The sequence below is a fragment of the Ambystoma mexicanum genome, chromosome 1p (genome assembly GCF_040938575.1).
Source record: "Ambystoma mexicanum isolate Mex_15411 chromosome 1p, UKY_AmexF1_1, whole genome shotgun sequence".
NCBI classification, from domain to species: domain Eukaryota; kingdom Metazoa; phylum Chordata; class Amphibia; order Caudata; family Ambystomatidae; genus Ambystoma; species Ambystoma mexicanum.
This window is the reverse complement of record NC_090921.1, coordinates 17,487,856-17,559,944: the sequence shown is the minus strand read 5'-3', so window position 1 is coordinate 17,559,944 and position 72,089 is coordinate 17,487,856. Positions and strand designations below refer to the sequence as shown.

General features: G+C 47.6%; 2 protein-coding genes across 5 annotated transcripts; both read right to left on the bottom strand.

Moving 5' to 3' along the window:
- Positions 1–18,303: 18,303 nt before the first annotated feature.
- LOC138563910 (zinc finger protein 34-like) lies at positions 18,304–57,294 on the bottom strand. 2 transcript variants are annotated; one of them, XM_069642872.1, is made up of 2 exons: positions 55,788–57,294; positions 18,304–25,588 (listed from the first exon to the last, which is right to left on the bottom strand). In XM_069642872.1, exons 1-2 carry the CDS (start codon positions 56,767–56,769, stop codon positions 24,510–24,512), a joined length of 2,061 nt encoding a protein of 686 aa, XP_069498973.1. In that variant the 5' UTR covers positions 56,770–57,294; the 3' UTR covers positions 18,304–24,509. The 2 variants fall into 2 exon arrangements, with proteins under 2 accessions (XP_069498973.1, XP_069498974.1); XM_069642873.1 differs by having other exon boundaries at positions 55,815–57,294.
- Positions 57,295–58,473: 1,179 nt separating this feature from the next.
- LOC138563874 (uncharacterized) lies at positions 58,474–67,029 on the bottom strand. 3 transcript variants are annotated; one of them, XM_069642870.1, is made up of 2 exons: positions 66,697–67,029; positions 58,474–61,324 (listed from the first exon to the last, which is right to left on the bottom strand). In XM_069642870.1, exon 2 carries the CDS (start codon positions 61,278–61,280, stop codon positions 60,636–60,638), a length of 645 nt encoding a protein of 214 aa, XP_069498971.1. In that variant the 5' UTR covers positions 61,281–61,324; positions 66,697–67,029; the 3' UTR covers positions 58,474–60,635. The 3 variants fall into 3 exon arrangements, with proteins under 3 accessions (XP_069498971.1, XP_069498970.1, XP_069498972.1); XM_069642869.1 differs by having other exon boundaries at positions 66,899–67,029; XM_069642871.1 differs by lacking the exon at positions 66,697–67,029 and adding an exon at positions 66,007–66,686.
- Between the last annotated feature and the right edge of the window lie 5,060 nt (positions 67,030–72,089).

Below are 72,089 nucleotides of genomic sequence, written 5' to 3'. Positions count from 1 at the left end.
ACGGACAGTAAAAATCAATCTTTTTTACATGAGACCTTTATAATGAGGTCTTTTCAGATAGAACCCTTCAAAGGACCAGGACGCATAAGGTGGTCGGCTCCTTTGGGACACCCTCCACCAGGACCTTCAGCTCCTCATACATGGGGTGCAGTGTTGCTGTAGCATGGAAAACCGAGGGGGTCTGGGAATCTCTCTACCAGCATGAACACAGCCCATTGACTTGTTCTTGGGTGGATGGCCCCCGGGAGAGTCTCAACCAAGCCTTTAGCTCACTGTTCTTTTCACAGAGAAGAAATATCCCCACATATCAGTCTTTTGTCCTGCCCAGGGGCAGTCCAGCACCGAAATGCTAGGTGTTTGTGCTGGTAGAGAGTTTCCAAGACCCCCCCCCCCTGTTTTGCATACCAAGTAACTTTGGGTCTCACCCTAAGTTACCAGGGGACTCCAGACGTGGACCCCTTGCTCACTTCTCTTAGAGAGACACAGCTTCACCTCACTGATGATGCCCAACTAGGCTGAAACACGTGTATGGGGTTTCTGTGGTACTCTTGTTCAGAGGAGAATTGCCTAGAATTTCGGTGCTGGACTGCCCCTGGGCAGGACAAATACCGATATGCGGGGAAATTTCTTCTCTGTGAAAAGAACAGTGAGCCAAAGACTTGGTTGAGACTCTCCCAGGGGCCATCCACCCAAGAACAAGTCAATGGGCTATGTTTGTGCTGCTAGAGAGTTTCCCAGACCCCCTCTGTTTTGCTGTAGCATGGTCCTGGTGTGTGCCCAGTGTTTTCTGGTAGGGAAGAGGGCCCCAGAAGCAGGGGATTGACCAATGGACTACAGTTTGGGGAAGACTGACGATGTGGAGTCTCTGGAAGAAGCAAGGGTGGTTGGAGGTGGCAGTAGGTGGAAAGTGGTGCCAGGAGCAGGTGCCGTACAGGGATCTGTGGGTGCAGCAGTCATGCTTTCACATGAGTATAGGGGCAGTGGGTGTCACTTGTCCCGAGGGGGCAAAGACTTAGCAGTGGGTGTCACTGGTCCGGGACGGGTAACTGATGTCAGGAGGCCTTGGGAGCAGCTGGAGTCAGGGTGAGGGAGGCTGTTTTTTCTATTTTGCCCTTGCCTGGGCTTACTGCTATGGCACCTCAGTGGTGGGGTTGGGGGGGCTCCACTCCTCTTTGTGCTCAATGCACTGCATTACATCCTTCCCGTCTAGATCCATGCTGGAATAGGCATGGACAATGCAAAGGAAATGAAGCGTAGCACTGCAGCGCAATCACACGAGTAAACGAGACGTACACACCTCCCTTTTATACCTTACACAGCCTTGCAAGGTGGTACTACCTTTCCTCCTTGAAAACATGCACATGGCACAAAAGAGCAAGAATAAGGTGCATTCGCCGCGGTTTTACACTGGCATAATCCTGAAGCTAATCCGTGCCATAAAATATGCCAGAGTGAACATGAGCTCCAATGTGCTCACTGGTGACTGTAGTCATGTCACATGATTTCCAAGGTCCAACCATTATGTTTTGCAGATACTGTTCTAGAAATGTTCTGGGATCATTTGATTTTTGATGTGTCAACAGTTGTCACAATAGTGGCTAAACAGTCCATCTTATTTGAATTGGAATCTTTGACCATGAATAAGAAACACCAATGTAGCCATGTTTCCCAGAACTTTCCTCCTCGTCATGTTGTCCCAGGTGCCTGCCACAGCTGATGCCAGCATTTTGGATTGCATGTGCTCTATATGTGGCACCTGGCCTAGGCATGCTTGATTGACCTTTGCACTCTCATAGGAAATCATTTTTAAATATGAACTTGGAGCAGTGGCTGATGCACTTCTACTGAGTCAATTGAACAATGTACATTCTATCACCAATGGCACCGTCTTGGGTGATTCACTCAAGACTTGGCATCAAAGTGCATCAAGTTACACCAAGTTATCGATGGTCTACTTGTCAATACTTTGGCTTTAGAAGCATCCAAGACAAGAACGCTATCAGCATGGAAGATGCCAGTGGTGAACGCTATCAGCATGGAAGATGCCAGTGGTGAACACTATCAGCATGGAAGATGCCAGCGGTGAACGCTATAAGCATGGACGATGCCAGTGGTGAACACTATCGGCATGGAAGAGGCCAGTGGGTAACAGTATCAGCAGGGAAGATCCCAGTGGTGAACACTATCAGCATGGAAGAGGCCAGTGGTGAACACTATCGCAATGGAAGTTGCCAGCGGTGAACGCTATCAGCCTGGCAGATGCCAGCGGTGAACACTATAAGCATGGGAGATACCAGTGCGTAACACTATCAGCATGGGAGATACCAGTGGGTAACACTATCAGCATGGAAGATGCCAGTGCGTAACACTATCAGCCTGGCATATGCCAGCAATGAACACCATCAGCATGGCAGATGCCAGTGGCGAACGCTATCAGCATGGAAAATGCCAGCGGTGAACGCTATCAGCATGGAAGATGCCAGTGGTGAACACTATCAGCATGGAAGATGCCAACAATGAACACTATCAGCATGGAAGATGCCAGTGGTGAACACTATCAGCATGGAAGGTGCCAGCGGTGAACACTATCAGCATGGAAGGTTCCAGCGATGAACACTATCAGCACGGAAGATGCCAGTGGTGAATACTATCAGCATGGAAGATGCCAGTGGGTAACACTATCAGCATGGAATATGCCAGTGGGTAACAATATCAGCATGGAAGATGCCAGTGGCTAACACTATCAGCATGGAAGATGCCAGTGGTGAACACTATCAGCATGCAAGATGCCAGTGGGGAACACTATCAGCATGGAATATGCCAGTGGGTAACAATATCAGCATGGAAGATGCCAGTGGCTAACACTATCAGCCTGGCAGATGCCAGCGGTGAACACTATCAGCATGCAAGATGCCAGTGGGGAACACTATCAGCATGGAATATGCCAGTGGGTAACAATATCAGCATGGAAGATGCCAGTGGCTAACACTATCAGCATGGAAGATGCCAGCGGTAAACACTATCAGCATGCAAGATGCCAGTGGGGAACACTATCAGCATGGAATATGCCAGTGGGTAACACTATCAGCATGGAAGATGCCATCGGTGAACACTATCAGCATGCAAGATGCCAGCGGGGAACACTATCAGCATGGAATATGCCAGTGGGTAACAATATCAGCATGGAAGATGCCAGTGGCTAACACTATCAGCATGGAAGATGCCAGCGGTGAACACCATCAGCATGGAAGATGCCAGTGCGGAACACTATCAGCATGGAAGATGCCAGTGGGTAACAATATCAACATGGCAAATGCCAGCGATGAACACCATCAGCATGGAAGTTGCCAGCGGTGAACGCTATCAGCATGGAAAATGCCAGCGGTGAACACTATCAGCATGGAAGATGCCAGTGGTTAACACTATCAGCACGGTAGATGCCAGTGGTGAACACTATCAGCATGGAAGATGCCAGTGGGTAACACTATCAGCATGGAATATGCCAGTGGGTAACAATATCAGCATGGAAGATGCCAGTGGCTAACACTATCTGCATGGAAGATGCCAGTGGTGAACACTATCAGCATGCAAGATGCCAGTGGGGAACACTATCAGCATGGAATATGCCAGTGGGTAACAATATCAGCATGGAAGATGCCAGTGGCTAACACTATCAGCCTGGCAGATGCCAGCGGTGAACACTATCAGCATGCAAGATGCCAGTGGGGAACACTATCAGCATGGAATATGCCAGTGGGTAGCAATATCAGCATGGAAGATGCCAGTGGCTAACACTATCAGCATGGAAGATGCCAGCGGTGAACACTATCAGCATGCAAGATGCCAGTGGGGAACACTATCAGCATGGAATATGCTAGTGGGTAACACTATCAGCATGGAAGATGCCATCGGTGAACGCTATCAGCATGGAAAATGCCAGCGGTGAACACTATCAGCATGGAAGATGCCAGTGGTTAACACTATCAGCACGGAAGATGCCAGTGGTGAACACTATCAGCATGGAATATGCCAGTGGGTAACAATATCAGCATGGAAGATGCCAGTGGCTAACACTATCAGCCTGGCAGATGCCAGCGGTGAACACTATCAGCATGCAAGATGCCAGTGGGGAACACTATCAGCATGGAATATGCCAGTGGGTAACAATATCAGCATGGAAGATGCCAGTGGCTAACACTATCAGCATGGAAGATGCCAGCGGTGAACACTATCAGCATGCAAGATGCCAGTGGGGAACACTATCAACATGGCAAATGCCAGCGATGAACACCATCAGCATGGAAGTTGCCAGCGGTGAACGCTATCAGCATGGAAAATGCCAGCGGTCAACACTATCAGCATGGAAGATGCCAGTGGTTAACACTATCAGCACGGTAGATGCCAGTGGTGAACACTATCTAAAAGGGACCCCTATGTCTATGGAAACAAGGCAGGTCACCACACATGATAGATACGCCAGACACAAGGTTGTATTCCCAAAGCTAGGGTTTATTGCAAAGCAAATAGTCTCAGTTGGCCAACTCGGTCTCGCGCCCCGCGACGTGTATATCTAGACTTCGAGGGACGCAAGAGAGTGAATTACGTACATCAGTTACATATATACAAAATGCATATCATAGAATCAACTATGACATGTTTAACACCCCCCCTTTATTGGGTTTCTTTGAACTTGGTATGATGATGGACACTTTCGACAATTATGACACTTATGACACCTTCAAATATCTAGTCTAATAACAATATGCAATTTTGCAAGTGCGGAGGCATCTTTTAGTTGTTGAACAGAACACAGTGCTTCTGTTCTTGGAAGCGAGCTACATACGGGGGGAGAGTCACATTCCAGACCTTGCTATCTATGAGGTGTTATTTGTGTCCTGGGAGCCGATACGCTCTACAGGGCTCGGTAAAGGGGGGCTGTAAGAAGAGCATAATTCAAGCCTTTTGCTGCTTTATTCTAACATATTCTACCATATAACGAGACTGGCTGGCAGCTGTGAAATGATTAAATGCCCTGCGGCTCTGCTTCAAGGCTACATTCGGGAGGGACCCGGGCATTCCTTCCCGGCGCTGCCTACGTTGTGTTTCAACGAACTCTTATTAGCCTCGCGGCCCTGCGGCCTTGTCCTTTCACATTTAGACAACAATATTAACAGTCGAGCAGTGTAAGCAGAAAATGTGCTGCGAAGCAATAAGAACAGAAAGCAATGAGCAATTGTTAGAACACAAAATGGCGATTCTTGTTACATCAAAATGGCCGTTCATTGGTAAACTCGGAAACCTGTACTTCTATCGTATCGTGCATGAGACGGTTGGCCCACGGCCACCAAAATACGTTTGCCGTCAATCATGAGAGGTATCCATTTTTCTAGACTGACAAACCCTCCTTTGGTCATATGCCAAACGTCTCATTCATTTATTGTATCCTCCTCTGATGACGACAAGTCTAAAGCACTTATGCCTGAGTTTTGCATGCTACTGTAAGCATCATCATCTTCATTAATATCTATAGCCATTAATTCTTTCACTGTTTTCATTTCATTTGTGTCTCTGTCATCCCGACCATAAGTTTGTTTTCTTCTTGTTATCATATGCATACATCCCTTCGTACATCCCTCAGTTACCTCAGTGCAAACTAACAGTAGGCACTGTATGCAACAACAGCACGTTATGAATATTCCAAACACCACTACTAATATCAAGATCAACTTCCATCCCCAAGAATGCAGTATTCCCCAAAACCATGACTCTATTCCCCAGCCCCCTTCACCAGTAGGGAGTTCGGAGCTTAGGACATGCATTTTCTTTATTGCTTCAAAAATCGTAGGGAAATAGTCATCTACAAATACACAGCAAGCTGATCCCACAATCTTGCAAATTCCCCCACGATCAACCAGGATCATAGCGAGAGCCATTCTATTTTGCAGTGTCATTAACCTAATTCCTTTTTCTTCCAGTGTCATGTTAAATAGTATATCTGTCGTGTTTATGGTATCTTTTAGCATTCTGGACAGCTGCCTTATCTTATAGGAGTTCACTATCTGGGACAAGAATGCAATAAATGATTTTGCTACGTCAGTCGCTATCAAAACATCTTTGCTACTCCTTTTGGTTCTAGATCTGGATAGGCTGGCCATGTCTGCTGTTTCTAAGAGGAACACTCCTGGGAACAGTAGACCTAGGTAACATGTACCTCCCCTGTGTCTGGGTAACCAAGGATATACCTTCTCTCCACATATAAAATAAACTGGATCTTCCGCATATACTGATTCTATTTCCCATTTTAATACCACTGTATTCATGCATCCAGTACATGTTCCGACTGAATAGGGACAGTTCTCGGTTTATAATTCACTGTGTAAGAAGGGGGAACTGCATCTTTGTTCCTGTCTGTTCTTACACGAAACGTCATCACAGATGTTTTAACTGGTAGGGACAATCTATCTTGTCTATTTTGTCGTGGTATTTTTTGCGTACTTTTCCTTGCAGGTTCTGGGGTCATCACTTGTGCTTTATGGAATATGGAACAACCCACAGGCCTCATAATTATTTCCTCAAACTCATTCATGTTTGTTCTGTCTAATTGACCCGTACCACTCTTATTCCATTTTCCATAGAACATTGCACTCAAAGATGCACTACATGCAGAACCTAATGGTAATGGCTGTACATACCAACCTATTCCTTTCGCAGCATGCTGCGGTAAATGGGCACATACCCAGCAATTTGTTTTATTTAGAATTGCATGTGTCATATTCATAATCAATAACAGCATATTGTTCCCATACCCTTCCCTGTGTCTTTCTTCCATTGGGGACAAGGTATAAGTAATCACCTGAACCGGGCTTTCAGTAGTGGATATATTAACTATTGGTAAAAACATTCCCAATGGGTGTATAGACTCCACATACCATAACACCAAGGCTGTCGTTATTGGTGCTACCACACTCATGAAGCACATGTTTATTGATAGTGCCAGCATACAATTCTTTTTACCATGCGTTTTCCTTAAGCTTACAGTCTTTGCAATCAACTTATTCTCAGCAGTGGTGCAGGAGGAGGCTGAAACCGGTCCCGACATGTTTCTCATCGTCCTTCTTCTTCCTTATTAGAGTTCGTCGTGGATATCTCTCTTCGTTGCACTTGCTCTGATGTCAATAAGTTCAACGGAATTGTCACAGTTCAGTTCTGACAGTCCTTTATAGCCTGAATTTACTTATTTGATTTTCGGCAAGATCACTTGTCCTTTCTCATACTGCTCAGAGGATTTTTGATCAGTTATCTATTGCTTAGTACCATGTACGCCCAGCTTGTCCGCTCTGGTTCCAGACACATGTACTTTTTATGATTGCACCGAGGAGCCGCGAGTCTTGAATTGTTCGACTTGCACAATTCTCACGCTTCTCTCCTCTACACCTCTAGTTCCTTCTCCATCCATGAGCGGAACCAGAGGTTAATATAGGCACCAAAGAACTGTGGATCACTTTGTCTTCCGAGGCCGCAAGTTGTATCGCCTCACTCCTGGTATCGTGTGATCCGTGAACAGTGCCGGTGCACTTCCAGATCCAGGCTCAAAGTCAGCCTGTGGCGCTACTGTAGGTGCTGTTGTGCGCTGCACCAGTGCTGCAGATTCGGTCTTTGGCGTGCTGGCAAGTGCTGGTGGGTGCCAAAGGGGCACACGTTTAGTGTCTGTCGGTATTTGCAATGCAGATTTTGTGTCAGCCAACAGTGATGTATATTCTGTTGGGCAACGTTGGGGCACAATTTGCCCTTCCCCCTTCTTGGCAATCGTTTCAGGCTTTGTTTCGAGTTTCACTTCTCCTTCGGGCAGATTTGGTGGCAGCTTACTGGCAACAGTTTCTTTCGTATCTGGGACCGCTGTCTCTTTCCGGTCGTCTGGGTCAGGAAAGTCTTTCAGCGAAGTTGGAATCTTTTTGGCATGGGTGGCATGGATCCACGACTTCCGTCCATCCACCCGTACCGCCGTCTGCGTTGCCAAGAGTACTTGATCGGGGCCGCGCCACCTGGGTGCTAACGATGATTTTCTTTAAAAAATGTTTAGCAGCACCAAGTCGCCTGGCTCCAGCGCGTGCCCCGGACCGGTGTATCTCACTGGTAAAGCCTCCTGCACCTGCTGATGAATCAAACACAATTTCTGCATTAAAAGGCCACAATAAGTACTAAGCACAGGATCTTCTACCTCGCTAAGTCTTTTTGGCTGAGGTGCGCACCAAACATTTGCCGGCCTCCCCATTGCGATTTCGTACGGGGAGAGCCCAGTTCTAGCCTGTACAGACGTACGCATGAATAATAGTGCTATTGGTAATGCATCCACCCAACTCAACTTGCTTCCTGCACATATCTTGCTTATTTTTGACTTGAGGATCCCGTTGTGCCTCTCCACAAGACCAGCTGAACTCGGATGCCTTGATCTATGAAATCTCTTATCAATCTGAAGACCCGCACATATCTGTAACACCAGTGTGCCCCCAAAATGTGGACCATTATCTGACCATAGGACACGGGTCAAGCCAAAACGGGAAAAATATTCTTTAAGCATTACTTTTGCCGTGCTTATTGCTGTGCAATCTTTTAAGGGATATGCCTCCACCCACTTGCTGAATGTACAGATCACCACTAAGACATATTTCAAGTTTTGGCATCTCTCCATCTCTATGAAATCAAAATGGATTACCTCAAAAGGCATAGAGGGCGGGCCAAAACTGCCTATTGGAGTCACTGTTCCCTTACCTACATTGTGTTGTAAACACGTGATACAGATCTGCACCAACCTCTCTGCATTCTTCTTTATGTTTACATTCTGCCATACTGTAGATAGGTGCTGTATTATCTTTTTCGCACAGATGTGAGTAGGGCTGTGGGCCATTGTGACCATTGCAGTCACATAAGAATTTGGCAACATCCAGTTTCTAGTTCCCTTGTCCACCCAACAAACCTCCAGATCTAACTCAGCAGAGCCCTTTTCCCACCCTTGTATTTCATCGGCCGTGGATTCGGCCTGCATTTCTTTGACAGTGGCAATTCCATCTTCTATCATACAGGGTACTTCCTCAGTCTGAAATGTCATCATCTTAGTATTTAAATCAGTGGCAGTTTGTTTCGCAATTCTGTCTGCAAACGCGTTTCCCTCTCCTACTTTGCATGTTACCTTTTAATGTGCCTCGCATTTCACTATTGCTAGGCGCTTTGGAAACGTGAGTGCAGACAGCAATCGTACAATCAAAGAGCCATGTTGAATTCTGGCACCATGTGATGTCAAGAAACCTCTCTCAGCCCAGAGTCGACCAAAGTTATGAACCACCCCAAAAGCATACTGACTATCAGTATATATATTCACATTCAAATTTTCAGAAATCTCGCAGGCTCTGGTTAATGCTATTATTTCTGTGGCTTGTGCCGAGTTGTAGGGGATTCTTTTGCTCTCTACAACGCTCTCTAGGGTAGTGATAGCATATGCGGCAGTTGTCGTGCCATCAGGTAATTTAAAACAAGAGCCGTCACAAAATAACTCTCCATCTGGCTCTTTCTGTGGGATATCACTTAAATCAACTCTCCCCTTGGTTTCTTCCTCAGTGACCATTAAGCAATCGTGGGGGGGGGGTGATTCATCCTCCCCAATTTCTTTTATGGGTAGTGGTATTAATTCTGCAGGATTCAAAGCGCTACACCTCATAATTTGGATATGGGGCGCGAACAAGATAATCTCATATCTTGTCAATCTAGCAGAGGTGAGGTGTTGCGTATGTGTCCTATTTAATACAATGTCTATGGCATGTGGCACCATCAGAATTAAAGTATGCCCCAATACCATTCCTTCCGTTTGTTTCACCGATGCAGCAGCCGCCACGACAGATCGCAAACATCGTGGTAGTGCGCGCGCTACAGGGTCCAGCGCGGAAGAGAAATAGCCGCACGGCCTATTTCTTCCACCTTGTTCCTGTGTCAAAACCACCAATGCACATCCTTCACTTTCACTCACAAACAGTCTAAAAACCTTTTCATAATTTGGTGTGCCCAAAACTGGAGCAGAACACAATGCAGTTTTCAATTGATCAAACGCTCTCTGACATTCCTCATCCCACTGTAAAGGCATGACCGCATCCTTTCTAGTCAAGTTCACCATCGGTTTCACAATTAACGCAAAATTACCGATCCATTGTCAGAAATACGAAGCCATGCCTATTATGGCTCTGACTCCTTTCTGTGTCTTTGGGATAGGCATACAAGAAATACTTTCTATACGTTCTGGCGTTAGCCTTCTCCCCTCTTTCGCAAGTAGGTAGCCCAAATAAGCTACCTCCTTTCGATTATATTGAAACTTCTTCAAACTAGCTTTATGGCCATATGCCGCTAGGTGTGACAGTAGTAATACAGTGCTTTCTTTACAAATCTCTTCTGTGTCAGCAGCTAACAACAGATCATCTATGTATTGCAAGAGTACGCAACCCACTGGTAATTATAGCATGTCTAGCTGCTCTTTTAACACTCTACTGTAAATACTCAGACTTTCCGTGTATGCTTGCGGAATCCGCGTAAATGTAAATGATCGTTCTCCTAATGTGAACGCGAACCAATATCTGCTGTCCTTGTCCACCGGAATGCTAAAGAACGCATTTTTTAGATCAACTACACTATTCTGCTGAGACAGGTATCATTGTCAATATTGTAGTGACATCTGGGACTAAAGGAAATTGTGGATCTACTACTTTGTTTAGTGCGCGAAAATCAATTATGAAACGATATGGTACTTCATTGCCTCCTTTTTTATAAACTGGAAGAATCGGGCTGTTGCATGTACTGCCTGCAATTTCTTCAATCACCCCTAATTTCACCAAATCTGTAACAATACTCTTCAATCCTTTCTCACCTTCAGCCGAAATTCTGTATTGGGGAATTCGCGGTAGTGTAACACCCTCTTTCAAAAGGATCTTTATTGGCTCTATTTTCAAGCATCCTACATCGTTGTCATGCATTGCCCATATACAGGTTGGCACTTTACTTAGTTCTCCTGGTAAAGTTTCAGACATGAATTCTGACACAGGGGCATCCTGTGGCCAAATCGTCAGGAACACCCCGTCTGCCGTGCAATGTATAACGGAACCTAACTTTTTCAACAAATTTAATCCCAACAGGTTCTCCCCACAATTTTCTGTTAAAAGGAAAGGACAATGTTCAGTGAATGGTCCTATAGTAACTGTGACTGGTTGGGACACTGGGTTTATGACTGGTGTACCTGCGTACCCTACGGAAACATTATTTTGCCCTGACAGTGGTATATCCGGAACCAAGTGATGGTCTATTGAACACTTTTGCGCTCCTGTATCTACAAGGAAGCGGTGCTCCTCATTCCCGACTTTCATTTCTACGTAGGGTCCTCTCTCATTCACGGGAATAGACACTGGGTCCGACCCCTGTCCTGAGCTGTCCTATTGGGGAAATAACACATTGGCCCTCATTAAGTTCCTGGCGCTAAGGGGTTTGCGCCAGCGTTAGCTGCGCCGACCCCTTACCGCCAACTACGAGTTTCCATAGCGCCATGGTCATTTTTCCGCCCGCTTTTTGCGGGCGTAAAAATCCATGGCGCTATGGGACCTCGGTGTTAATTACGCCACCGTAGTGTACGGTGGCGTAATTAACACCTTCCCCACTCCCATTGAGCCCTATGGGGCCGAAATGGGAATGGGGAAGGGTAAATGGGTCAATGGGGACTTACCGCCCCGCCGACCTCGGAATGGGGCGGTAAGTCCGCCATCCGCCATGGCGTAAAGGGACTTTGCGCCATGGCGGAAAAGTCCGCCGATGGCGGAAAAAATCCGCCAGGGTCGTAATGAGGGCCATTGTCTGATGTGTAATCATTACTATTACTGTAATACGTATTTGGCTGTGTATTGAAAACGTTCCCACTCTTCCCTCTATTTCCCCCACTCTGGTTTCCATACTGTTGGTTTTGCTGACCCTGACTCTGGTTAGGAGCACTTTGGTTTTGGGCTTGGTTTTGATTACCTCCATTATTTTGGTGCTGTTGCATACTATTCCTATTTGGTCGATTCGCTCCTTGGTGCCCTCTGTGCTGTCTTCTCTGACCAGACCCATTTCTATCCTGCAGATGTGGACATTGCGCTCGCCAGTGTCCTTCCTCCTTACAGTACGCACACTGATTTGGCCCCCATGCATATTTGAAATTACTCCTTCCTTGTGCATTCCCTCTCCCTCTATTATGTCCTGCTACTTGCTGCAGTAGCACCCGTGTCTTCAGATTTACCCTCTCCTTCTCCTCTTTCTCTTTCTCCGTATTCACTCTGTTCTCATAATATTGGGCCATGTGTAATACTTCGTCCAGCGTTTTTTCTTGCCATGCACTCTCTGATGTCATAATTAGGTTCTGGATTGGAAGTTTTAACCCCCTCACATATTTGTCAACAAATAACCTCTTCCCCGCTTCCGAGCTCACATCCTGCCCACTGAAGTCTGTCAATACTTCTTCAAACCTATTAAAATAATCTGTAGCTAACTCATCTTTGCCTTGTACACATGCAGTCAATTTGTCCCATTGAATTCTTTTCTCTGGGACAATTTCTTTTAATTTCTGTACTATGCGTGCTGGTAATGCTACCAGGTTCGCTCCCAGTGTTCCTCCAACCGCTTTATTCCTGTCTTCTATTACCAAATCCACCCATGTGGCGCCAAAAGTCGTTACGTCATCCACCTTTCTTATTTGCTTCCATATGTCTGTTGGCAGGATCACTGGGAATATCAGGTCTATGTCACCCATGGTAAGCACGGATGATTGCAGGCAGGACTCTATTTCCTTGTAAAACCCTGCAGGATTCTTTCTTATATCGGGAATCGTCTGCTTTATGTCGTTCACCTCCTGTCTGGAAAAGGGTACATGCACATATTGGGCAGTGTAATGGGCTGGTGTCACCTGCGCCGCTGCACCGCCCTCTGCGGGAACCTCTACTTTGGGCACAAAGGTAGGTGGGACCTCTCTCATAGGAAATGCCCCACTTACCGTCCCTCCCCTTCTTTTAGATGTAACAATATTCCCAGATCCAAAGATAGGGCTGTTTCTCCTGTCCCTCGCTCTAGTGCTCTTCTATATACTGCCATTATTTTGGGCGGACTGGCCTTGTTGTTTTTTATATCTTTGTCTAGTAAATGTTCAGACATCGACTGCAGTGCTTTTCTTTTCATGGGCATGGAATATTCATCAAATATCTCATGTACCTCCATTGTGGAGATACTGGGATCCGACATCCATCTAAACGCTTCTCGTATGCATACTTTCAACTTGTCGGCCATCTGTACTGACTACATTGAATTTACGGCTCTACAGCTTCCTTCCTATGTCTCCAGATATCCTTACCCCTGTACCCAGGTGCAGTAAACATTTCAGCATAATCATTATCTAATTCATTTTTAAGTTCAAAAAGTCCATATACATGTTCTCTCACTTCTTCATCCCTCTCTCTACAGCTTGCTAATGCATTCAAATCTAACAATCGCTGCGGTGGTAATTTCCCAATTAACTGTTTCCATCTCTCCACCAAATATTCACCCATACATTCCAACACTACCTGTCTTTCATTGCTTCTTCGGAAGTCATATATCGAAGCCAATGTTGTCGTCCCATCATTCCCGTCTATGTACATTTCTGCCTGTTGCTGTAATTCTACCTTCCTTTCTTTGCTGATCGCACTGCGAGTTACCCTCGTGCATCTACTTTGTTCTGTCCCACCTCTCGGCCCTGCCGTTTCTATTTCACCCCCGGGAGGGACGGACGGTACCGAGTCTGTATCTAAGGCGGGAGGTGCGGATGGGACAACAGAAGCGGGGAGTGTCTGCTGTGGGCCTGGTTGGCTAATAGGAAGTGTTACGTGCGCGGTCTGTGGCTGTGGGAGGGCTTGAGCTAGAGGAGGGAGAGTTTGAGCTCTGGGCAGGGTTTGGGCAATAATTACTGACGTGTTTGGCCTCGCTTCTGATCTTGGGCCTTGTTTTGTATGGATCAATATGTTTTCTTACAATTCATCTGCTATGTGCACTTCTCGTTGTGGGTATATTTTTTCTATATTCAACTGGTCACGTCTACCTGACCTCCTTAGACTCTGGGCCTCATTACGACCCTGGCGGTAAGGGGTTTACGCCAGCGTTAGCTGCGCCGACCCCTTACCGCCAATTACGAGGTCCCTTAGCGCCATGGCGCTTTTAACACCTGCTTTTAGCAGGTGTTAAAAACCATGGCGCTAAGTGACCATGGAGTTAATTACGCCACCGTAATTTACGGTGGCGTAATTAACGCCTTCCCCACTCCCATTATGCCCTATGGGGCAAAAATGGGAATGGGGAAGGGTAAATGGGGATTGGGGACTTACCGCCCCCGCCAACCTCGGAATGGGGCGGTAAGTCCGCCAACCACCATGGCGTAAGTTACGCCATGGTGGTAAAGTCACGGCCCAGGCGGTAACTTACCGCCTGGGTCGTAATGAGGCCCTCTCAGTCCACTCCTCCTCCTCTTTTTCCTCCGCTACTTCACCTTTCGATTTATGCCTGCGCGCATGCTTCGCTCTACTTCTAAGTCAGAGCATTGCTTCCCTTCTCCAGTCCTTAACAATATCAAATGCTGCAGGACGCGCTTTCTTTCTTATCAACACCCTTTCCAGGTTATCTATTCTCGCTATCTCAAAACTACCATTAATCGGCCACTGATGGTCTTGTTGCTTTCTGGTTTGCCTATGCCAAGTCTCACAGAATATTATTGCACCCACTCAATACTTCACATACATCTCATATTCCGGCGTTCCCCCAGGTAGTGTAATTTGGCCATCTTCCAAAGATTGTCTACCACAGCGGAAAAACCCTGCTAGGGTGGACAATACCCCAGGCATGTTTCAACCTTCCCCCTGGTTAATCAACCTTACCTAGGGCGTTTGATTTTGCAAAGTCAACTCTCAACCAATATCAGGATTACTTTGAATCGGGGAATGACTCACCTGATAAATCAATTTGTCCTTCAGGACACAAGTCGTCTGTATACTGACGCAACCAATGACATTGTGTCTGCGTTTCTTGGCTTCCGCCTCTTTTCGGGACCCTCGCCTCCTTGTTCTCTAGCTGGGTACGTCGATGAGGGATCAGATGTGTGCAGATCTGCAAAGGAATCTCTCATCTCTTCTACAGGGCGCCCCGAACACCTCTTGATCCCGGCTCGATCGTCCCGTCCTCGCCGTTCTCCGCCTTTACTCAATTACATTTACGATGGAACAAGTGGGGGAGGGTCCCTATTTGGGCGCCATCTTGAAAGGGGCCCCTAGGGGTCCCTCACGTCTATGGAAACAAGGCAAGTCACCACACACGGTAGATATGCCAGACACGAGGTTGTATTCCCAAAGTTAGGGTTTATTGCAAAGCAAATAGTCTCAGTTGGCCAACTCGGTCTCACGCCCCGCGACGTGTATCTCTAGACCTTGAGGGACGCAAGAGAGTGAATTACGTACATCAGTTACATATATACAAAAGGCATATCATACAATCAGCTATGACATGTTTAACACCCCCCCTTTATTGGGTTTCTTTGAACTTGGCGTGATGATGGACACTTTCGACAATTATGACACTTATGACACCTTCGAATATCTATTCTAATAACAAAATGCAATTTTGCAAGTGCGGAGGCATCTTTTAGTTATTGAACAGAACACAGTGCTTCTGTTCTTGGAAGCGAGCTACATACAGGGGAAGAGTCACATTCCAGACCTTGCTATCTATGAGGTGTTATTCGTGTCCTGGGAGCCGATACGCTCTACAGGGCTTGGTAAAGGGGGGCCATAAGAAGAGCATAATTCAAGGCTTTAGCTGCTTTATTCTAACATATTCTACCATATAACGAGTCTGGTTGGCAGCTGTGAAATGATTAAATGCCCTGCAGCTCTGCTTTAAGGCTACATTCAGGAGGGAGCTGGGCATTCCTTCCCGGCGCTGCCTACGTTGTGTTTCAACAAACTCTTATTAGCCTCGCGGCCCTGCGGCCTTGTCCTTTCACATTCAGACAACAATATTAACAGTCGAGCAGTGTAAGCAGAAAATGTGCTGCGAAGCAATAAGAACAGAAAGCAATGAGCAATTGTTAGAACACAAAATGGCGATTCTTGTTACATCAAAATGGGCGTTCATTGGTAAACTTGGAAACCTGTACTTCTATCGTATCGTGCATGAGACAGTTGGCCCATGGCCACCAAAATACATTTGCCGTCAATCATGAGAGGTATCCATTTTTCTAGACTGACATATCAACATGAAAGATGCCAGTGGTGAACACTATCAGCATGGAAGATGCCAGTGGCTAACACTATCAGCATGGAAGATGCCAGTGGTGAACACTATCAGCATGAAAGATGCTAGTGGGTAACACTATCAGCATGGAAGATGCCAGTGGTGAACACAATCAGCGTGGAAGATGCCAGTGGTGATCACTATCAGCATGGAAGATGCCAGCGGTGAACACTATCAGCGTGGAAGATGCCAGTGGTGATCACTATCAGCATGGAAGATGCTAGTGATGAACACTATCAGCATGGAAGATGCCAGTGGGGAACACTATCAGCATGGAAGATGCCAGTGGGGAACAATATCAGCATGGCAGATGCCAGCGATGAACACCATCAACATGGAAGATGCCAGTGCATAACACTATCAGCTCGGAAGATGCCAGTGGTGATCCCTATCGGCATGGAAGATGCCAGTGGGGAACACGATGAGCATGGAAGACACCAGCGGTGAACACTATCAGCATGGAAGATGCCCGCGATGAACACTATCAGGGCCCGATTCTCATGTAGGTGTTAAGTACCGAAAAGGACGTTAAAAGGCTTAACGACCTTTTCGGTACTTAAGACCTATTCTGAAGGTGGCACATTCTTCCGAAGTTAGAAGGAATGCGCCACTTTCGGAATGCATGTGGCGGTTGCTAGGATGGGTTGGAAACCAACCTAGCAACCGCCATATTTGTAAACTGGATTTTTGGAAGCCTATTCTTGTGGCACTCCTCCAGTTTAATATGTGTGCTCAACTAGCACACATTTACGGTACCCTTTTGGTGCTGTGCCACAAGAAGCCTTGTTTGGTGTAAATGGAAGTGTCCATACACCCGTGTTGTATATGGACACTTTCATGTACACCAAAGCGAGCAGCTTCAACGTTGCATCCTGCAACGTTGAAGCTGCTCGCTTTGGTGTAAATGAAAGTGTTCATATACACCGCACAAGTGTGTATGAACACTTTCATGTACACCAAAGCGAGCAGCTTCAACGTTGCATCCTGCAACGTTGAAGCTGCTCGCTTTGGTGTAAATGAAAGTGTTCATATACACCGCACAAGTGTGTATGAACACTTTCATTTACACCAAAGCGAGCAGCTTCAATGTTGCAGGATGCAACGTTGAAGCTGCTCGCTTTAAATGAAAGTGTTCATATACACCACACGGGTGTATATGAACACTTTTCTATACACCACAGTAAGCAGCTTCAACATCCTGCAATGTTGAAGCTGCTCACTTTGGTGTATATGAACTGTGTTCTCTGCAGCATTTTCGTTAAATAATGATTCCCTCGTTATTTAACGAAAATGCTGCCAAGATTCTGGAATCCGCCTGTTTCCATTAGAAACAGGCGGATTACAGCGAAAGCACTGTCGTGCTTTGCGAAGACGCCCAGGCCCACATGAGAATAGAAGTGGTGCCTGGGCGTCAAGAAATGGTGCAGTGAGTCGTGCTATTTAGCACGCTCACTGCGCCAAGATGAGAATCAGGCCCTCAGCATGGGAGATGCCAGTGGGGAACACTATCAGCATGGGAGATGCCAGTGCGTAACACTTTCAGCATGGAAGATGCCAGTGGGTACCACTGTCCGCATTGAAGATGCCAGCGGTGAACACTATCAGCATGGAAGATGCCAGTGGTGAACGCTTTCAGCGTGGAAGATGCCAGTGGGTAACACTATCAGCATGGAAGATGCCAGTGGGGAACACTATCAGCATGGAAGATGTCAGCGGGTAACACTATCAGCATGGAAGATGCCAGTGGCTAACACTGATCAATAGTAGTGGGATGGGAAGGGCTCCAATCTGATGGCAGCAGGTGATCGACCTAAAAGTCAATCATTTGGACAGGAGAAATATCTTGCCAACAACAAACCTGTCGAGTAAGGTTAGAAGAGTTTCACAAATGATATAAACTTCTGAAGTGTTTGTGGCCATGACAGAGCAAACAGCTTGTTCTTTTAATTACTTTTTTTTATTCCAAAAATAGGGGAAAAACATTACAGTGCAACACTTTAGGCCTACAAGTTACAACAAAAACTGTAACATACATGAAAAACAATATCATGCATATTCAGCTAATACGGTACATCACAATATGCATCAAAACCTGTAGAAACATGCATGTTTTATTTCATGATAACAAGCCGGACAGAAAACGACACAGACGTCAAAGGAGTAAAGTCAATAACATGGACCAAAAACAACCCAAAACATGACTTCTTCACAGCATACTAAGGTAATGGGGTGCCTTCCAGCACAGGGGTGCAGTGAAAACTGCAGTAATTCTGTTACCACTGCATTATCGCGGTGCCATACTACAAGTCTCGTGGTAAAGTGGAAGCTAAATGTGAACCCGCCACATTACTGCCAAAAATCTACACAATTGGCGGAATTACTGCCAGCGGAATTACCACTGGTGGTAATTGCACTGAAATTCGCATTGAGACTCATGAACTCCAAAAGTAGGGACTAACACCGCTCTACCACCACTTGTAATCCTGCTGGTGGTAACAGTGATCCGATTAACACCTCCCTAACATCATTTGTAATCCTGCTGTAAATCTGCGGGACCAAGTGGCGGTGACAGTGATCGGACTAACATCGCCCTACCGCCACTTGCAATCCTGCTGTAAATCAGCGGGACCAAGTGGCGGTGACAGTGATCAGACTAACACCGCCCTACCACCACTTATAATCCTGCTGTAAATCTGCGGGACCGAGTGGCAGTAACAGTAATCGGATTAACACCGCCCTACCAACACTTGCAATCCTGCTGTTAATCTGCGGGACCGAGTGGCAGTAACAGTAATCGGATTAATACCACCCTACCACCACTTGCAATCCTGCTGTAAATCTGCGGGACCGAGTGGCGGTAACAGTAATCAGATTAACACCGCCCTAACACCAATTGCAATCCTGCTGTAAATCTGCGGGACCGAGTGGCGGTAACAATGATCAAATGAACACCGCCCTAACACCAATTACAATCCTGCTGCAAATCTGCGGGACCGAGTGGCGGTAACAGTAATCAGATTACCACCGCCCTACCACCACTTGCAATCCTTCTGTAAATCTGCAGGACTGAGTGGCGGTAACAGTGATTGGATTAACACCGCCTACCACCAGTTGCAATCCTGATGTAAATCTGCAGGACCAAGTGGCGGTAACAGTGTGGTGGTAACAATGCAGCAGAATTGCCACTGAGTTACTGACAAACTCGTAATGGGGCACAATGACTTCTGGTAGCACTAGGGGCACTAATTTCCTCCTTTGCGTTCTTGTACCAATTCTTCTTGGACAATACCCAAATCTTCTTCACTTTTCCTGAACTCTCTGATCTCTCTATGAAATTTCCGACAGTCTCTCTGCCATTAAATATTGGATGGCTTGGCACTCTCTGATGTTAAACTCTACCAAAACAGAGCTGCTGTTCTTCCCTGCCAAAAGCCCTATATCATCTCTTCATCTGCCTATCCAGTTCCCACCTGACACTCTCCCCTACTCTTCTTCAGCTAGAAATCTCAGCGTCATCCATGACCCTACTCACACCTTCTCTACTTTCATCTCTGGCGGCTTGCCTCGCCCTCCTAAATATTAGGTAAATCAGGCACCTCCTTCCTTTTAACACAGCCAAGCCTCTCTTAACCACTCTTGTCTTATCTAAACTGGACTACTGGGCCAGCATCCTCTTTGGTCTCCCCACCTATGTTTTCTGATGTCTTGAGAAGATCATTAACTTCAGGACCAGGACTCTCTTTGAACTACCTCACTTCACACCTACTTCCTCGTACTGTCACCAGGCTGGAGGGCTGATGATGCAAGATAGGACCTGGTTCACAAATCTACTCCACGGTAAGGCACCACTGTATCTATCTACCTCTATCGAACGCTATAAGCCTTCTCGTAATCTCTGCTCTGCCTACTCTACCGCCCTTGTGGCTCCTCGCCCTCCCTATGCTTCCTCTCGCTTCTTCTCCTTCTCTCTTCTTGCTCCACTTACATGGAATTCTCTTCCCCCGGACATCCGAGAAACAATCCACACAGATTTGTTCAAAACCAAACTAGAAGCCTACCTCCTTGTCTCTGAGGTGCCCTATAAACCTATGTCACATGTGCCTTCTAGTTAACATCTTTGCCTGCCTCTAACCTGCCTCGGTCCCTCACTTTCTCTGCCTCCACTCTAGCACTTCATCCACCTTGGTCACATCCCTAACATAACTGGCCGTACCGGCTATCTGCACTTAAAAATGTCTAATGTTCATTGTCCTTAATCTATGTAAGTCCACCCTTGTATACTTATAATTATTGTCCCCAGTGACTTTTCCACTTACTCCCCTTCACAACCTGGCCAGAATGCCACTCAAACTCACCCCATTCTAAGAAGCGCACCGCTTCCCAATAAATCTGATTTCTTATGTATTGCACGCTCTTTTTTTTATTAAAAGAGCATTGTCCCTCCGGTATATAAATAAATAAATAGTAAGAATAAATAAAAAGCAGTTCAGCACCTGGATCCGATGGAGGCAACCCGATGCCGTTAAAGAATGCATGGATACTCTTCTCCAACGCGCAAAGTGCACAAAAGCTGTCACGCTTCAAGAACTGCTTATTCTTGAGATTCCCAAATGTCTTTTCCTTTTTAACTTCTTGGCCAACAAATGGTTCTATGAATAAACCCACAACAAAATGGGCTATAGGTCAACAAAGGACTGTCGCAGGAAAGCACGTGTTACACAGGGCTGAACCGCCACGCATGTGATGAACCCTGCACTCTCACATAGCTTAGTCTGTAAGGTTGGGAGTCTCTGACCTGGCGTCTTATCGGAGAATAGGGAGAGATCCGTTAAGTTTAGCACATGGCCAATGAGAGGAACGCTCACTCAGAAACCTGACCTGAAACTCACCCAGACATGTGGAACAAAAGTCTAACACTTAAACTGGCGGAAAGAAACGATCTCAGGTGAAAAGATCTGAACAGTGTAACAGGGAAAAGACAGGCTGTATTATTAATATGCAACCATATGCTTTGATATTCAAGTATTGATAAATGCGGAGCAGCGTTAAGATCCTGAAATAAATATTCAATCTGCTTTATTGCGAAAAACTCGTCATAAATGCTCCATAAATACAACAATGTCCTTTAATTCTTAACAAGATAAATACAAAGATAGTTACTATTAGATCCAATGAAACTGCACCGTCCAATTAGACATATTTATAAGACTCAATAAAAGGTACATTTTTGTCTCTAGTGGAAAACACCGAAATCTGTGATTTGTCTGCGGAAACAAAGGATAAACACTGGTAAAGACTGATAAACATTGACAAAGACAGATTTTGAAAAATGTAGAAAATCCCTAGAACACGCCCCCCGCATGCGGAAAACAAACACTGAACACAGGGTGATTTGTTTATATTTGTTATTGTAAAGGATATGTTTTCTTGGTTGATTTTGTTTATGTTACATGGGCTACTTATTGTTTGTAATGTTGATTTGTTCAGGGCCTTAAATAATAAAACCTCCAAACGTGTGCCTTCCTCTTTGCACCTGGCACGCTCTTCCACCACCGGCAGTGCCAATGATGCCATGATGGAGCCAGGCTGGAGGTCCTTCAACACCCTGGGTGGCTCTGAGCACTTTCTGGATCCTGGAGGCTATTGTTTAGAGGAATTTGTGGAAGTAAAGCCTCCATTGGGGAAGTATTGTTGTTTTATGGTTTACTGAGAAGCACACAATCATTACTTCATGTTACTCATCTGTACACAATTAAAAATGCATGTTTTCTCCCTAACGTCCCGAAATCTATATAAAGTGCCGAACCCACTTTCCACTGGGGAAAAGGTTTACACTCAACGCGAGGAGTCTCAGCTAAATCATCAAGTGGAACCAGCTCGTGCTCCTCTTTCATGGACACTCAAGTCAGTCGTAGACACTGAACATGGGATTCAAACAGTGGCTTATAAATATGTGTGTTTTCTGGGCATGTGCTAGAAAAGAAACACTTGGGGCCTCATTACGACCCTGGCGGTAAGGGGTTTACGCCAGCGTTAGCTGCGCCGACCCCTTACCGCCTGAGTACGAGGTCCCTTAGTGCCATGGCGAATTTAACACCTGCTTTTAGCAGGTGTTAAAATCCATGGCGCTAAGGGACCATGGAGTTAATTAGGCCACAGTAATTTACGGTGGCGTAATTAACGCCTTCCCCACTCCCATTATGCCCTATGGGGCAAAAATGGGAATGGGGAAGGGTAAATGGGGATTGGGGACTTACCGCCCCGCCAAGGTCGGAATGGGGCGGTAAGTCCGCCAACCACCATGGCGTAAACGTAGTTTACGCCATGGTGGTAAAGTCACGGCCCAGGCGGTAACTTACCGCCTGGGTCGTAATGAGGCCCTTGGAGTTGATCAGTACCTTCGACTACTTCCTTTGGACATCACTGCATTTCTGGGGATTATGATATAATATGATACAGCATTTATAATGCGCCTATACACAAGTGTTTAAAGGCGCGATGAGGCAAGGGAGGGGGAACAGAGGGAAGACAGAGACAACGATCTTACTAGGCCAGGTGACATTGAGATCACGTAAGTGCAGGGGGAGGGGGAAGGGGAGAAGTGCGAGGGGGATGGGGAGGGGGCAGTGCGGTACATGGGATCGACAGTAAAATAAATAGAATAAATAAAAGCAATAAGTAAAAAAAAGTGCAGCCAGCAGGTGACAAGTGCAAGGGTAAGTGCAGACATCAGCTGTTAAGTGCTGGTAGGGGACTGTAGGGATACTGAAACAGTCCCCAAGTGTGGGGGTTGTCAGGGAGGCAGTGCAGGTGTGCAACTGTTGGGGGAGGGGACCTGGGCCCAAGATCAGAGGGTAGCCAGGTGACCAGTGTAGTTTCAGTTTCGGCCAAGAGTTCAGCAGGGGAGAGAAAGCAGAAGCAAAGAGGAAGGTTTTGAGGTGCTTCCGGAACAGGAGATGGTTCTCCTCAAGAGAGGCAGGGAGGCTGTTCCAGAGGGAGGTCCCAGTCGAGGAAAGAGATCTACCACCAACACTTGGAGAAGCGACTGACCCAGAGCGAGTTGGAGGCGGATGAGTGAAGAGCTCGAGAAGGAAGATATTTAGGAAGAGAGTTGAAGGTATTGAGGCCCCAGGCCACAGACGGCCTTGTGGACAATGCAGAGGGTTTTGAACTTAATCCTCGCACCCACTGGGAGCCAGTGCAGAGATTTCGGTCCTGGAGAGATGCGAGGCCAAAGACAAGTCTTGCTGTCTTTTTCTGGATGAGTTGCAGAGGGCAGAGAGTAGAAGCAGGCAGATATAGAAAGAGGCTGTTGCAGTAGTCCAGCCTAGAGAGAACCAGAGCTCTGGTGACAGTGAGCTTCTGGGGGGAGGAGAGGAAAGAAAGAATACCTCTGAGGAGGTGAAGCTGGTAGTTTAGATTAGAAGATAAGATTAGAAGTATTTTGGGGTAAAACCTTGCACTCTAGATAAATACATGCAGTCCAGAAGGGACTTGAATAACCATACAACTTATACGCGTGTGAAATGCTTTCTACAATAACACAACTGAGCAGGGACATTATAAAATAGCTTAGGTGTTCCATCCATTCAGGATATAGTGCAGCACTTCCCTACCCTTCCCTTCATTATTCTATTGGTTACAGACTGTAGCACTGCCTTGAAAGCACCATCTAGGGTGTTGGGGGTGAAGCAGTTCACACAATCCTTACGTTTACATCTGCCTGCAAGCGGCGACTGAGGCGATTGAGCTCCTGTAGCCCAGAGAGAGTTTCCAAACTATTGGATGCATGGGATCTGTGTAGGATCACTTGATTTAGGAAGGATCCTGGCTGGTTTATACAAAAGGAACACAGAGTGCACCTTTTCTCACTCTCTGTGCAATGGGCTTGTCTTTCCCTGGTGACAGGCATTGAATGATGCCTCTTAAATCCTTACCACATTCTGTGAACCTGTCGGGTTTCTCCTAAATCTGGGTCTTTCGATTCTAACACACATCCAAGTGCTGAAGGAAGCTCACCTAATGCTACATTCTCCAGTACTGTTTCTCTGTCACGTGGGTCTCCTGGAGTTTCCTTAGGTGTGAGTTATGCCTCAGCTGCTTACTACACTTCACACAGATATAAAGCTTCTTCATAGTCTTTATTTGTTGGTATGGAGCCTCTGATGTTGTCTCAGATACCGCCGCCGAGTGAAGCTTTCCTCACATTCGGTACATGGATATCGCTTCTCTCCCGTGTGAGTTCTCTGATGTTGCTTCAGTGATGAGGAGCGACTGAAATGCAGGCTACACTCCTTACAACCATAGGGTTTCTCCCCAGTATGTACCTTCCTGTGCTCACTCAGATCCAGGCCATGTATGAAGCGTTTTTTGCACTCTTGACACTGGTATGGCCTCTCCTGTGTGTGGTACCGCTGATGTATTACAATATAATATGCCCGACTAAAGCTCTTACCACAATCCTTGCACTCGTAGGGCTTCTCCCCTGTATGAGTCCTCTCATGTCTGCTCAGATCAGACTTCTGAGTGAAGCTTCGATCGCACTCTGTACAGCTGTAGGGTTTCACACCAGTATGGGTCATCTGATGTTGCTTCAGGTGGGATGGGAGTCCAAAGCGCTTACCACACTCTGTGCACGTGTGGGGCTTCTCCCCAGTGTGAATAATATGATGCCGGGTTAGAGCTGGAAAGTGAATGAAGCATTTATTGCACTCCGTGCACCGATAGGGTTTCTCCCCAGTGTGGATTCTCAGATGCCTGCACAAATGGGACTTTTGAGAGAAACCTTTATCACACTCAGTGCAGTTATAGTGTTTCTCTGCGTTGTGGGATCTCTCATGTCTGAATAGATTTGGCCTATTACTGAAGGACTTTCCACAGATGCTGCAGTTGAGTGGTTCTTTATTACGGTGGATCCTCATGTGTTTTTTGTTCTGGGAGCATTTGATAAAGCTTGTTCTACAGTAAGTGCCTTTATGGAGTTTCATGTGACAACTCTGATGCTTTTGGAATTTGGACGGATCCTTAAAGTTTTTCCCACATTCTGTACAAATGCAAGGCACCTGGCTGTCTTGTGAAAGGTTCAGTCTTTTTTCGAGCGTAGCGGACCGGCCTCGTCTAACTTCTGTCACAGCATTCTTCTTCTTCTTCTTCCACCTCTGGCTACACCTTCGTCTATGTTTCTTCTTCTGTGGCTTAGTTTTGTTAATATGCCCATTCTCTGTGGAAAGAAACAAAGGTTCAGGTTTTATTTTATGTCTTCAATGGACCAGGTATAGAACAAATATACAAATACAATAAAAGTACAAACATATGTACTGAAATGTTCTTTCAAAATTCTAAAACCATCTTTAATTCCGCAAAAAAAAACGATTTCCTCTCTACTCTCCCCTAGGCAGCCTCCCCACTCACACTTGCTCTAAGACACCACTAAAGGAACTTGCCATATCCTTTTCTCCGAAACATGACCATAAAGGAAGAAAAGTGGGTTCGAATGAGGGACATACCTGTGCCCAGCACGCATTTCAAGGAGTGTTGAGAGAGGGTGTCATATTTTAATTTGTTTAAACCTCTGTAGGTTGATATTTTGGTTTGGGTCTATTTGACCTAAAACATTTGACCGAATCACATCAAATTTATTTGACCTTTTTATCAGTCTAAAATACAGGGGGAGACCCCCGCAACTCGCCCACTTCCCCTTAACCTAATCTATACCCTTACCCACCCCCATATACATATTTAATCAAATTTGACTGAAAAAAGGTCAAAGAAATTCAATCAAATGCTTTAGGTCAAAGGTTTTTAGGTCGATATGCTATTCCCCCCTGACTTGTGCTGCGTTACAATATGTGTTGAATGAAATGTGTCCTTCCCTTGTGCTTTGTGCTCTGTTGCATTGCGGGATGAACGGAATGTGACCCTCCCCTGTGCTTTGTTCTCTGTTGCATTGCGGGATGAATGGAATGTGACCCTCCCCTGTGCTTTGTTCTCTGTTGGATTGCGGGATGAATGGAATGTGACCCTCCCTCATGCTTTGTTCTCTGTTGCATTGAGGGATGAATGGAATGTGTCCCTCCCCCGTGCTTTGTTCTTTGTTGCATTGAGGGATGAATGGAATGTGTCCCTGCCTTATGCTTTGTGCTCTGTTGCATTAAGGGATGAATGGAATGCGTCCCTCTCTTGTGCTTTGTGCTCGGTTGCATTGCGGGATGGATGGAATGTGACCCTCCCTGGTGCTTTGTTCTCTGTTGGATTGAGGGATGAATGGAATGTGTCCCTCTCTCGTGCGTTGTGCTCTGTTGCATTGCAGGATTATTGCAATGTGTCCCTCTCTCGTGCTTTGTGCTCTGTTGCATTGAGGGATCAGTGGAATGTGTGCCTGCCTTATGCTTTGTGCTCTGTTGCATTGCGGGATGAATGGAATGCGTCCCTCCCGCGTGCTTTGTGCTCTGTTGCATTGAGGGATGAATGGAATGCATCCCTCCCGCGTGCTTTGTGCCCTGTTGCATTGAGGGATGAATGGAATGTGTCCCTCCCTCATGTTTTGTGCTCTGTTGCATTAAGGGATGAATGGAATGTGTCCCTCCCCCGTGCTTTGTTCTTTGTTGCATTGAGGGATGAATGGAATGTGTCCCTGCCTTATGCTTTGTGCTCTGTTGTATTAAGGGATGAATGGAATGCGTCCCTCTCTTGTGCTTTGTGCTCGATGGCATTGGGGGATGAATGCAATGTGTCCCTCCCCTGTGCTTTGTTCTCTGTTGCATTGCGGGATGGATGGAATGTGACCCTCCCTGGTGCTTTGTTCTCTGTTGCATTGAGAGATGAATGGAATGTGTCCCTCTCTCGTGCTTTGTGCTCTGTTGCATTGAGGGATCAGTGGAATGTGTGCCTGCCTTATGCTTTGTGCTCTGTTGCATTGCGGGATGAATGGAATGCGTCCCTCCCGCGTGCTTTGTGCTCTGTTGCATTGAGGGATGAATGGAATGCATCCCTCCCGCGTGCTTTGTGCCCTGTTGCATTGAGGGATGAATGGAATGTGTCCCTCCCTCATGTTTTGTGCTCTGTTGCATTAAGGGATGAATGGAATGTGTTCCTCTCTCGTGTTTTGTGCTCAGTTGCATTGGGGGCTGAATGGAACGTGTCCCTCCCCCATGCTTTGTTCTCTGTTACATTGCGGGATGAACGGAATGTGACCCTCCCTCGTGCTTTGTTCTCTGTTGCATTGAGGGATGAATGGAATGTGTCCCTCTCTCGTGCTTTGTGCTCTGTTGCATTGAGGGATGAATGGAATGCATCCCTCCCCAGTGCTTTGTGCTCTGTTGCATTGAGGGATCAGTGGTATGTGTCCCTGCCTTATGCGTTGTGCTCTGTTGCATTGAGGGATGAATGGAATGTGCCCCTCCCGCGTGCTTTGTTCTCTGTTGCATTGTGGGATGAATGGAATGTGACCCTCCCCCGTGCTTTGTTCTCTGTTGCATTGCGGGATGAATGGAATGCGACCCTCCCTCATGCTTTGTTCTCTGTTGCATTGCCAGATGAATGGAATGAGACCCTCCCTCATGCTTTGTTCTCTGTTGCATTGAGGGATGAATGGAATGTGTCCCTCTCTCGTACTTTGTGCTCTGTTGCATTGAGGGATGAATGGAATGCATCCCTCCCCCCTGCTTTGTGCTCTGTTGCATTGAGGGATGAATGGAATGTGTCCCTCTCTCGTGCTTTGTGCTCTGTTGCATTGAGGGATGAATGGAATGCATCCCTCCCCCCTGCTTTGTGCTCTGTTGCATTGAGGGATGAATGGAATGTGTTCCTTTCTCGTGCTTTGTGCTCTGTTGCATTGAGGGATGAATGGAATGCGTCCCTCCCACGTGCTTTGTGCTCTGTTGCATTGAGGGATGAATGGAATGTTTCCCTCCCTCGTGTTTTGTGCTGTTGCATTAAGGGATGAATGGAATGTGTGCCTCTCTCGTGCTTTGTGCTTGGTTGCATTGGGGGATGAATGGAATGTGTCCCTTCCCCGTGCTTTGTTCTCTGTTGCATTGCGGGATGAATGGAATGTGACCCTCCCTCGTGCTTTGTTCTCTGTTGCATTGAGGGATGAATGGAATGTGTCCCTCTCTCGTGCTTTGTGCTCTGTTGCATTGAGGGATGAATGGAATTTATCCCTCCCCCCTGCTTTGTGCTCTGTTGCATTGAGGGATGAATGGAATACGTCCCTCTCTCGTGCTTTGTGCTCTGTTGCATTGAGTGATGAATGGAATGTGTCCCTCTCTCGTGCTTTGTGCTCTGTTGCATTGCGGGATGAATGGAATGTGTCCCTCTCTCGTGCTTTGTGCTCTGTTGCATTGAGGGATCAGTGGAATGTGTCCCTGCCTTATGCTTTGTGCTCTGTTGTATTAAGGGATGAATGGAATGCGTCCCTCTCTTGTGCTTTGTGCTCGGTTGCATTAAGGGTTGCATGGAATGTGTTCCTCTCTCGTGCTTTGTGCTCGGTTGCATTGGGGGATGAATGGAATGTGTCCCTTCCCCATGCTTTGTTCTCTGTTGCATTGCGGGATGAATGGAATGTGACCCTCCCTCGTGCTTTGTTCTCTGTTGCATTGAGGGATGAATGGAATGTGTCCCTCTCTCGTGCTTTGTGCTCTTTTGCATTGAGGGATCAGTGCAATATGTCCCTGCCCTATGCTTGGTGCTCTGTTGCATTGCGGGATGAATGGAATGCGTCCCTCCCACGTGCTTTGTGCTCTATTGCATTGAGGGATGAATGGAATGCATCCCTCCCGCGTGCTTTGTGCCCTGTTGCATTGAGGGATGAATGGAATGTGTCCCTCCCTCATGTTTTGTGCTCTGTTGCATTAAGGGATGAATGGAATGTGTTCCTCTCTCGTGCTTTGTGCTCGGTTGCATTGGGGGATGAATGGAATGTGTCCCTCCCGCGTGCTTTGTTCTCTGTTGCATTGCGGGATGAATGGGATGTGACCCTCCCTCGTGCTTTGTTCTCTGGTGCATTGCGGGATGAATGGAATGTGACCCTCCCTCGTGCTTTGTTCTCTGTTGCATTGCGGGATGAATGGAATGTGACCCTCCCTCGTGCTTTGTTATCTGATGAATTAAGGGATGAATGGAATGTGTCCCTCCCCCGTGCTTTGTTCTCTCATGCATTGAGGGATGAATGGAATGTGTCCCTCTCGTGCTTTGTGCTCTGTTGCATTGAGGGATGAATGGAATGCATCCCTCCCCCCTGCTTTGTGCTCTGTTGCATTGAGGGATGAATGGAATGTGTCCCTCTCTCGTGCTTTGTTCTCTGTTGCATTGCGGGATGAATGGAATGTGACCCTCCCTCGTGCTTTGTTCTCTGTTGCATTGCGGGATGAATGGAATGTGTCCCTCTCTCGTGCTTTGTTCTCTGTTGCATTGAGGGATGAATGGAATGTGTCCCTCTCCCGTGCTTTGTTCTCTGTTGCATTGCGAGATGAATGGAATGTGACCCTCCCTCATGCTTTGTTCTCTGTTGCATTGAGGGATGAATGGAATGCATCCCTCCCCCCTGCTTTGTGCTCTTTGTGGTTTTCTTTGTCTCATGTTATTGTTATCTCATTTTAGGCCATTCCGTGTCCATTTCTTAGTGTTTGGTTTGTTGTGTGTCCCTAGCATAGCACTTTGGCAGTAACACAGTGTGCACCGCCCCCACAACACCAGTGTTGCATTTTTGTTCGACAAATGGAGCCCAACGTGGGGCCTTTACGAAGCTGATCGTTGAATGAAACAGAAGGTATTGTTGATGTTTAGTGCAGCTTTTTGCAGCTGACTTCTGATCCACTTGTCAAATTGGCTGCGGGTGAAGGTCTGAACTTCGTGTGCAGCTGTGTATTTTTTCGCTCTTGGGAAAGTTTTGTGTTTTGTCTTGACTTGGAATTCTTTGAATTAGAGAGCGCAAGCTGCGTCCACAGGACCATGTTGTCTGACTTTGTTGAAAATCTGGATTAATTTGAATTGTCCAGAGCTTTATTTTGACTGGCAGTTTTGAAAATATTTGCACAATTATTTGCCAGGATAGAGAATTGTTTTTGTTCTTGAAGATGCCTGAAGTTGTTTTGGAAAATCACACGAGTTGTGTGGATTTGTTATTGGAGAAACCTGGAGGGTTAATAGTAGTTAATGAAGCTTCAGAAATGAATCCATATCTTGCTGGCTTGAAAGCAATAAGAAATATGCTTCACAACTGGGATAGTGTCCCAGCAGGAGAATCAGCAAAGGGGAGGGAGGACAGAGTCCAAATGAAAACAGCAGCAATGACAACAGCATCTGGGGAAATGCACGAGACAGCAGTGCAAATAGTAAATATGTCCCTTGAGGAGAAGCAGTTACCTAGGGGAAATTCGAGTGAAAGGAAAGATATGTCACGACGGGGTAGTGTGACACAGACATGTTCCATTGAACAGAATGGAGAGATTATAGAGAAAATGGGGAGTGCATGTATTAGAGACATGCACACCTAGCAAGAAATGCCTAGAAGGGGTCCCTTGAGAGAATTGCATTGTGAAGAGTTTCAGTCCTGAAGATGTATCAAAAAACCCAAGACAAAAAACCCAAGACAAAACCTAGAAGAACTCTTCGAAGACGCAGATACCCCAAAACCCCCAGCCCTACAAGTGGCCGACCAAGAAGGAAACCTCAACACCGGGCGGAAGACGACCCCGACAAAACCCAAACCTAACAACACCTCCAAACTCCACTGCAACCTAATAGACGCAAGATCCATGTCAAAACACTCAACAGAGATCTTCGACCTACTCGACGACAACGGCATTGACATCCTGTTCATTACAGAAACATGGCTGGACGACAACTACAAAATTACACTCCAAAGTTGCCTTCCGACAGACTTTAAATGCCTACAAATAAACAGAAAAAACAAAAAAGGAGGAGGCATCGCTATAGCATTCAAAGAACATCTGAAAATAAAAACTGACAAACCGCTCAACATCCTCAACTGCGAAACCATGGTAGTACACCTAATAGCTAGCCCAAAAACCAACATCACATTCATCCTGATATACAAACCACCAACATATGATGCAACATTCGTCGATAACTTCATAGAAGCCATCACCAACTTAGCCATCAACCACGAACACCTAATCATCCTGGGAGACTTCAACATCTGGTTTGAAGACAGCCACGCCAACTCCCAAAACTCACTAATTGAGCAACTCAGCACCATGAAACTACGACAACTAGTCAAAGGAGCTACGCACTCGGCAGGTCACACCGTAGATGCAATTTTCGCCAAAGAAACACTCATCACCACAGCACCTCCAATTCAAATACTATGGAGCGACCATCTCATCATCCCATTCGTGATCACTCTGCCTACCCGATCCTACATCCAACACCCGAAACTCACAACCACAACCAAAAGAAACTGGAAACACGTAAAAAAAAGCAACCTATTCGAACAACTGGAATTAACGAAACCCTCAACTACAGAACTGGAGCTAGCTGACCTAGACGGCAAAGCAGAGATACTGCACAAATGGATCGCAGATACGATAGACAAGATCGCCCCGGAAAAAACGTTCACCCAATCAAAAAGAAGAGCAATGGCAAAATGGTTCACCCCACTATTAAACGACATGAAAAAGGAAAACAGAAAGATGGAATTGGAATGGAGGAAAGAATACAACCCAGGGAAAAAAACAAACACTGTACCAGAAACAAATCCGTGCATACAAGAATGAAATTCAAAAGGCAAAGAAAAGACATTATGATGACAGAATCAACAATGCCACCAACACACAAAAAGAAATGTTTAGCATCATTGGGGAAATGAGAAACCCACCAGGCTGTGATAACACCCCAACCCCCTCAGAAAAACTATGCAACGACCTGGCAGATCACTTAAAAAAAAAAAAAATCAAGGACATCCGGCAAACCATACAAAAGCGACCAACCGACCACAACATACAACCCAACAAACCCAACTCGGAACCGCAATACAAACTCCGAAGCTTTCCTGAAATCTCAGCAGAGGCATTCGCAATGCTGGTTAAACGAAGCAAGAAAGCGGGATCACCCATGGACCCATGTCCCCCAGACATCTACAAATCAATCCTTGTGCAAGGATTGCCAGCTGGACACTACAGAAACCTTCTTAATCTATCACTATCAACAGGGACTGTACCGAAGATCTTCAAATCAGCATACATCAAGCCACTCTTAAAAAACACAAGTGGTGACGCAGATGACCTTTCCAACTACAGGCCGATCTCTAACATCCCCTACCCAGCGAAACTCCTAGAAACTTACGTATATAATCTAACCCAAGATCACGTAGAAAAACACCACCTGCTGGACCAAGCTCAAATCGGTTTCAGACCAGTGTGAGGAACGGAAACAGCACTACTATCCATCTGGGACGACCTCAAAACTAACGCAGACTCTGACACTACTTCAGCCCTTATTCTGCTCGACCTCTCCGCAGCCTTCGACACAGTTAACCACGACACCCTGGCCAAAAGACTAGAAAACATAGGCATAACAGACACAGCACTACGCTGGACCAAATCATTCCTAGCAGACAGGACAGAAACCGTTTGGATCAAACCTTTCAAATCCACTCCACGAGTTAACGATTGTGGAGTACCACAAGGATCATCACTATCTCCACTATATTTCAACATCTACCAGACTCCGGTCATCAGAATCTTCAAAAAATACAACATCACATGTTACAACTACGCAGATGACACTCAGATCATCTACAAAATCAAAGACACCGATGCCGACCATTCAACCCTTACCGACTGTCTAAAAGAAGTCTTCGACTGGATGGATGCCAACAACCTGAAAATCAACCCAGGAAAGACAGAAATCATGATCGTATCCAAAGACCAAGAGAACGAAACCACCATCCCGTGGCCTATGGAAATGGGAAACGCACCAACACCATCGAAGGTAGTAAAAAATCTGGGAGTCCTAATGGACAACAACCTAACCCTGGAGCCACAAATAAACGCAACAGTGAAAAAATGCTTTTTCGTCCTCCGAACGGCAAGAAGAATTCTACCTTTCCTCTCCTTCGCGCACAAAACACTCACTATCGCCGCCCTAATCATGTCTAAAGTAGACTATGCAAACAGTCTCTACCTCGGAATACCTGAATACCTCCTGAAGAAACTACAACGGATCCAAAATGCAGCAGCAAGACTACTCCTCAAACCATCCAGAAGAGATTGCATCACTCCAGCCCTAAAAACCCTACACTGGCTCCCAATCAAACATCGCATCACCTTCAAAACAATGTGCATAACGCACAGGGCAATCAGCGGACAAGAAGCAGAATTCCTACAAAAGAAAATAACAGTCTACAAACCAACGAGACCCCTCCGATCGAGCAACGAAATCCGCATGCAACTCAAACCATACCTCAAGAAAAAACTTGGAGGCACCTCCTTCTACCACTTAGCCGCAAAAACCTGGAACAGCATCCCAAAGGAAATAAGAAACACTGAAGATCACCTAAAATTCAGGAAATCACTAAAAACCTGGCTCTACAACACCACAGACTAAACTTGGAAAACTAAACTGGTAAAAAGAACAACTAAACCGAAAAGACACAGACACCGCTGACCGAGGAAAGCAAAGCCCACGGTAGCTGGACGGGTGACATCGGATAGACAGGAACACAGGCGGCACGCACAGAGACTGAGTCAACTAACACAGACAACCCCACCAACACCTTTGCCCACCCTTAATTTAATTACCGCCAGGTACCACATTGGTGTGGAATTACCGAGACACTGGCAATCTCCCCCACTACCTGAGAGGTTGTCATTGGCAAGCCCACTAGAGTTTAAATGGAGGATAAGGGGAACTATCAGAGAGCATATTAGTGGTGGGGGCTAGAGGAGTATGGAACCTGCATGCCTGTCAGACCCAGATCAGGACAGAGCCGCAACAGGGGAGACTACGGAAGCCGAGCGCTCCAATTCAGGATAGAGACGCAAACTAACCAACCCTACTAACAATTTCCCTTTTCTGCATACACCACTCAAACTCCAAATCAAACACAACCAAAACCTGCAGCACAATAAACCGCACAAACTTCACCACATGGCAACAACAAACAAAAACACACATAGCCTTGCTCAACAGTACACGACGACTACCGGCCGCAAACACCCCAGGCCCAGCCAAAGGACCCACCGGGCTGAGGCCGCCAACAGCACATCACTGCTCTCTTGCACTTTTCCTGATTCCTCCCACTAACTCAAACTCCCTTCCTTTTTCAGCCCGAGCGCCAGGGGACCACTACGGTGGTGAAAGTGCGCGGTACAAATGTCCTTTAACATTAACATATCTTTGAGTGAACATTTGCATAGAGACAGTGAAGAGCATTTCGAATTGCATTCTGAGTTTATGGGGAGGGATGAGGTAGTGAAGATCTTTGATGTGAAGTGCCATGACAGCATTTGGCCTACTTGTGGAAGGGAGAATATTGTTTTGCCTGACAGCTTTTCAATATGTTTAGTTGACCAACTGGGAGTGAGCACAGTGAATCGTGACACAGAGAGGTGTTTTGAAATGCAGACTTATGTTTTTACATTGTCGAGAGAACACAGTGTGAGAACTGGTGTTTATGTTAGATTAGCAATTCTGAGACATCGTGCGCTGTTAGCACACTGTTGTGAAGTGATCCTGGAAGGTGCAGGACGCAGTGTCTCTTTGAATGGAGTACAGCTGTATTGTCAACATGAAGGGATTCAGTGTAGTGTATCCTTAATGTTGAAAGGGGAGTTGAGATGTATGTCTATAGAGGATGTGTATGTTACAGAGTGGAATGCCATCTTGCAATTTTCATTATTAAAACAGTAAACATTAAAAAAACAAAACTAAATCTGATAGCACCTCCATGCCAGACAAGGAACAAACGTAACATCACAGTGGAGGCCGTCCTGCCACTTGTGCTCCCTCCGTTGAATTCATCAGAGGGTATCACAGACCCTAACAAGCTAGTAGAGATATACAATTCCTCTGTTACTAAAGCTTTGGATATCATCGCCCCCCCCCCTTAAATTGCATAAAGGTAAACCAAAAGCGCATTTGAACTCCTGGCTCACTCCTGAATTAAAAACTCTACGTGTTGAAAAAAGAAAATTGAAAGCTATATGTAAGCTCCTCCGTTCCGCTGAGAAGCACACAAATCTAATGAACATATCTGTAAAATTCAGAGAAGAAATACTTTGTACTAAATGTGAGTCATACAACAATAGAATCAATCGAGCCAGCTCTAGTACTAAAGAGTTATTTCTGATCCTCAAAGAGATGGAGACGCCTATTACCCCTGTGGATCCATGCGTAAAGGACCACCTCTGGTGCACAAACATTCAGAATGCTCTCACCAGCAAAATAGCCACACTGCAAACTAAAATTGCTGAAAAACGGCTAAACCTTCAAAACGCAGGCAACCTCCACCACAACATAAAACTTAACACTAAACCATCCCAAGACTTTAAATTCTCTAAAGTCTCTGCCCTGGAGGTACAAAAAATCATTGCCTCCCTTAATCCGTCTAGGTGCCAAGGCGATAGCTGCCCGGCGCATATAATTAAAGATGCTACTAGAGACCTAGCTCCCTTCATATCCAAACTAATCAACACTTCATTTACCTCGGGTATAGTACAGAGTAACCTAAAGGAATCGTGGGTTCTACCCCTTCTTTAAAAACAATCTTTGGAACCGACTATCCCTACAAACTATAGGCCAATTACAACAGTCCCATTCGTATTGAAGTTACTGGATTTGGGTAGCTTATCTACAGATCCAAGAATATCTAGAGATATTAAGCACCTCCTAGGGACCCGCCAATCCGGATTTAGACCTCAACATGGGACCGAAACGGCGCTCATTGACTTAAAAGAACTGATAGATGAATTTAAGGACAATGGGAAAATGGCCATACTACTATTCCTGGACCTATTGACGGCGTTCGATCTTGTTGACCATAAAGTATTATGCAATCACCTCGCTTAAGCAACCCCCTTCTCCCAGAACGCCATTACCTGGATACAATCTTTTCTAAATAACAGGACTATGACTCTCCCTCCGCAGTAGCTGACCCTCTTCCAGTCACATGTGGAGTCCCCCAAGGCTCTTGTGTATCACCTACAATGTACGTCTTCACAAAGCCTTTGTTTGATAATCTGGACCGTCTGGGTGTCACCTACATTAATTATGCAGATGACACCCACATCCTCCTTCCTCTAACGGGTATTTATGAGGATGATGCAGTACTGGTGGATAAAATGTGTATCATCATTGAGGCATGGATGTCCACACATGGCCTCTGCCCGAATGATGATAAAACTGAACTGCTGATTGTGGGATCCACAGCTAACCTGATAAAACTGAACTCAGACTACACCTCCTTCAATATCGAATGAAACAAGATCGTAGTGGCCAAAGAGGTAAAAACTCTAGGTTTTTATCTCAACGCTACATTGAATCTACATAAACAAGTGAACGCTACGGCCTCGGCTACTGCCTATACGGGGAAACTGATCAGGGCACGCAAACCTTTGCTCTCTAAGGAGAGTTGCATCACCCTCGCCACAGCATTGACACGTTGTGTACGAGTGCGATACAAATAAAATATCATATCATAGCATTAATACTGTCCAAGCTGAATTATTGCAACAGGCTTTACTTTGGAGCTAGTAAATATGTTCTCAATAAACTGCCAACTGGCAAAACAATGCTCTCAGATCAGCTCTGAGCATATCAAGGAGAGCTCACATATCTGAAACAAGTAGACAATATAAATGGCTGTCGTTCAAGGACAAGATCCAACTCAAAACTATTAGCCTCATTACACGGACGGCGGTAAGGGTTAACGGTCACCGTTAATGGCAACGGTGACCGTTAACCCTTACCGCCGTACTACGAGGTCCCTTAGCGGGTTGGTGCTTTAACGCCTGCTTTTTGCAGGCGTTAAAAACCAACCCGCTAAGGGACCTCGGAGCTAATTACGGCACCGCAAAATTGCGGTGCCGTAATTAGCGCCTTCCCCATTCCCATAGAGCCCTATGGGGCAGAAATGGGAATGGGGAAGGGCAATGGCGGAAGGGGGATTTACCGCCCCACCAACCTTGGAATGGGGCGGTAAATCCCCTTTCCGCCAAGGCGGTGCCGGTATTTTACCGGCATGAGCCATGGCGCTAATAGCGCCATGGCTCACCGCCTTCCGTGTAATGAGGCCCTATGTCCCTCACATATAAAGCACTGAACCATGCAGCCCCTCTATACTTAACAGAAAAGTTCAACCACAAATCATCCACTCGAGTCACCAGGTCATCCAACACCTTCGGCTTGATAGTCCACAGATATAAATTACAAAAATCAGGGGGGATTAGTTTCCCAGTCATGGCTGCTCAGCTCTGGAACTCGCTCCATCTTTCCTTGAAAACCACAAAATCACACTAAAAATTCAGAAGTAATTCCATTAAATGGCTAACGGAGAAGTATTAACATTAATAATACTCTCTCTATACCTCCCTATCTCTGAACCTCCAACCTCGAACCTAGCACTGTACATCTTTTGTAACTTAGTGTCTTTATTACTGTATATTTCTGTAATTCTGTATTCTATGATTGTTATACTTCTGCAATTCTGTACTACATGTCCTCTGTATACATGTAACACTGGCAACTGTCGAAAGCGCCCAGATACCTACGGGTTAAGGTGCGCTATAGAAATAAATAAACAAACCAAACAAACAGGGAGGGCCTACCCGGTGTCCTGGTATAACGGGCTATGGTGGCCAGGTGTATCCTGATTGAGGCGTGAGCCAGCCCAGCCTTGGCTAAGGAAAGCAGATATGGCAGAAGCTGCTGGGCTTTGGCATGCAGAGGAGCAATCGTCTGTGTCCGGCACCACAAGGAGAAGCATCTCCACCTATGTTCGTAGCACTTTAACGTTGAGGAGGCTCTGGCCCTTGCCAGGATGTCCTTACACTCTGCAGGTAAAGCATGATGTCCAAATTCTAGGGTTGCAGGAGCCAGGCCCTGAGGTTCAGTGATGCTGGGTCGTGGTGTAGAATCGCCCCTTGTTCTCTGGTGAGGAGGTCGGGCAGAAGAGGCAGTTTGATGGAGGGAGCCGTCGACAGCCAGAGTAGGTACGGTTACTAGATTTACTGCGGGCAAGCCGGGGCGATGAGAATCATCATGCAATGACATTGTCTGTGTGTGTTGAGCACTCGTAGCAGGAGCGGGAAGGACGGGAACGCGTATAAGCACGGGAAAGCAAATGCATTCTCCATGCTTCTCGGCAGCGGGAACCTGCTGGTGAACCTCTGATACTTGGAGTTTGCCGCTGTCGCAAAGAGATCGATCTGGGTTGGCCCCATTTGAGGAATAGAGGGTCCACCCGGTCCTGATGAAGTTCCCATCTCGTGCCAAGAGCGCAGCTCCCTGCTGAGTGAGTCTGCAATGGTGTTCTTGATACCAGCCAGGTGGATAGGGACGAGGAACATGTCCTGTTGAATGGCCCAGCACCACATGTTCTGGCTTCTTTGGAAAGAGCCATATAGTGGGCCTGCCCTGATTACGAATGTAGAACATGGTGGGGGTGTTGTCTGTGGAGATCCTTTTGAGGGCACACAAGATGCCCCGAAGTTCCAGGATGATGATGAGAGGGCTTTCTCCTCTGGAAGCCAGAGGCCTCTGGCGTTTAGCTGCTCGGTGTGGGCTCCCCAAACTTCTAGAGAGGCATTTGTGGTGACCGTCTCCTGGTAAGGAGGAATTTGGAACAGTGCTCATTGCATGAGATGTGAGCGCTCGTCCCACCACTGTATAGCCCGTTGGAACTCATCATTGCGGGCAATATTGTCCGTCCAGGTTCCCGAGACCTGCAGCCAGCTTGCATCCAGAACTCCTGGAGAGGCCTCATCTGTAGTCTTCAATGGCGGACGAAGTTGATGCAGTAGAACATCATGGCGAGAAGTGACTTGACAGCTTGCACCATGACCGTCTGAGCCGACGATAGCCGCTGCACCTTCCCCAGGATGGCCATCACCCTCTCCTCCGAGGGGGACACCAGACAAGTCACTGTGTTGAGTCGAGCACCCAGAAACAGAGCGTTCTGCGATGGCTCCAAGCAGGACTTCGGATAGTTTATGAAAAATCCCAGCTTCGTCAGCCGATGCACTGTCCTTGATGTGTGCCTGCTGGACAGCGCGCGGGAGCGGGATCTCACGAGCCAGTCATCTAGGTAAGGGTAAATGTGGATGCCTTCGAGACGAAGATGTGCTGCCACTGGGGCCAAGCATTTTAGTAAACATCCTTGGTGCCAATTTTTGACCAAAGGGGAGCGCCTTGAACTGATAGTGATACCCCTGGACCACAAACCGCGGGAATTTGCGGTGCTTCCTGTGAATGGGGATGTGGAAATAAGCATCCTCCAGATCCAATGACGCCTACATCCAACTGGCTGAGCACATGCTGCAACGTGACCAAACTGAACTTCTGGGACTTTAAGCACTTGTTGAGACGCTGCAGGTCCAGGATCGGCACCACCCTCCTGTCTTCTTTCGAACCAGAAAGTTTCTTGAGTACACTCCAGAGCTTAAGAGGCATTGGGGGACGGGCTCTATCGCCCCTTTTCTCAACATGGAGTGGACCTCCTGCAGCAGCTGTGCCAGGTGTTGTTCCTGTCGAGCCACAGGAGGGATATGAGGACACCTGTGTTGAAACTCCAAGGCGTGCCCCCATTCGAGAACTTCCAGCACCCATCTGTCGGTGGTGATGTTCCTCCACACGCTGATGAACTTTGCCAGCCGGCCTCCCACTGGGGTGCACACGTGCAGGCCCAGGTCCACGGCTGGTTCAGGCCTGTTTTGGGCTCGGGGCCATGCCTTGTGGGCAGCGCAGGTGCTGTCCCCCGCCGCCGTATACCTCCCGTTTGGATCTCAAGTCACGTTTACTTGCTAATATGGATAGAGGCTTGGCAACTCTTCTCGTATCCTTGGATCTATCCGCGGCATTTGATTTGATTGATCACCCCATTTTGGTAGATAGAATGACTGAGGTGGCCAATTTCTCCCTTTCCGCCGCCTCATGGATTAACTCCTTCCTGGCCAATAGACAAACTAGAGTCTGCATGGGCAGTCCGAGGCGGATCCAATTCCGGTTCTCTTTGGGGCCCCGCAGGGCACCAGTACCTCCCCCTGCCTCTATAACATCTACACTGCTTCCTTCTTTAAGATACTCGAGGATGAAGGTATTTCATTCTCTAACTACGCTGATGACACCCAGGTTTTGGTAAAACTATCGGGTGTCCACTCTCAGGGCGAACAAGAGCTTAACAGAATCTTTTCCCTCATTGAAAATTGGATGATGGCCAACAACCTCGCGCTAAACAAAAGTAAAACCGAGCTCATGATCGTGGACAATACAAACTACCTTGCTAAATTGGATCCCAAGTTTAAATCATTCAGGCTAGGCCTAGTTGATATTCCTCCCCAACCTAAATTAAAAATTCTAGGCGTCATTCTCGACCAATCCCTCAACATGAAAGCTCATGTCAGTAGTGTCATCTCCGCCTCTACTTACTATGTAAAACTCTTGTCCCACCTGAGACCTTTTATCTCACAGGCAAATGCCGAGACCATAGTGAGAGCTATAGTTGGGGCAAAGATTAATTACTGCGGCAGTCTCCTGGCCGGATTAGGAAAAAATGATTTTAACAGACTTCAAGTTGTTCAGAATGGAACGGTTCGTGTCGACATGGGCCTGGCATGACGTGACCATGTCTCAGACGCCCGACGCTCCTTACACTGGCTGCCGATTGAAGCCCATAATGCCGAAATATCTGCTTGATCAAATCTTAGACAAATATAATCCCAGAGTCCTCAGATCTAGCAACCAGAACCTGCTATCTCTACCACGCTGAAAACTTAAGAAGGTGCAGAAGGGGGCTTTTTACATGGCAGCCCCTAAACTCCGGAATATACTTCCCCCTATGCTTCGTCCGCAACCCTCGGTCAGCTCTTTTAAGAAAATTCTCAAGACCCACCTCTTCTATTAATCGAACACTTTTCCATTCATCTGGCTGATCGTGCACTCTCACATCCTTGCATTGATCTTCTCCCCTCTCTGATTTATCACCACCTTCCTTTATGTTTTATGTCCTGTTTGGTCATGTCTCCGCGCCCTCACGCCTCAGGGTTCACGGCTGCGTGTAATAAATTGACTAAAATAAAGTAAAAGCTTTAGTTCATCAACTAGTGTGCTTTTTTGTAAATTGACTGAGCAAATAATTAGGCTTCCTCAGATTATTTGCGGAATTCATTAACCGCATCTTTGCATTTCTATGCTTATTTTGTTTTTTTACTTTCATGATTTTTATTTTGTTTCGTTGTCATTTTTTGCTTTCCCAGTATATGTCCTTGAGTATATAGTAAACAATGTTAGGAGTATGATTGAAAAACATGTTTCCGGATAAATATGCTTTAATAGTGAATACGCTTTAATATTGTTTTAGATATCATTGATCTATGCAGTTATTTCTAAGTTGTGGAAAAGAACACAAGGATTGCCTAAATAAGATACATTTATATGAGTGTTGAATGTGCTATAGTTTTTAAAATAATTCCGATTGGGAACAACCTTTTGTAATGGCTCCTTACAGAAGGGCTGCAGTAAAACACAGTGAACTACCATGGTTGTCATGAATCGTTCCCCTGATTGATCCCTATGGCATAAGTGGAAGAGAATGCGAATAGGAAACTTGATGTCCTCATTCAAGATGGCGCTACATTGCTACCATTGTTTTAATAACATACAACGGTCTAGTGTTTCTCAAAATGGCTGCTCGCCTGCTCTGAGAACATCCAAATCACAGAAATTCCAGTATATAGCGGATGGTTCCGCTAAGCATGGCGTGTCGCTTCAACCTTGAACCCCTCGCTCTCTTTGCAGTTCTCTTAATTTCCTTGAAGTTGTTCTCTTCTACCCTTTCCTCGCTTCCTGGTTCCTGTATGCCTTTTTCCTCACTCTCGACTCTGAATCTTCCTGCCTCCTGGCTCGCTACTGTCCCCTCTCTCCTTGCATTTCCCATTCTGAGCGCATTGCTATCAACCATTCTGTGTGGGACGTCAAGACTCCTTTTTCCCCTCGCTCTGCTGCTCCAAATCATTCCTGCCTTCCGGCTCTTCAGTACATCCGTACATTGCTATTCACCTTTTGTGTGCTTTGTTGTTATTCGCTCGTCGTGGGATGTCCGGATTCCCTTAGTTTCCTGCTTTTCATCCAACTCAAACATCTCTACGTTGGAGTCCTTGCATTGGGTTTATATCCCCAGAGGGTTTCCCAGGGACTACTCGAGGCTCTGTATTCACTTCGGGGCCTCAAGTGGTGTTTGGGAGGTCTTCCTCTATGCCATATACAGACATGCTGGTACACAGGTCAGTGTCCATTTTCACTTAATTGTATACTCGCTACTGAACATTGAGACAAATGGTGAAATGCTTCAAACTAATCTGTATATAATGCACTCTATGATCCTGGATGTACAATAAAGTTGAAACACAATGTGGGGACCAGAGATTGAGTGAAATGTGGTATTTCCTCAGGAACTACAATACTCTGATAGCAGGTTTAAGCACACTCTGTCCCAAGGGGACTACTGCATGCAACATTTCTGGCAATAGATACAATGATAATACAAGCAGGTACATGTGCACAGTCTGGGATGAAAGCAATAGGCTTCCAACAAGCAAATCTCAGTGACGGATTCAATTTGGCGAACATGGAAGAAAGGCGACTAATCGTAAGAACAGGAGTATCCATGGACCATAGTCGGCAGAAGAGAGTTTGTATGAAACTAGCACCTCTGCATCCCAACGGTTGGCTTGGATGAAAAATCGATGGGGCCCACACAGTCTGGGTGACTGTAGGTCTGGATGTCCATCACTGTACTGCTGGTGCTCATGCAGGATGACAGGCAGGTCATTCTGTCCCTTGCCTGGCAGCTTCAATGCCAGCCGGCAGGTGATGTCCACGGATCTCCAGCTCTAGGAATGGTGTAGTCCAACAGAAGGACTACAACATGTTGCAGGTGGCCCTAGACTACGGGACCTCACAAAGTGGACACGCTTCAGGCTCACTAAAGAAGTTTTCATTTCTCTAACACTAATGATCCTTGTCACTGCCTCTGCATTAAAGAGACTGGCCCTATGTAGCCAATGGGAAACCTGTGGCAGGTGGTGTACACAACAGTCAACAGTTATTGGCATTTCCAACCTGACCACTAAAGAAGGGTCGGTGTAGTCTAAAAACAATTAAACAATTAAAACATTTATATGAAAATGTGTGAGCACAGGAAATGGGCTGCAATATACTGGTGGTTACGAGGCAAAGTGTGCAACCAGCGGAAACATTGTTTTCCTACATGAAAACGTCCATGATGTGTATGCAACATTACAGATAAGAGGTGAGCAGAACATGATCCAATACCATCCGCGTCAATTTCCTGAACTAGCCATGGCCCAGATTAACCATGTAAACTGGTTTGCAGGTAACTGAACATATCCTCACACAAACGCTAGACACATAAAACAGAGGGCCTTTCCTGGAACAGGACTATGACCATCCATTTCGACTTACCTTACGCTGCACAGCATAGCATAACACCTGCACACCAACCACATGCACAACCAGAAATGGAGGGACAGCAGTTCCAGACATATACTAACATTGTATTCAGAAAGAATGGGCCATTTACAGGCTGCCTAGCCACACGTTACCCCAAGCAGAGGCACAGGGCTTTAGCCATAACGCTTCTCCCAGGATGCATGCTGCCATTAGTACCTTGTGTTAGGCAGTGGTCTTCAAACTTTTTTGGCCTAGGCCCCCCTGAGCAGAATGTGGGCAGGCTGCTCCCCTCACAAAATGCCAAAGGGACAGTAATTCCAAATGGCTATGAACTATCGCGCGCCGCCACTGCACCCTACTCTCAGTATACTGCCTTGGCTCCCCCACCTGATCCCATCACAGTCTCTGGGCACCTTCATCCCACTTCTAGACCAGTCCCTGGGCTCTCCCCACCCCACCACAGACCCTGGGCTCTCCCCACCCTGCTCCCAACAAGGTCCCTGGGTTCTCCCTACCCTGCTCCCACCAAGGTCCCTGGGTTCTCCCTACCCTGCTCCCACCAAGGTGCCTGGGTTCTCCCCACACTGCTCCCACCACTATGCCATGGCTCCCTCCCATCCTGCTCCCACCACAGAACACTGGTTTCCCCAGGGGACTCAATGTTTCTCCTGTCCTAATAACATCACAACAGAACACCTACACTAAAAATAACTTTTCTCTTTCTTTGAATGTCCCTCTAATGAGGCCAGGTGAAGTCAGGCACTTGGCTACGATCACAGATATCTGAATCCAATTGGGAACCAAATTAAGTATAAAAGGTGGAACTTAGATTAACAACAAGAGCACGGAAAGCCAGGAAGGCAAAGGCAAGTTTGAGAAGGAGAGCAGGCAAGATGGGGAATAGCTGAGGAGAGGTTGTTGAGAACTAGGCTTGAGAGAACGGGATGCAGAGATGCTACAAGGCTGCAGGTTGAAGCAGGAAAAAGCGTGGCAAGGGAGCTGCGTCTCCAAGAAGCCAAAAGGGTATGTCAAAGAAAGCCGAGAAGCTGGCTAATCTCTCTGTAAAGACTAGAGGGAGGTGTCTGTACTCCTTCTCTCTATATGGTAGAGGAGAGGCACAGAGGACCGCAGCCAAGATTCTCTATTACGGCAGCAATGGACGAGCAATCAAGGCCTAGCTTCTCAGATGGTGATGCTGGCTGGTTCTTAAGTACAGTGTAATAATAATAATAATAATAATAATAATAATATGGCATTAATATAGCGCTACGAACCCTCAGGTATCTAAGCGCTGCTTATTATTACCCACACCTCGGAAGGATGAAAGGCTGAGTTTGGCCCCGCCGTGATTCGAACCTGCGTTAGCAGGCTCTGCAAGGGTGTCAAAGCGAGCGCTCTACTCGCTGTGCCACTTGACCGGCTAGTGTAAAAGTGCCGGCGCCGTCAACCCTGTACCGCCTGATTCCGAAGTCCCCTCGCGGGGCACAGGCGGCACATCTGGTTTCACCAGACGTGCAGAGTGAGTCCCGCAAGGGGAGGAGGGAGCAAACAACGGGCCGCTCGTAATCGGCCCGTTGTTTGCTCTCTCTTCTATTCTCATTCAGCCCTATGGGGGCTGAAATGGGAATGGGGAAGGTCCGGGCCCGGGTTACTAGAAGGAGGAATTACCGGCCCTCCGAACTCGGAATGGCCCGGTAATTCCTCATTCTGGGAACCCGGACGCGATTTCGGCGGCAGCCATGCCGCCAATAGCGGCATGGCTACCGCCGAGATCGTAATGAGGCCCATTGTGTTATCTGACCGGCTTGACAATTGAGAATGAAATGGGGCCTCATTACGGAGTAGGAGGTAGCCATGGTGCTATTAGCACCATAGCTACCCCCTTATCGCATTCCGGGTCTGGGTTCTCGAAATAGGGACTTACCAGGTCATTCCAACCTTGGAGGACCAAGTAAGTCCCCATTTCAAGAACCATTCCCCATTCCGATTCGAGCCCCCATAGGGCTCAATGGGGATGGGTTTATTAGCTCCCTGGTCCCTTAGCGGCTCCCGCTAAGGGACCTGGGAATAGGGCGTTAAGGATTTACCGGCACCAGTCTCCTTACCGGTGCCCGTTAACCCTTACCGCCCACCATTTAGCCTCTGCCTGCCCCACTTAGAAAATCGAATTTAGGCTTTGGGCCTCATTACACGGTAGGCGGTAAACCATGGCGCTATTAGCTATTAGCGCCATGGTTCATGCCGGTAATTTACCGGTACCACCTTGGAGGAAAGGGGAATTACCGCCCTATTCCAAGGTTGGGAAGGCGGTAATTCCTCCTTCCTCCATTGCCCTTCCCGGTTCCCATTTTTGCCCCATAGGGCATAATGGGAATGGGGAAGGTGCTACGGTACCGCAAATTGCGGTACCGTAATTAGCACCAAGGTCCCTTTGCGGGTTGGATTTTTAACGCCTGCAAAAAGCAGGCGTTAAATTCCTCAACCCGGGCTCCAGGGAAAAGCCACAAGGAAATCAGCAGCAACAGGGAAGCTGTACTGGGCACAAGAAAGGCAGGAAGTGGCTATGTTACCCACGAGTGAATGCGAGAACTGGAAGAATGCTGAAAAAAGGTCTGCCAAGCAGGAGACAACATTCCCCAACCCGCAAAGGGACCTCGTAGTAAGGCGGTAAGGATTTACCGGTACCGGTAAAATACCGGTACCGGTAAACCCTTACCGCCTACCGTGTAATGAGGCCCTTTGTATTTTGTTGAACTGCTACCTATTATGCCCTGCCACCATTTAGCCTCTGCCTGCCCCACTTAGAAAATCAAATTTAGGCATTGGCCCTCATTACAACCCAGGCGTTAAGGGGTTAACAGCGCCGTAAAAGGTGGCGGCGCCGTTAAACCCTTAACGCCTGATTACGAGGTCCCTTTGCGGGTTGGAGACTTTAACGCCTGCTTTTTGCAGGCGTTAAAAACCAACCCGCAAAGGGACCTTGATGCTAAGTACGGTGCCGCAATTTGCGGCACCGTACTTAGCGCCTTCCCCATTCCCATTGAGCCCTATGGGGCAAAAATGGGAATGGGGAAGGGCCATGGCGGCATGGGGAATTACCGCCCCGCCAACCTCGGAATGGGGCGGTAATTCCCCATTCCGCCATGGCGGAGTTGGTAAGTTACCGGCATGGACCATGGTGCTATTAGCACCATGGTCTAACGCCAGGGTTGTAATGAGGGCCATTGTATTTTGTTGAACTGTGACCCACTTGTGACCTGCCTCTGAACTACCTAGCACTAGTCGCACGATCCCCCTGTCACATACCAGCGGCACACACCAGCTGCAAACACACACACAGCCACTCTCCACTATCATGATGTCCAAGAGTGCACCTCCTAATCATAGCATTGCTTTACCCTCCCGCACTCTCCCTGCCACACTCCGCTCAGCCAGCCTAACAGCCATCCTTACAGCCCTCACTATAATGGTCTCTACGCCTCCCCACATATTCCCAGCACACCTCACTCAGCGCCCGGCACTAAATTCACATGACGCAGCTCCAGACTACAACATCACACAGTCTCGGCCACCTAGCCTAGCCAACTGTTAGGGAGAATTTTCTGTTTAGGCTGAATTTCCTAACCTAGTGAGTCCCCCAGCAGCTTTGCTGGATTTTTGGGGTTTATTTTTTTCTCCTGCCAAGAGTGAGACTCTTTTACCCTCACTCTTGGACATGATTTGAGTGTGTTCCTTTGACTCTAGATGTGTTTAATGGGCTATGGGGTCTTTTACTCCATAGGGCTTCATGTGTTTTTGTGATGTGTGTTACACAGCACCCTCAGTGCAGTAACACAGGTGTGTCATAGTGACCCCCCAGTATAGACTCCATACCCTGGGACTGACTACTGTCTCCCAGGGCATGTAAAGTCACCATTGACTTTACTAGTCTTGAATTCTTAACAGAACCAGTACAAACCATTGTATTGTGGACATACTGGCTGGGGCAATTCGATTGCCCCGGGGTCTGTTAGACGAGGGGGCACGTCTCCATCCCCCCTGATCGAGTTTTGGCTGGTGGAAGTGGATACTACTTTTTATATTCAACCGCGAATATTTCTCTATGGGATTTTCCCATTGTTCGAGGCTACTATCTTTATTTATTTAATTACAATAGCCTCGAACATACCGCTGGTTTATTTATTTATTATTAATTCTCCGGTTGGTATTTTTTGCCAAAACTCGGTTCTAAAATGCCGTTTGTGTTCTCTTCTGTGACTCCAACCCAAGTGGAGCCCTTTGTTCCACTTTTTGGCAGGCTTCTAAACAGAAGCCCTCCAAAGTGGTGCCACTCTGTCTGGGGTACTTAGGAGGGGTGGAGGGGGATTTAGGCACCCGGGACTGAGTTGCCTAGGCAGCTCAAGTCGCACTCCGTCCTGATTGGCCCAAGTGGTGAGCCGGCTGGCTCACCACTTAGCATGTTTGAGTGACAGCGAGGCTGAGTGAATGGGGGTTTTCTGCATAAAAGCAGGGCTTTGGGGACTGGATCTTCAGAAGTCGCCACAGGACCTAAGCATCCGACGAGGGAGAAGCTGAGCCGACCTACCACGACGACAACACCGGTGGAGCCCTGCTGGACCGTCTCACCACTTTTCCCAACGACAGAGGAGATCTCCCGCCGGAGAGTCTTCTTCCTTTGACTGGTGGGGATAACCAGTTTCACCGTCTTTTCGCCTTCCCGATGCATCTCGTGGCCACCTTGCCTGTGCCAAGCACCCCGGCAACCGGGATACCACGTTTTACCACGACCGCGAAATAAAGGGTAATACCTTTAACCGGAAAACTCCGCGGCTGGTTTCTTCCCTGGCACTGCAACGACCTTCATCTTTCCTCCAAGTCGAGATCTTCTCTTCTCCTGGACAACGCCGAGACTTGCACCCACTGCCAGGAACAACTGCCACCGCTGGAGGATCCTTCCCACTTAAGGTACCGTGTTCCGCCTGGCTTCCCTTGCCACCGACTGTACGGGGTAGATTTAGCCCCCGGCTTTCGAACCTGGGTTAGCCTGGGACACCCTGGCTAAACTTTTCTGAGCCTCTCTAAACTCTTTTCGAACTCTCTGCAAGACTTCAAAGCCTAGTGTAACTGTGTGATCTTGGGCGCATTGTGCTCTGCTCTCTCTAAGAGTGGGCCCAGCCTACGGACTTTGGCTCACAAGTGACTTTTGCTCTTCTGCCTTGCTAAATGTGTTCCTAAATCTTAGAGTGGTGTATCTTCAAATATTCTGTCTTTTTCCCTCCCTTCTTCATGAACTTATTGGAGTGCCATCTATAGTTAAGCGCTCACCTCTGTCTGGAAATATGTGGTGTTAACTAAGACTTGTCTGATAAGGAATAAGGGTTGTATATAATAGTAACTGTGTTTAGAGTGTTTTACAATAAGAGTGCTGGAGTGTTTCAAACAGTGTGTTTTTAAGTAAATAATTATATAATTTGATACCAAAGCTCTGGTCAGTGTTTGCTTGTGCTATTGTGTCTGAGCGCCTATTGTGTATACCTTGCATACTGCCTAACTCTTCTTGAGGGAAGTCTGACTGCTCAGCCACAGCTACCAGGTAAATCTGGGTGGTACAGACTGCTACCAAGTGGGTTTACTGCTAACACCTGTAGTCCTAAATCTTTTGCAGTGTTGCCAAAGGGAACTGCACAGGTTTCTGCCTAACACCAACAGACTCCGCAATCTCACTTCCTAGGTATCTACTCTGCTCACCCACACCCATCACGACTAGAAACACCAGATTAGGCACCCGCACTGCACCATTACCCCACACTAAAGTGAGCATAGGCACTGCCCCTCTCCCCTCACCTCCCAACCTGCCTCTACACTACTTAGCACTAAGCCCCTCACTACCACACACCACAACAAGCACACTTCACCCCATACTAGTACAAACAAAAACATCAAAGGCACACAACACCCACCTCTTAAATGTGCACTACTGAACGTACGCTCCCTACCTGCACATGCCCTCGAGATAAATGATCTACTATCCACACTTAATCTGGACTTACTTTGCATCACCGAATCCTGGCTCCATGATGCCTCCTGCCCAGCCATCGCACTAGCCCTACCCACAGGCTACACCATCCTTAGGCAAGATAGATGTGACAAGATTGGAGGGGGAGTCGCCCTTATCCACAAAGACTCTTTATCCATCAGATTAGCAGACCATAGTACATGGGGTGGTAATGCTGATATGCTATCAGCCAAGCTTACGCTCTCCCCCAATAATCTAATCAACATCCACATCCTATACAGACCTCCCGGACTCCCAGCTGACTTCCAAGAGCACCTCTCCCATCGACTCAGCAACAACATTAAAAAGTCCTCCAAAATCCTTCTATTAGGAGACTTACATTTAGGATACAATGATCCCAAGGATAAATCCGCTGCAACCCTAGCTAAAGAACTCGGAGACTTAGTTTTCTCCCAAAGAGACCTCACGTCTACTCACTCCAAAGGCCGCACCCTTGACTGGGTCATGGATCACAACTGTGCATCCAACATTACCTCAAACACCGCCCTTCCTTGGACGGACCACACATGCATCGAATTCCTCATCCCCACCAACCCTAAACCTAAGACTCTCACCCACGCACCACCTGCCACAATAAGAAGTTCTAAAAAACTCAACGCAGACAACTTGCGTCCCCACCTTAAAAGCCCCTGCCTAGCACCACCTTTCTCTCAGGACCCAAATATACTATCAGCTTTCTTCAATGATACTCTCACCAATGCCATAAACTCTATAGCCCCACTTGAAAGCAAGAAGGAAAAAAAATCATTTCACTGCAACTCTTGGTTCTCGGAAGAACTCCAAACCCTCGAGCTCAAAAGCGCCAGTCGCTTAAAAACTGGCAAACTGATCCGAGTGATCTAAGTAAGACCCTCTTCAAACAAATAGCCCTCCAATATAAAAAAGCCATTTTAGCAGCAACATCCAACTCCTTCAATGATAGGATCTCAAAGGCCAACTACCAAGCTAAAGAACTATTTGCAATCTTTAATGAATTTGTCACTCCTCCGGCTACCGCTGACGAGATAACTAAAGACAAATGGCCTCATTACACGGTAGGTGGTAAACCTGGAGGAGTTTTATTTTGTTGAGCATGGCGGACTGAATGCTGGCACACCAGGCGTTGGGCCTCATTACACGGGTGGCAGTAAGGGTTTACCGGTACCAGTATTTTACCGGTACCGGTAAATCCTTACCGCCTAACTACGAGGTCCCTTTGCGGGTTGGGGAATTTAACACCTGCTTTTTGCAGGTGTTAAATACCAACCCGCAAAGGGACCAGGGAGATAATTATGGTACCGCAATTTGCGGTTCCGTAATTAGCACCTTCCCCATTCCCATAGAGCCCTATGGGGCAAAAATGGGAATGAGGAAGGGCAATGGTGGAAGGGGGAATTACCGCCCCGCCAACCTAAGAATAGGGCAGTAATTCCCCTTTCCACTAAGGCGGTGCCAGTATTTTACCGGCATGAACCATGGCGCTAATAGCGCCATGGTTCACCGTCATCCGTGTAATGAGGCCCCATATATCCCACGCCAGACGTGAACCACGGTGGCTCCAGGTCAAAGACTATATTATTCTGAAAATCCTCACCATCACTCACAGATGCATCAACAAAACCGCTCCAGCATACCTATCTGAAGCAATATCAAGGACCACATCCACTCGCCCCACCAGAGCCCAGTACACCAACCAGCTACACATACCATGCATAAAGAGAGCCACGGCAGGAGGTCTAGGCTTCTCCTATATTGCTCCGAAACACTGGAACTCACTCCCTGCCACCCTTAGAGCTGAAACTTCCATCTCTGTCTTCCGCAACAACCTCAAGGCCACTCTCCTCAACTAGCAAGTGGAGGACTGCCTCCTCTACTTCTGCCATGTATATTGTAATATAACACAAATGTAATATAACTATATTGTAACCTGTATATATACTGCTAATGACTCTGGGCCTCATCACGAGTTTGGCGGTAACCCTTAAATCCGGCGGTCGCACTATTACCACCGGATTTAAGGGTCCGCCAAATCAGGGCTTCGGCGGATTTCTCCCCAGCTCTGAGCTGGGGGGAAATCCGCCTAAAATTTGCGCTATTACCGCCGGCGGGAAATCCGCCGGCGGTAAGAGCGTGAAAATTCCCCATTGAGCCTAATGGGGAATGGGGCATTCCCGAATGGGCTCAGTGGGGAATGGGGAATTCCATTACCGCCAAAACCGTGATCTGGTGCTAATAGCACCGGGGGGTTTGACGGTAGGGCTAATACCGCCGGCGGTAATACCTCCGACGTTACCGCCCAACTCGTGATGAGGCCCTATGTAACTATATTGCAACCTGTAAATATATTGCTAATGACCATGTAACTAAGTAACTAAGCTTTGTACTGTAACAAGTGCCACAATGTCCTTGGGCTGTTGTGCGCTATATAAATACGGATAAAACAAACAAAACACCTCGTAATGAGGCCCATGCTGTTAGGGAGATTTATCATATTTATGCTTCACCCATTCTCCTTGCGAGAACCCCAGCACTTTTTGATGGACTTCTGGACCTGCTTCTTTGAATCCTGAATGAGTGGAGCCTTTTTCCTCTCATTCCTTGTCGGCTCTGTCTTTTGGAACTCTATCCATTGTATTCTACCTGTACTATGTAGTCTGTCTGCTCCATAGCTCTTAAAGACATCTGTATTTTTACTACTGAAGCACACGGCTCCTTATGGGCAGTGTTGCTGGGGACCCTTAGGGTCCACCTTTAAGATTCTTTTCATATATCTTCAAGTATCTCTCCCAAAACTCCATAGTCTGAGAGACTGGCACACACCACCTTCAATGGAGTGCCAAAGGGATACCTAGTATTCCCCTTCTCTCTGCTACTGTGACTTTTTAATCACATAGACAATCTCCTAGTTATGGCTGGTGGCAGTGGACGAGTTCTACCAACTATTTGTAATTGTTATGCTGCACACTACGTCCATAGCCTTGGTAGTGCACACTAGGGGCACCCAAGTATCAACCTGGGCCTCCCTCCTTTTTTCACCATTACTAGCGTGGTTGTTCTTCGTTAGCCCTTCTTCTACCATTCTGGGAGGGGCAGGTCAGTGTGTGTGTTTTGCCTTTGGCGGGAACCCTTGGGTTTCCTTGCCTAAGCTCCAGAGTGTCTGGGCCGGCAGAAAGTGGGGGAGGAGTCAATCACCCCCTCTGTCCTTTGTTTGCCAGAGTGCACGAATAGGACCAGCTCTCAACAAGGTCTGTCTGTCCTGATTATAAAATGTTGAGATAGAGTGCAGAGCAGTGTGTGCTGGAACTGTATAAAAGGTGAGGCTTCTGGAGTGAAAAGCAAGTCGACCACTGGAAGCTGAAGTAACCGAAGAAGAAGACAACCAGAGATCCCTGAAGACCCTTTGCAAAAGCGTGAAGTGCCCACTGCTGTGCTGACCCAGTTTTCTGTGCGAAAGAAGACCTCTGAAGAGGACGACGCCTTCCCTTTTGCTGGTGGGCACAACCAGTCTCAAGACGAACTTTGAATTGAGCCACCTCGCAAGGTTCTAGGGGTTTCCAGAGCTGCAGAATCCCAATACCAGGACACCTGCTGCCCATTTCAAGTGCATCGTCATGGAAAAACTGAATCCGTCCAAATCTTTGCTGAACCCGTAAGGACACTCCAGAGATCCGATCAAACCCACCCAGACCCCCTCATCAGAGTGTGGGACTGCAGGAAGCGATGAAGATTGACCGGGCGATCCGTGTCCTTTGTTGGTGCTGCAGAAAATGCACGAAAACCGCAGAGTGAACCAGGAAGTTGCTGAAAGTCATGCCCCAGTTCCTCCCTCGAGACTGCTGCTGAGAGACCCCATCCATTGTCCTGTCTTCAGTTATCAGACCAAGGAATCCAGAGGTTGGGTCCAGAGCTGCAACATCGCGGAGCATCCAGCACAAACATTTTCTTCTAACCTATGGTACTGTGGGGAAAAGGGTATTGCTTACCTGATTCCAAAAAGTCACTCCAGAGCGTTGGAGATATCCAGGTTCACCCCCTTATCTCCGACTCAAACTGCTGCTTGTGTCCCTTCGAGGTCTTTAAAAGGTCTCCCTTGTTGCTTCTATAACACTAGCCACTGGAAGAAATCCACAGGAACTCTTCGTATTCTGCAGCTTTTGGGCCTCATCCCGACTTTGGCGGTAACCCTTAAATCCGGTGGTCGCGCTATTACCGCCGGATTTAAGGGTCCGCCAAATCAGGTCTTCGGCGGATTTCACCCCAGCTCTTGGCTAACGTTGCTACAAATTTAACCGCAAACTAACACACAGTGAAAGTGCCGTTGAAGCGTACTCTCAAGTAGTCTAAAGTGTTCTAGTGATTCTGATGTATATATAATACATATATAATTTTATATAAATTATACGTGTAAGCGTTTCTTTGGTGTGAATGCCCTAACTAAGGTTCAGTGTACTTACTTGCAGCTCATATCTTCCTCTTAAGATAAGCCTGACTGCTCTGCCACTCTACCAAGGTCCTGAGTTAGTACAGACTGACTAAGCTGGGGGATCTACAAACCACTGGGATAGCTTGCTAAAGTCTTACTACCAGTAGGACTGTAGGAAAGCTCCCCTAACAATGCACAGTAAAGGATTCATGTAAGCACTTAGGGTAGACATAGGGGGTCATTACGATTTTGGAGGCAGCCATGGTGCTATTAGCACTATGGCTGCCTCCAAACCCGTGTCTGGGTTCTCAGAATGGGCACTTACCTGGTCATTCCAACCTTGGAGGACCCGGTAAGTCCCCATTCTGAAAACCATTCCCCATTCCCATTCGAGCCCCCATAGTGCTCAATGGGAATGGGGAAGGAGCTAAAAACAGGCCCGCAAATAGCGGGCCCGTAATCAGCTCCCTGGTCCCTTAACGGGTCCCGCTAAGGGCAGCTGGTAAAACCAACCGGCCCTAGTGGGACCGGCAAAGGGACCTCGGAATGCGGCGGTAAGGGGTTAACTGCACCGGCATCCTTACCGGTGCCGTTAACCCCCTACCTCTGTACTCGTAATGACCCCGAGAGATGTTGGAAATGGAGTAAATCACAGTTTTGTCAGTTGCCGTTACCATGGACTTTGAGATGGAAAGGGAGGCCGTTTGAAGCCAAAAGCAAAGCCATGACGCAGAGGCAGAGGGAAGGCAGTGATGGGTAAATAACTTCCACAAGGCACGCTCTCCATACCAAGCTATCCCCTTTCCCCCTCACTCATACCCCCCGCCTGTACCCATCCTATCGCCCTCTCCCATTCACTGCTATGCTGCCTTTTCTGCCGCAAGGCATTTCCATGGCAAGAACAACTCCCATAAAACTTACTTCAAACAATCATACTATTTTCTCATTATTTAAAACAAATAAAGTATTCCCTCATTTTAGGGAGACTTCTAAATCTTGGACACTTTTTCAAATACGTTTTAACTTTTACACCTGAGCTGATATTCAAAATGGCATACCCTTTAGAAAATCCTAAAACACCTTTTGAAGCATTTTGGAAACATATGAATTCAATGGACATACTGTAAAGAGAATAGGTTTTCCCATGTGAATATTGTCAATTTTTCTCCATTTTCATTTTCCATCACAGCATTGGTAATAATTGCTGTATCCCATTTAATTTACTTTATTTCATGACAAACATTACAAGACGCAGTGAAATGAAATAATGAGGACTGATGTCTGCATCATTACCTGTAGCCGAGCATTCAATGTTCCTACCTTCCCCTGAAACAGTAGAATTCCTGATCACTGGTTTTCCCCCACATTTAAATGTCACCATTTCCAGTGATTCTTGAGGCTTTTTGTCACTTTCTTCAACTAGTTTGACCAGGTTTAAGGGGGACTGACAACCCCTGGCAGGTGGTGTCTCTTGGTCTTTAAACTTCACCAATTCCATTGAGTCTTGAGGCCGAATGGTACTTTCTTGAACGAGTTTGACAAGGTTTAAGGGGGAATGACAATCCCTGGCATGTGGGGCCTGCTGATCCTCACACCTCACCAAATCCATGGAGTCTTGGGGTGCTTCTTTGCTTTCTTTAACCGGGTTTAAAAGAGACTGACAATCCATGGCAGGTGGGGCCTGCTGATCTTCAAACGTCTCTAAATTCATTGAGCCGTGAGGTATTTTGTTGGTTTCTCTAACTTTTTTCACCAGGTTTAAGGGGGACTGACAATCCCTGGCATGTGACGGCTCTTGGTCTTTACACTTCACCAATTGAGTTAAGTCTTGAGGTCTTTCGTTACTTTCTTCTTTCCTTTGTACCAGATTTACAAGGCCCTGACAATCACGGATAGGTGGGATCTCCACATCTTCCTCTTTTACAGGGGGACTGCACTCTGGGTGAACCTCGCCTATTACAATTTCCACCACATCAATGGAGTCTGGTTTACAATCGGACGAGGACCCATCCTCATCATCATCCATAGTAGGAGGTTCTTGCTCTTCTGCATCCAGGACATGGTTCATGGGGTCTGGATAATCATCGGAACAAGGCTCGTCATCTACTTCAACCTTAAACCAATCGATGGGCTCCTCTCCATCACTGGAAGATTCGCCCTCCCCTTCATCACTTTTCACCAGGACTATGCAGTCCTGGTGATTGTTGGATCGTTCCACATCTTCTTCAAGCTTCATCCAATCCATGCAGAGCTGGCGCTTCTCTATTTCGTCCATCTTTTCCTTTCAATCTTTAGCAGCCAGAGCTTCCTTTTCTCAATCTATAATAATTAATATATTTAATGTTACAAACCCTTATTAAAGAAGGGGAACACAGAAAGGAAAAGAAAAAGGGATAAAGAAAGAGCATGTGAGAGAGAGGGAGAGGGATGAGAGAAATGTAGTAATACGGCTGTAGAAAGGGATAAAGAAAGAGAATGTGAGAGAGAGTGAGAGGGATAAGAGAAATGTAGTAACACGGCTGTAAAAAGGGATAAAGATAGAGAATGTGAGAGAGTGAGAGGGATAAGAGAAATGTAGTAACACGGCTGGAGAAAGGGATAAAGAAAGAATGTGAGGGAGAGGGATAAGAGAAATGCAGTAACACGGCTGGAGAAAGGGATAAAGAAAGAATGTGTGAGAGAGAGAGGGAGGGAGTGGGCTAAGACAAATGTAGTAACACGGCTGGAGAAACGGATAAAGAAAGAATGTGAAAGAGAGGGAGAGGGATAAGAGAAATGTATTAACACTGCTGGATTTCAAAATTATGTATAACAATTATATTTACAAAGAAACACCATGGCCCTCATTAGGACCCTGGCGGATTTTTTCCGCCGTCGGCGGACTTTTCCGCCATGGCGCAAAGTCCCTTTACGCCATGGCGGATGGCGGACTTACCGCCCCATTCCGAGGTCGGCGGGGCGGTAAGTCCCCATTGACCCATTTACCCTTCCCCATTCCCATTTCGGCCCCATAGGGCTCAATGGGAGTGGGGAAGGCGTTAATTACGCCACCGTAAATTACGGTGGCGTAATTAACACCAAGGTCCCATAGCGCCATGGATTTTTACGCCCGCAAAAAGCGGGCGGAAAAATGACCATGGCGCTATGGGAACTCGTAGTTGGCGGTAAGGGGTCGGCGCAGCTAACGCTGGCGCAAACCCCTTACCGCCAGGGTCCTAATGAGGGCCCATGTATTTTGGATGCCTTCAAGAGAATAATGCCCTACAAGCCCCACACATCCCTTAACACAAGTTACAAAGGGTGAAAGAAGAAAAGAAGGAGATAGGTATAACGAGGAGAAGCGGGAAGGGGAAGTTGATGAAAGTAAGTTCAGTGGGGGTAAGGAGAGTTACAGGGAGATTGGAGAAAGGGAAGGCTGAAAGAGAGCAGAAGAGAAAACCACTGCATTTAGATATGCAGGTCCACATATGCTGAACTTCCATTCTCAGAGGACATCTGCTCTACAGCATCGATGAACCTGAATCAGTGCAACCTACACACCAAGACCTTCTCTTGTATCTAGAGCGATCATTGTTGAGCGGGCTGGTTCATCAGGTTTGCATAGATGCATCCTTCCCACAAGATCTCTATAGTAAATACATATGTGAGAGACTTAGGGCCTCATTCCAAGGTGGGCGATATGGGATACCAGGCACCGGTAAGGAGACCGGTGCCGGTAATCCCTTACCGCCCTACTACGAGGTCCCTTAGCGGGTCCCTCCATTAACGGCTGGTCTGACCAGCCGTTGTGGCCGGGACCTGTTAAGGGATCAGGGCGCAAATAACGGGCTTGACATTCTCGAGCCCGTTATTTGCGCCCTCCACATTCCCATTGACCCCTATGGGGGCTCGAATGGGGAATGGTTGGTGCAATGGGGACTTACCGGTCCAGCCAAGGTCGGACTAGACGGTAAGTCCCCATTGCACCAAACCGGACATGGTCCCGTTATTGGTTGCTGTCATGGCGCAAATGGCGCCATGACTACCACCAAACTCGGAATGAGTGCCTTAGAAAGGAAGAGACTGGCAGATTAATATATTACAGCAAGGGTGGAAGTCAGGGTTTAATGCGACTAGATAGAAGTCAGATTGTGTTTAGCCAACAATGAGCATTTCTCCTAGACAAAATAAAATGGCCGAACTTATCCAAATGCCAAGCCTATGACAAAAAACCTTCAGAAGGCTGTCAAGATGGGGTTCCCTCTTATCACACAGCTGTGGAACAAGACATCCCTGCCCCTCTGAAACTTGAGCAGAACCATCTATGGTTCAGGAAGCAGCTCAAGACTTTCCTTTTTGCTTCTGCCTTCTCTCTTCCTCTTCTCTGCTGATCTCCTGTCTGTTACTGCACTGGTTACTTGGCCACCCTCTGAACCACGGGCCCAGGTCCCTACCCCGCCCCAGCTGCACACATGCACTGCCTTCTGGCAAACCAGCACTTGAGGCTGTATCTGTAACCCTAGAGTCCTCCTACCTGCATTATCACTTGCTTTTCTGCACTTACCCTTGCACTACCACCTGCTGGTCGCACTTCTTGTTTCTTGATGTTTATATCCTATGTCCTGCACTTGTTCCTCCTCCCCCAGCACTTTGACCCTTCCTCTCCCCTGCACTTTTGTGATGTCAATGTCACTGGGCCTAGTAATATCATTGTTTTGTGCCCCCCTGGTTTCATCTCCCCTGCCTAGTCGGACTTTGAAACCCTTGTGTATGGGCACGTTATATATAAAATATATCATATGGAAGATGTGGCAGGAACCGAACAAATACCCCTCTACGGGCTCATAAGCAAGATCTACCCTTTCAATGTTGAGGAACAGACCATTCAGTTATCCCTGAAAATATACTGCCTACTTTCCGGTTTCACCAGGCCACCCTCCATGTTCCCCTGTGGATGGGAAAGGCCCCTCAAGAAGAACTATGTCCATCTTTGGGAAACATCTCAGATTTTGTCTGTGCTTCTAGGCTGTCTACTATTGTCTCTTTCCCAAGTCCATTAGTATGGTCTGACCATTTTTTGGTACCCTGCTCTATTTTTCAGGGACATCCTTCTTTATTGGTGGGTAAGCCCGCTATTCCTAAACGTAGCTGGCACAGGGTGGTGACCTTTGAGCTAGTTGCCTCCCTTCGAGTACACTGCGATCAGGATGCCCCCTGCTCTCTGAAGACTTTGGATGCTTCATCTACGGAAAAAAATCATCCCTTTGAGCCCTGGTTCTCTGTGGAACTCAGGGCGAGTAAATTGGCATGTAGGAGGGCGGAGAGGAAGTGGCACGTAAATGATCTGGCTGAGGATAAAGCTGCTTTCCGTCGCACTTTGATACTTTATCAGAAGTCTATTATATCTGCTAAAAAAGCCTTCTTTAGTCAGAAGGTGGAAAACGCTGTAAATTAGCCTACGGCTTTATTTGAACTGGTAAAATCTCATTACTTACCCACAAAGGCTGGCTCATTGGTGGTGCCTTCTCAGGATTTTTGTGATTCTCTATCTTCTTTCTTCCATACTAAAATTGAGACTATTAGTGACAATGGGCCTCATCACGACTTCGGCGGTAACCCTTAAATCCGGCGGTAGCGCTATTACCGCCGGATTTAAAGGTCCGCCGAATCAGGGCTTCGGCGGATTTCGCCCCAGCTCTGAGCTGGGGGGAAATCCGCCAAAAATTTGTGCTATTACCGCCGGCTGGAAATCCGCCGGCGGTATTAGCGTGAAGATTCCCCATTGAGCCCAATGGGGAATCGGGCATTCCCGAATGGGCTCAGTGGGGAATGGGGACTTACATTACCGCCAAACTCGTGATCCGGCGCTATTACCGCCGGGGAGTTCGGCGGTAGGGCTAATACCGCCCACGCTAATAGTGTTACCGTTACCGCCCAAGTCGTGATGAGGCCCAATATCAGTAACATAGCTGGTCAGGCTGTGGCTGATCAGTCCAACCCTCTCTTGTCTCCTGCACCTAATCACCTAATTCTATCTGGTCTGTGTTCCATATTTTCTCTGAGCGGGATATTTTTGGGGCTATTCATCAACTAAAAATCGCCCTCACCGACTGATGCGATTCCCTTGACCCTTCTTAAGGAAATCTCAAGTGACTTGATCTCTCAAATTACGGTAGCAGTAAACACTTTGTTCTGCGAAAGATCTATTCCTAACATCTTGAAACACGCATTTCCCATTGTTAAAGAAACCTTCAGTGGACCCTGCAGTGCTCGTGAACTATCATCCGATCTCTCATCCGACTGACAATCCCTGGCATGTGACGGCTCTTGGTCTTTACACTTCACCAATTGAGTTAAGTCTTGAGGTCTTTCGTTACTTTCTTCTTTCCTTTGTACCAGATTTACAAGGCCCTGACAATCACGGATAGGTGGGATCTCCACATCTTCCTCTTTTACAGGGGGACTGCACTCTGGGTGAACCTCGCCTATTACAATTTCCACCACATCAATGGAGTCTGGTTTACAATCGGACGAGGACCCATCCTCATCATCATCCATAGTAGGAGGTTCTTGCTCTTCTGCATCCAGGACATGGTTCATGGGGTCTGGATAATCATCGGAACAAGGCTCGTCATCTACTTCAACCTTAAACCAATCGATGGGCTCCTCTCCATCACTGGAAGATTCGCCCTCCCCTTCATCACTTTTCACCAGGACTATGCAGTCCTGGTGATTGTTGGATCGTTCCACATCTTCTTCAAGCTTCATCCAATCCATGCAGAGCTGGCGCTTCTCTATTTCGTCCATCTTTTCCTTTCAATCTTTAGCAGCCAGAGCTTCCTTTTCTCAATCTATAATAATTAATATATTTAATGTTACAAACCCTTATTAAAGAAGGGGAACACAGAAAGGAAAAGAAAAAGGGATAAAGAAAGAGCATGTGAGAGAGAGGGAGAGGGATGAGAGAAATGTAGTAATACGGCTGTAGAAAGGGATAAAGAAAGAGAATGTGAGAGAGAGTGAGAGGGATAAGAGAAATGTAGTAACACGGCTGTAAAAAGGGATAAAGATAGAGAATGTGAGAGAGTGAGAGGGATAAGAGAAATGTAGTAACACGGCTGGAGAAAGGGATAAAGAAAGAATGTGAGGGAGAGGGATAAGAGAAATGCAGTAACACGGCTGGAGAAAGAGATAAAGAAAGAATGTGAGGGAGAGGGAGAGGGAGGGAGTGGGCTAAGACAAATGTAGTAACACGGCTGGAGAAACGGATAAAGAAAGAATGTGAAAGAGAGGGAGAGGGATAAGAGAAATGTATTAACACTGCTGGATTTCAAAATTATGTATAACAATTATATTTACAAAGAAACACCATGGCCCTCATTAGGACCCTGGCGGATTTTTTCCGCCGTCGGCGGACTTTTCCGCCATGGCGCAAAGTCCCTTTACGCCATGGCGGATGGCGGACTTACCGCCCCATTCCGAGGTCGGCGGGGCGGTAAGTCCCCATTGACCCATTTACCCTTCCCCATTCCCATTTCGGCCCCATAGGGCTCAATGGGAGTGGGGAAGGCGTTAATTACGCCACCGTAAATTACGGTGGCGTAATTAACACCAAGGTCCCATAGCGCCATGGATTTTTACGCCCGCAAAAAGCGGGCGGAAAAATGACCATGGCGCTATGGGAACTCGTAGTTGGCGGTAAGGGGTCGGCGCAGCTAACGCTGGCGCAAACCCCTTACCGCCAGGGTCCTAATGAGGGCCCATGTATTTTGGATGCCTTCAAGAGAATAATGCCCTACAAGCCCCACACATCCCTTAACACAAGTTACAAAGGGTGAAAGAAGAAAAGAAGGAGATAGGTATAACGAGGAGAAGCGGGAAGGGGAAGTTGATGAAAGTAAGTTCAGTGGGGGTAAGGAGAGTTACAGGGAGATTGGAGAAAGGGAAGGCTGAAAGAGAGCAGAAGAGAAAACCACTGCATTTAGATATGCAGGTCCACATATGCTGAACTTCCATTCTCAGAGGACATCTGCTCTACAGCATCGATGAACCTGAATCAGTGCAACCTACACACCAAGACCTTCTCTTGTATCTAGAGCGATCATTGTTGAGCGGGCTGGTTCATCAGGTTTGCATAGATGCATCCTTCCCACAAGATCTCTATAGTAAATACATATGTGAGAGACTTAGGGCCTCATTCCAAGGTGGGCGATATGGGATACCAGGCACCGGTAAGGAGACCGGTGCCGGTAATCCCTTACCGCCCTACTACGAGGTCCCTTAGCGGGTCCCTCCATTAACGGCTGGTCTGACCAGCCGTTGTGGCCGGGACCTGTTAAGGGATCAGGGCGCAAATAACGGGCTTGACATTCTCGAGCCCGTTATTTGCGCCCTCCACATTCCCATTGACCCCTATGGGGGCTCGAATGGGGAATGGTTGGTGCAATGGGGACTTACCGGTCCAGCCAAGGTCGGACTAGACGGTAAGTCCCCATTGCACCAAACCGGACATGGTCCCGTTATTGGTTGCTGTCATGGCGCAAATGGCGCCATGACTACCACCAAACTCGGAATGAGTGCCTTAGAAAGGAAGAGACTGGCAGATTAATATATTACAGCAAGGGTGGAAGTCAGGGTTTAATGCGACTAGATAGAAGTCAGATTGTGTTTAGCCAACAATGAGCATTTCTCCTAGACAAAATAAAATGGCCGAACTTATCCAAATGCCAAGCCTATGACAAAAAACCTTCAGAAGGCTGTCAAGATGGGGTTCCCTCTTATCACACAGCTGTGGAACAAGACATCCCTGCCCCTCTGAAACTTGAGCAGAACCATCTATGGTTCAGGAAGCAGCTCAAGACTTTCCTTTTTGCTTCTGCCTTCTCTCTTCCTCTTCTCTGCTGATCTCCTGTCTGTTACTGCACTGGTTACTTGGCCACCCTCTGAACCACGGGCCCAGGTCCCTACCCCGCCCCAGCTGCACACATGCACTGCCTTCTGGCAAACCAGCACTTGAGGCTGTATCTGTAACCCTAGAGTCCTCCTACCTGCATTATCACTTGCTTTTCTGCACTTACCCTTGCACTACCACCTGCTGGTCGCACTTCTTGTTTCTTGATGTTTATATCCTATGTCCTGCACTTGTTCCTCCTCCCCCAGCACTTTGACCCTTCCTCTCCCCTGCACTTTTGTGATGTCAATGTCACTGGGCCTAGTAATATCATTGTTTTGTGCCCCCCTGGTTTCATCTCCCCTGCCTAGTCGGACTTTGAAACCCTTGTGTATGGGCACGTTATATATAAAATATATCATATGGAAGATGTGGCAGGAACCGAACAAATACCCCTCTACGGGCTCATAAGCAAGATCTACCCTTTCAATGTTGAGGAACAGACCATTCAGTTATCCCTGAAAATATACTGCCTACTTTCCGGTTTCACCAGGCCACCCTCCATGTTCCCCTGTGGATGGGAAAGGCCCCTCAAGAAGAACTATGTCCATCTTTGGGAAACATCTCAGATTTTGTCTGTGCTTCTAGGCTGTCTACTATTGTCTCTTTCCCAAGTCCATTAGTATGGTCTGACCATTTTTTGGTACCCTGCTCTATTTTTCAGGGACATCCTTCTTTATTGGTGGGTAAGCCCGCTATTCCTAAACGTAGCTGGCACAGGGTGGTGACCTTTGAGCTAGTTGCCTCCCTTCGAGTACACTGCGATCAGGATGCCCCCTGCTCTCTGAAGACTTTGGATGCTTCATCTACGGAAAAAAATCATCCCTTTGAGCCCTGGTTCTCTGTGGAACTCAGGGCGAGTAAATTGGCATGTAGGAGGGCGGAGAGGAAGTGGCACGTAAATGATCTGGCTGAGGATAAAGCTGCTTTCCGTCGCACTTTGATACTTTATCAGAAGTCTATTATATCTGCTAAAAAAGCCTTCTTTAGTCAGAAGGTGGAAAACGCTGTAAATTAGCCTACGGCTTTATTTGAACTGGTAAAATCTCATTACTTACCCACAAAGGCTGGCTCATTGGTGGTGCCTTCTCAGGATTTTTGTGATTCTCTATCTTCTTTCTTCCATACTAAAATTGAGACTATTAGTGACAATGGGCCTCATCACGACTTCGGCGGTAACCCTTAAATCCGGCGGCAGCGCTATTACCGCCGGATTTAAAGGTCCGCCGAATCAGGGCTTCGGCGGATTTCGCCCCAGCTCTGAGCTGGGGGGAAATCCGCCAAAAATTTGTGCTATTACCGCCGGCTGGAAATCCGCCGGCGGTATTAGCGTGAAGATTCCCCATTGAGCCCAATGGGGAATCGGGCATTCCCGAATGGGCTCAGTGGGGAATGGGGACTTACATTACCGCCAAACTCGTGATCCGGCGCTATTACCGCCGGGGAGTTCGGCGGTAGGGCTAATACCGCCCACGCTAATAGTGTTACCGTTACCGCCCAAGTCGTGATGAGGCCCAATATCAGTAACATAGCTGGTCAGGCTGTGGCTGATCAGTCCAACCCTCTCTTGTCTCCTGCACCTAATCACCTAATTCTATCTGGTCTGTGTTCCATATTTTCTCTGAGCGGGATATTTTTGGGGCTATTCATCAACTAAAAATCGCCCTCACCGACTGATGCGATTCCCTTGACCCTTCTTAAGGAAATCTCAAGTGACTTGATCTCTCAAATTACGGTAGCAGTAAACACTTTGTTCTGCGAAAGATCTATTCCTAACATCTTGAAACACGCATTTCCCATTGTTAAAGAAACCTTCAGTGGACCCTGCAGTGCTCGTGAACTATCATCCGATCTCTCTCCTTCCTTTCCTTGTGAAGGTAATGGAGGTCCTTGTGTCCCCCCTACTCACTTCTTTTTTAGAGTCCTCAGGGTTTTGTGACTCGTTTCAGAGGAGTTTCTAGCCTGGGAGGGGGACAGGGTCAGTTTTGAATTCTGTGATGGATGATCTGAACCGATTGGTCGATCAGGGTGGAGTGGAAGCGCTGTTATTGCTGGATTTATCCGCTGCGTTTGACACGGTCGACCACTCCACCCTTATCTCCCGGTTATCGGCAGCCGGTTTGTCTGGTGGTTTGCAGCCACCTTGGCCGATCGTTCCCAGTCAATTTCTCTTTCTCCCTTTCGCTTTAAAACAGTATTGCTATTGTGTTGAGTCCCGCAGGGGACTGCACTGTTGCCCATCTTGTTTATAATTCATATTAGGCCACTTCTCCGCACTATCCTATCCCATGGGTTCAGGTATTACTCTTACGCCAATGACACGAAGATTTTGGACCGATTGGATCTTACTCGATCAGATACTGCGGCATGGCTTTGGAGGTGCCTTAAGGCCCTGGGGTCTTGGATGGCAGAGAACTGGCTAAAACTGAATGGTAATAAAACAGAGGTGCTGGGAGTTGGAACCTCCACTCCGCTCCCTTTCTGGACAGCTGAGTTCTGGCCAAGTTCTCTTGGCCCGTTTCCTTTGCCGTCTTTGTCGGTAAAAAATCTGGGGATAAGAATCACCTCCTCTGTTTCCCTTACCGGCACCGTTCATTCTGCGGCCGCCAGCCTCGTAATGAGGTCCATTGTCTGCGGCGGTATGTCACCAGGTTTGCCATTCTCCCTTCTGGTACTGCAACAAAGAGCAACGCCTGGCCAAAGCATTCACAGGAGAGGCCCTTGCTTCAGCATAAGATCCTGGATCATTTGCAGAAGAATGCCATTCACTCAGTTAATCCAGTGACCAGGGGGCAGGATAGTAACATAACCATTTGGAGTCTCTAAGTAATCCGGGGGGCGGGGTTACGGCTGAAGGAGGTCAGTGTGCATGTTGTAATATTAGCTTCAAGATGTAGACTCGAGCAGATAATTCTCTTTGGATCATACAGGGACTGGCACATGTCTCTGGACCTCAGTAATGCATATCTACACAAATCCATCAGGCCTTTGCAGTGCAGGTTCTTGAGGTTCGCTGTCATGAGCAGAATCTTTAGTTTACAGTCCTCTCCTTTGGTTTATGATGCAGCACAAGAGTGTTCTCAAGATCCTAGCACAAGTGGAAGGCTGCATGAAGAGCGAGCCGTCATCTACCCTTATTTGTAGTCATTCAGGTGGCCTCCCGAACAAGAACAGAAGAGGCTGTGTTTAGCCCTCCAGATAAGTACCAGTCTCTTTAAATTCCCAACAAAAATAGGGGGTCAAAATACTCAACAAAAAAGAGGAAGGAATCACCTGGACAGCTGGCCCTGCACCACTGCAATGCACACAGCAGTGCTGCCAGCAACACAGCGCCACGGGAAGGAGCTACAGCGCTATGATCGCCAGACCTGGAACGAGGCGCGGGCACCGCTGCAATGCACACAATAATGAAAAAGGGGCCCTCCCAGGAGAGTCACCTGCGCCCGCCCTGCCCCTGAACACGGGAGCCCCCTACCTGAGCAGGGACCCGGGGCTCATCTCCTGCAGAGGCCAAGGGTATAGGGGGGCAGGGGGGAACCACAGGGAAAGGGGACTGACGGCCTCCGTTCCCCTGCACGGAAAGTGCGCATGCGCGGGTCAGACAAGGGGTGAACAGACATAACAGGGCTCCTTCACTCTGGACGGGAAGTGCGCATGCGCGGGTCAGACAAGGGGCTGAACAGACATAACACGGCTCCTTTCCCGCTGGACGGGAAGTGCGCATGCGCCGGTCAGACACGTGAGCTGAACTGAAGTCTCCTTTCCCCTGGAGGGGAAGTGCGCATGCGCGGGTCAGATACGTGAGCTGAACGGACATAACACGGCTCTTTTCCTCTGGATGGGAAGTGCGCGTGCGCGCGTCAGACAGGGGGCTGAAATGACAGGACACAGCTCCTTTCCCCTGGACGGGAAGTGCGCATGCGCAGGTTAGATACGTGAGCTGAACGGACATAACGCGGCTCCTTTCCACCGGACGAGAAGTGCGCATGCGTGGGTCTGATAAGGGGGACTGAACCGATCGACACACAACTTCTTTCCTCAGACTGACTCAGCGATGCGCATGCGCGGATCAGATAACTAGGCTGAACTGACGGAACACTGCTCCTTTCCCCTGGACGGGAAGTGCGCATGCGCAAGCCAGACAGGGGGGGTGGAGTGAATCGATCGACACGTAGCGCTTTTGCCTTGATCGGACCGGAAGTGAGGGAAGGTGTCTGACATTTGAGCTCTTTTACCACCTGGACCGGAAGTACGTGAAATAGGTGTGGCAATGGGGGACCCCTGACCCGAAAGTGGGCACTGATAGACAGCAGTGCCTTTGCCTTGATCGGACCGGAAGTGAGGGAAGGGGTGACATTTCAGCTCTTTTACCACCTGGACCGGAAGTACGCGAAATAGGTGTGGCAATGGGGGACCCCTGACCCGGAAGTGCGCACTGATAGACAGCAGCGCCTTTGCCTTGGATCGGACCGATATTGAGCGTTTATCTCTGGGCCGGAAGTGCGCGCGCGGCTGTGGCAATGGGGGATAAACCCGATGGACCCCCCCCCCCACCCCCGCTCCTTTCCTCCCAGATCGGGGCGGCAGTGAGACTGCACGCACACCATGTGCAGTAACTCGAGCACACACGCGCTTATGACAGAAGTGAGGGTATGTCACACAATGAGGATTAGTAGAACATGTCTTTGCTTCCAAGTTGATTTCTTACCGGTAATCTTCATTACTCCTAGTCTTACTCTTCCTCGTCACAGTACTGACGACCCTCCTCACCCTCCCTCCGGGGAAGGTCCCATGCTCCGGCTTGGTAATATGAAACTGAGTGACATGGATGTGGGGGAGGAGTTATAGAGATTTAAAGAAATAGAAGAAGGTCCTGTGTCGGAGGCAGGTGCCTCATGAAGTAATTACTGGGACGAGGAAGAGTGGACGTGGAGGTAATGCTCTTCTTACTGGGGGGGCAACCCCCTGATAGTCTGTGCAGGAGACTTGCCCACAAGGCGGCAATGACGTCACGACATTCACGGTTGGCCCGCCCCTTTTTTAATGTATATTTTTTAATGGCTCTTCATTCCTGGCTTAATTGAAATGCAAATGGTTTGTCCTTGTGGGGGTGGGGGGGTGATGGTCACCTTTTTTAACTACAATCATGACCAGCATGACCCCAGGAACAAAGCGTTTGCATTTCAATGAAGCCAGGTGTCAGAGCGTTACAGCTCCACCTGCAGGCTCTAAAGGAGCCGGGGCTGCAGAGCCGCCCGGGGAAAGGAAGCAGCCGGTGGCAGCGCCCTGCTGTGTCCCAACGCACAGCCACTCTGCAAACTGCGGGACAGAGTCCCTAATTGCAGGACAATCCTGCGAAATCCGGGACAGTTGGCCACCCTATTACTTACAGACAATCTTCATTACTCTTGTTCCTGCTCTTCCTCGTCACAGTACTTACCTCGTGAGGCCCCTGCCTCCAACACAGGACCTTCTTCTATTTCTTTTACTCCCTATAACTCCTCCCCTTAACCCAAGTCATCCAGTTTAACATAACCTAGCCGGAGCCTGGGCCCTTCCCCGCAGGGAGGGAGATGTGGGTCGTCAGTACTGTGGCGAGGAAGAATAGGAGTAATGAAGATTACTGGTAAGTTCTATTCAGTGGCACTTCGCGGTTTCAGCTCCTCGCGTCTAAACAAATAGCAACACTTTGGACTCTTGGCTGTCGAGATGGGCTTTGCTTGCATCTGGGGTCCAGCACTCTGTTGAGGTGGCTCAGGCTAAGTCATTCCTGCTTTCTGGGAGTTCGGAGAATCTTTCTGTAGCTCTTGGCCAACTTAAAAGCAACGCACACAAACAGGTGTTCCTCTCACTGGCTATTCGGTTCCAGCAGCAACAGCATTGGATTTTCAACCAGCTCCGAGAGGATGTCCAGGTGGCTTTCTTTGAAGTTGATTAGTCCCACCAACTCAAGGCGTCGAGGTGCATTCTGAGCTTCAGCACAACAGCAGGGCTTCACCAGGCAAACCAACAGTCCAGGAGTTGCAGCAGGCATCTCTTCCAAGTTCTTCTTCAGATTCCTTCGTCCAGTAGTCGACTCTGCCTTCCAAGCCAAAAAGCCTTGCCTTTTATGCAGGTTTCTCCCATTCATTCCAGCTTAACTGTCAGTCACCCAGCAGGGTGGCTGTCCTTGCCGGACAGCCAGTCGGCCAGTCACCTAAGAGTGCATTCAGGTCTCCTAGGAGACTAAGCACAAGGAGTTTCAGGCACCTCCCTCGCTTCATGCACCTGCCAGACACCCTGGAGCCAGAGACGGGCTTCACTCGTGAATCCCACCAAAGGCAAAATGAACAAAGGGACCAAACCTGGTTTGGCACGCAGAGTAAATCTCAAGAAGGACCTTTCCACATTTAAATGGCGAAAAAAGAAGACCAGAGCCATTTTGAGAACAATGGCACCATTGGGTGCTTTACTGCAGCTGTGAACGCAGCCTGCAGTAAAAGCACACCACGGTAGTTAAAAGGAAACCACTGCCACAAGCCATTCATCAAGGAAAGGGTAACATAAAAATGTTACAGAGGCGGAGAGCCACGTGGTAATATGCATCCTGGAGATATAGAGATGCCATCCAGTCCCCCCTGTATAAAATCGGGAGAATGTTCTGCAAAGTCGCCATTTTGAAGTGTTCCATCCGGAAGAAGCAGTGCAGAGCCTTGAGGTCCAAAATTAAGCGATACTTCCCTGAAGGTTTGGGGACCAGGAACACCCGCGAGTAGAAAGCCTGACCCCGAAGCATGAAAGGAATGGGCCTGATAGCCGCCTTCAGTAACCACTCGGAGAGAGCAGTTGCCATAGCCAACATCCTGGTCCGTGATCTGGGAACATCAGTTTGAACCATACAAACCTGGACAGGCGGGGACAGGAAGTTCACTTGATAACCCATCTGAATGGTGTCCAAAACACAGGAATCCGAGCACCATCTGTCCCATACCGGAAAAAACAGCCGGAGATGTCCGCCCACCGGCCTGTCCAAACCGTCAGGACTTCTGTACCGGACCTGGAGGTGAAGAGCGCGGAGGACCACGGCCCCCTTCGTTCTCCAAAAAAAGGGAGAGAGGAGGAGTCTGGGAAATATCATCCAGTCCCCACACCAGAGGAAGACTTCTTGGCCATCGAGGTAAACTTGCTCCTGCTCCAGAACTTGTCTGCGTGTTTGCCAGAACAAAACACTTTATGCACTTTATCCTATAGTTAATCACCAAAAAGGTTGGACCCATCAAAAGGAAGTTTAAGGGCAGCCGCCTTCTAAGAAACTTCTGTTTTCCAATCCCGCAGATGCACTTGCCTTAGGGCCGACAGAGCAGCACCCATGGCCATGGCCGAACCACGCACTTCAAAAGTCAGATCGGACAAAAGTTCAACCTGTCTCTGCATCTCCATCAGAAGAGGGGCACAGTCAAAACCCCCATACACAGAATTTTTCAATTTCCTGAAACCACTTAGCACAGTTTCTGCTGTATTGGAACAGTAGCTATTTTCCTTGAGGGCCAGATGTATACCAGCATGAACCTTCTTCAGGTTGGAATTAACGCTACGGTCCACCGGATCCAGGGCTGCTGCCTCCTCAGCCGACATAGAAGAGCGACCCACCAGACTGGCGTGGATATCATCAACCTCAACTGGATCCGATAGCAAAGTCTCACCCCCTTTCAATGGGTAGAGTTTGGCCATAAGGGGGGGCATTGCAATCTTCTTTGGGTCACGCCATTCCCAAAGGCAACCCAATCCTTGGGGTATGCCTATACTGGAGCATAAAGGGGTGAGCCCCCGCCACTGGTACCGAGGGCTCCAAAAAACCCATGCAGTCCTAAACTTGAGAAATCACTTCCTCCTCCTCTTCCCTGTCCAGATATTTCCCTTCTGCATCAGCTGATGAGGAACAGGAAGCAGCAGAGGAGGACTCAGTGCCAGAAGCTGAGGAGGAAGAGAAAGACAAATGCTTGAGCTTGTGCCATACTGGCCAACCCTACCGATTTAGGCGGTAGTATACCACTTTTTAAGCAGTCCTACCACCTACCGATTTAGTGGTAACAAATACCGATTTTTTGGGGGGGGTTTTTTGGCCTGGATTTAGCAGCCTGTTCAGCCCGGGTTGCAGGGTGCGCAAGTACACAGAATCCGAGTAACGTTCTTCAGTGGGGAAATGTCCAAGCTTCTGCTTTTATAATGGTGTGTTCTTACTGACAGCAGTTAGCAGACTGTTGCGCCAGTGCAGCCTCCCCAGACTCAGAGGCACCCGTGAGATCCGCTCCAGCACTTCTGGATATCAACAGCCACATGGTTCACCGTACCTCAGCTCCCCGGTGCCAGTCATCTACATGCTGGGGCGAGCCCCTGAAGCAATGGCAAGCCGCTGAAGCAATGGAGAGCCACTCCTCCTAATGAGTCCTAGCAGGAGTGAGCTTGCTCCAGGAGCGGGGGGGAAACCACACGTTTCAGCCCCGCCCTGTGCGAGTCTCGCCACTTCCACTCGTCTGTAAGTGAAAAATGCTATTTCTTCAGCGTAGCTGCACAACGCAGCACCCCTCTCTCCGGCACCTGCTACATACGTGCCAACCCTACCGATTTAGGTGATAGGATACCGCTTTTTAAGCAGTCTTACCACCTACCGATTTTTTTAAACTTTA

Coding starts and splice junctions, on each gene's coding strand:
- LOC138563910 (XM_069642872.1), bottom strand. CDS start 56,769: ATGGACGAAATAGAGAAGCGCCAGCTCTGCATGGATTGGATGAAGCTT. Junction 25,589..55,787: donor CATTGAATGCTCGGCTACAG/GTAATGATGCAG, acceptor TTCTTTCCACAG/AGAATGGGCATATTAACAAA.
- LOC138563874 (XM_069642870.1), bottom strand. CDS start 61,280: ATGGACGAAATAGAGAAGCGCCAGCTCTGCATGGATTGGATGAAGCTT.